The 72,089-nt window shown below is 36.8% G+C and overlaps 2 protein-coding genes across 4 annotated transcripts; one reads left to right on the forward strand and one right to left on the reverse strand.

Moving 5' to 3' along the window:
* Positions 1-1,158: 1,158 nt before the first annotated feature.
* On the reverse strand, positions 1,159-34,238 carry LOC146002376 (uncharacterized). 2 transcript variants are annotated; one of them, XM_083140105.1, is made up of 5 exons: positions 34,130-34,238; positions 15,644-17,780; positions 11,115-11,268; positions 6,666-6,758; positions 1,159-3,609 (listed from the first exon to the last, which is right to left on the reverse strand). In XM_083140105.1, the coding sequence occupies exons 2-5, from the start codon at positions 17,750-17,752 to the stop codon at positions 3,461-3,463; spliced, it is 2,505 nt and encodes an 834-aa protein (XP_082996231.1). In that variant the 5' UTR covers positions 17,753-17,780; positions 34,130-34,238; the 3' UTR covers positions 1,159-3,460. The 2 variants fall into 2 exon arrangements, with proteins under 2 accessions (XP_082996231.1, XP_082996232.1); XM_083140106.1 differs by having other exon boundaries at positions 34,166-34,187.
* A 335-nt stretch (positions 34,239-34,573) lies between these two features.
* LOC146002377 (macrophage migration inhibitory factor homolog) lies at positions 34,574-57,190 on the forward strand. 2 transcript variants are annotated; one of them, XM_083140107.1, is made up of 3 exons: positions 34,574-34,840; positions 50,320-50,492; positions 55,007-57,190. In XM_083140107.1, the coding sequence occupies exons 1-3, from the start codon at positions 34,733-34,735 to the stop codon at positions 55,089-55,091; spliced, it is 366 nt and encodes a 121-aa protein (XP_082996233.1). In that variant the 5' UTR covers positions 34,574-34,732; the 3' UTR covers positions 55,092-57,190. The 2 variants fall into 2 exon arrangements, with proteins under 2 accessions (XP_082996233.1, XP_082996235.1); XM_083140109.1 differs by lacking the exon at positions 34,574-34,840 and adding an exon at positions 34,954-35,081.
* The last annotated feature ends 14,899 nt before the right edge of the window (positions 57,191-72,089 follow it).

Consider the following 72,089-nt stretch of genomic DNA (forward strand, 5'->3'; position numbering starts at 1 on the left):
CTTAACCTTCCAATTGTGGATAAATTTAGATATGTGAATTACATTATTTTATTCTTAGGAAGGTATTTCTGTATATTTCCTATTTAGTAACTGTTCTGAATATGCCCAGAGCAATCAAATACAAATTCCTATCTGGCAGACATAAAATTTACAAGAGATTGATGGTCTTTAAAAAAAATGTAATTTGATATTTGAAATAATTTACAATTTGCTCATTGAAGTATATCAACATAGTATTCTGGACTATCAATAACAATAGTCTCCTTTCATTATTAATACCTTATTTCTCTTTAGCATGACTACCACCAAATAAGTAATGAAGTAATGTTGTTTGAAATTTTTGTGGATAGCACTCTGTGATGTCTGTACATTTGTTTATTCATGGGAACGAGTTTTAGTATATTTATATATATACCATGAAATGTAAACACAAAGACAGAATTGTGGGATATGGAAATATTAGAGATAATTGATACTCAATCGGTATCAGCCGATATAGGTATGAGTGTACCAATCAGATGCATGTAACCGGTGCAGCAAAATGTGAAGAATTAAAAAGTTGTTTTGAATAAAATAACAATTTTTTTAAATACATTAACCAAGAGCATTGCCGTCGAGTAGATATTGCAGAGGACATTTTTCTCTGCAGCCGACAGAAGCGAAGAAGGAGGCAGTTTTCGCTACCCTGAAGAGGTAACAAGGGGAGAGGATGCCAATGCAAGGGAAGACTTTGGGACAGTGTGCTACAGGGCTATTCATATGCCTGTTCAGGGGCCCAGTTACCAGTCAGTCCTGCCGGTATATGGCAGTGTTGGCCCATCGGATAGGTAGAAAACAGCTAAATCTCATCTAAAATGAGAATACTATTTCTCTGAAGCAACTAGAGCTACACTGCAAAGTCAAGACTGCCTTGAACTACAAGTGAGACTGGTTAGGTACTAGATGAAAATATAGTTCCTTGGTGAGATTTGTGATTTGGACAAACCTTGCTCCAAAATACTAAGTTGGCAACAGTAGTTCATTTCATAGTAACTGTCTCATGAGCAGTAGTTCTTGCTAGGGGTGTTTGTGGCTAAATCACAGAGTGAAAAAAAAAACACCCCGAAATGAACAAAAATCTAGGTCGAAAGCATGTTTTTTTGGGTTTTGGGGGGGGGGGGTGTAGATGATAACGTCTTAGCAGAAGAATTATCGTACTGATTGCCGATAACACCTTCAATTTGTATTTATCTTACAATTTAGTGCAATATTGTGGCATTTTGTTAAAATTTTATTGAATTAAACATGTAGCATCCATTCTCTACTGTTTTAAAGTACGAGTAAATGCACAAATATGAAGCTTCTTTTGCATTGCAAAAGTTTGGGTTTATCTGGTTACACACATTTAGTAATGAGGCCAATGAACCATTTGGATTTTTATATCGGATTGGCAGAATATCGGTTATTGGTAAATTTTATATTGGTATCGGCCACAATTTCATATCAGTCCATCTATAGAAAATATTATGCAAGGAATATATAAACACTTATTTGAGTTTCACATTTACTTTGTGCACAGATAGGTTAGTTGGGACTGGCATACACTGGGTATGGAACCTGAAACCTCTTGATTACAAGGCGACAATGTTACCACACACACACATGGAAAATGCAGTCCATAAGAGTCCAGTGTGGTTGCCGCATGGTAATGCAGGATTAATAACACATAAGATCGGTAAAATCAAGAAGAGTTTACAGGATTCTGGTTGGAAAACCTGATGGTAAGAGACCTGTAGGAAGGTCAAGACAAAGATGAAGGGATAGCGTTGAGATGGACCTAAAGGAAATCGGTAAGAATGGAAAAGATTGGATTGATCTTGCACAGGAGAGGGACAGATGGAATTCTTGTGGTGCTGCAGCCAAAAACGTTCGGGTTTAGGAAGGCTAGAGAGTTAGTTAAGATCAGTAAAATTATCCCCAAGTTTTAGCACCTAATTAATGCCATGTTCAGCTGATAATCGCTTATCTGTTGATTCACAAATTGTATTGCTTATAAAACTAGTCATCTGCAAAGTGTTCGCATCACCTGAGAATATAGTTTTGTACTGTTGAAAAACTCCAAAGGTAGACACTAACCAATATGCATGTACTTACCACAGGTGTTATCCATAATAAAGTGCATATACAACATTCCTAACATATTGATAAATGGTGCAAATAATACAGAATCAAATATATACAAATACACATTACTTTCTAGTGTTTTAAAAATATGTAGAACACAGCTAATGACGTGACACAAATCCAAAGAAACTTTAAGATAAAAAAATATACATCTTTGTAAGAAACATTTTTGCTATCTTCTCTTAAAATTAAAACATTTTCTGAGCAATTTATATTAAAAACAAATGATGCTTAGGGTTCTACTGGCTTCATACATATGACTTTTTATGTCTTGTCACGACTAAAATTTCAGTGTAGTAAAGACAATGAAAACGGAGTTTGTACTAAAGGCCTGTCACAATCTGATAAAAGTGGAATGCATTTAACTGTGACATTTTACAAAGAAAGTTTCAAGAATTGATACATATAATAATACAAAGCGATGTGAGATTACTACAACTGAGGAGGTCTGGCCTCAACAAAACAATGGAAAAAAAAAATAACAACACACAGTAATCCTCAAAGAAGGGGTTATGGCACATCAATGATCCACTTTCTTATCTTGAATGCACATGTTTATATAACTTCATACCAAACAGCTGCTTAGAAAATAAAACATACAATTGCAGTTGAAATACAATTTTGCAGCTGCACAAATTTCTAGTTTAACAGAATGGATGTAAAAAGCAAACTAAGAAATTTACACAAATCTAGTTCAGTAAAATATGGTACATTTTTATTATGAACATTTATTCAAAGATGTGAAGAGAACTTGTACCTTTTATACACATAGTTCAGCATTAAAAATTATTTTATACAAATATTTCTTATTACCTTAAAATAGCAACATTAGTAATTTTCTCAATATATTTTTTCTTATAAATGAAAAATATAAATTTTAGTAATGTTTGACAATGTGGACATGGTCTGTGTCATTCTGTGAAACTTATTACAAAATTGTGACAATTTTTAGAAAAAGTTTGCTACAATTAATTACAAATTGCACGAGCTCATTAGACATAACAATTGTTACAACAAATGGCAGTGTGTGAGTAACAAATAAAATGCATTAAATAAGCTTACTTTAAACACATTTCTCTAAGCAAAATAATTCTGTGTACTTACTATTTCAGCTAGTTATGAATCTACTAGCTCAACAGTTTGCATTTGCAGATTACATTTTTACAAAACAATGTTTATATATATTCACAACAGGTTTCAATACCACAGCTAAAAGTATGGAGCTTAGCATTACATTTTTGTTAATCTAGAAACCATAAGGGCTTCTGCTTTAGCATTACTTTCTAATAGTTAATTATTAATCAGATCCACTTTCAGAACTAACAATATCTTTAATTCTAGAGTACATTTTCTTAATTTCAGCAAGCTTCTCTTCTTTAATAGCAACTTTAGCACTGTTCATATCCTCACTATATCTCCAGTCTGTTTGACGGCGTGTTCTTCGTCCTAGACAATAAAAATGAAATAATTTAAAAGTTAATCTGTGTAGTTTCTTGTGTCTTCCTCAAGTAAAAAAAAATCATGGGAAAGAAGTAAACAAACTTATGGAAAACAAGTAAAAACCTATGGAAATCAAGCAAAAAAATATGGAAAACAAGTAAAAAAAACTTATGGAAAACAAGTAAAAATAATTATCGAAAACAAGTAAAAATAATTATGGAAAACAAGTAAAAACTTATGAAAAACAAGTAAAAAAACTCATGGAAAACAAGTAAAAAAACTCATGGTAAAGAAGTAAAAAACTTATGGAAAACAATCTCCAGCATATTTTTGGCTTGAGAAAATTCCAGGAATTTCGGCTGATACTGATAACGTACCAATATAAAATTTTAGAAAATGTTCATCTTTAGTACATACGTTTGTACATGTTTCTAGATATCAAAACCAATGTACAAAAAAAAAAAAAAAAATTTCTTTAGTTCTTCTGGGGCAGTCATTTTTTCAACATGGTGCATGGCTTTTCTTGCTCATGTAGCACTTTTCAGAAACCTTAATATCTTAATATCCCTTTTTTACAGCATGGGCTCAAACAGGGCCGTTCATTGAATTTTGACAGTTTTAGGGGTTAAATATCTCAGATGGGTCCTCTTGAAAAATTCTGAAATTTAGCATAAAGGTTGATTGATTTCGTGTTTTAAGTCCACTTTATGCACAGGAAGGCTAATCGGGACTGGACCTACAGTTTAAAGTGGGATCCGAACCATTTGTGCCTCCAACAGGTATCGAACCCGGGACCCCTTCATTGCAAGGCGATGACGCTACCTCTGCACCATCGGGCGGGGGGGGGGGGGGGCTTAGCATAAAGGAATCCCTGCATGAACCTAACTCACAGTAAAAATCTCAACTTTTAGATTCAACTCGTTTTGGTCAATATGAGATAACGTAGGTCACCTAATTTCTGACATTGCGAAGTAAGGTTAAACTAAATCCCATACTTATAATAATGAAGTCTTTTCTTTCTCTTCTTTAATTTGGGTTAAATAAAGGCTCAGAAAATATAGTAACATAAGTAGAGGCACATATTTTTGGTAAATAAAAAAGCAAAATTTCGGTACAAAAACTGAGTCAATTTCGGGTTCAAAAGTGGTAAATAAAATAAAATATCGGTGTTATAGCGGTGAAAAATTGGATGAAAGGTGGTATATAAAAATACATTTTGGTTTTAAAATTGTGAATATAATCCTAAATTTGATTTAAAAACTACACTTATTCCACAGAATTAACATCTCACTTCTAATAGCACATTTATGTAGTTATCAGAGTGTAAAGGAGTCCATTTTTGCTTCTCCAATATTAACAGCAGAATTAATCAATTATCCAGGAATTGCATAACTCTCAGGATAATTCAGACCTCGGAAGGTGTCGTGTCGGTATATAAACGGTAAATTTCGTGTTTAAGAGTTAATTTTGCTTTTTGCAGTTCATTTCTCATTATTTCGTGACAAAACATGGTCACAAAATGCATCTCACACCTTTCAAAAACATGAAAAATTAACACTACAATGTGTTTTTTTCAAATTTCGTTTTTTCGTTAAAAACGAAATATGCATGCCCCTAAACATAAGGTTTTAATACTTGACTTACCAGCAATTGAAATTACAAGATATGACAATTGAAAATCTGCAAAATATCATTGCAAAAGGTTTAAATTATTAGGTATCCATGACCAGTTGGTATTGTCAGCTCCAAAACTGAGCTTCCTCCACATTTTTTTAAATGTAGCAGTGCATGCAGCTTAAGATAGGTAGTGGCATGCCCGGGAATTTTGAAAGGGAGGGGAGGGGGTTACATATACTTTTTTAGTATACAGCCCTGTTTTTGCCACATTATCCTGCCTTTGACGTAATTGTTTATAGAACGCTAGGCCAAAGGTATTGGGTTATGACCCCCACCAACCCCTCCTTGGGCACTCCACTGAAAGTTGACTATTTATCTTGGAGGGTCCAAGCTGGTAGAATATATTATTTTTTGTTTCCTTTATTTTCCGTTTTTTTCCCCCTTCAAGAAAATACATTTGTTGAAGTAGATGTGAGTCATGCACAGTAGAAGATTCAGATGTGTTTTGATAGGATGTGAGGCAAGACTGGAATTGATCTGTGCAATGACAATCTCTGCTGTCATTCTTCCTTTGCCTAATGTGCTGAGAGTAGTGACTTGTGAATGTTTGTTATCTGTGACAGGAAATGGAGTGTTCTGTAATATTTTTAACTGGAGAGGACTGTCATAAATACCTTTTTGGTAAGGTTCCCAAAGACCTAACTAATCTTAAAAAAGTCAGTGAAAATGATAACACTTCTTAGGTCAAGACTACAGATGTATGGCTTAGAGACAATATGCAAATACCATTAAATATAGCTTTTTAAATGGTAAAGTATGTTGTGATCTCCAGAAGTACCGCTTAAAGAAAAAGTTAAGTAAGGGAAATTTTAAAATCAATTTGCATCATATGGTAAGGCAAAAAAGTGTCAAGTAAGCCTTATACCAGTTAAATCAATATGCCTGACATGTTGGAGTAAAATTTTCATATCTGGAGAAAGTGACTCACTTAAATTCAAGAATGGAAATGTTGTCTTTCTGCCAACCCAAGAGAAACTAAAGGAAATGGATGAAGTCTGTTCTGTTTTTGATGTATCTCCTGTTTCAAAATTGAGGAGGCTGACTGCAGAAAAACACTCTTGCCTGTGACATTGTTTGCTCCCCATACTGTGCTTGCAATATTCTCAAAATTTCAGCTGGATTCAGGTTCTCCTTCACAAGGAATTTGATCATACACAGCTGCTTCACAGCTACAGACACACTGCTTGCCAAAATTTTTGCTAACACTACTGTGCATGTGCCATGTGAAATACTCATAAAGAATTAAGGTACATTCTCTGGCAGTTCTATTGTTCTCCAGCAATTTACCACTTTTCTATTCACAATTGTCTCGGTCAACATTGAACGACCCTTGCATGGATATAGCTGAAACAGTTAAAATAACATGAAGAATAACAGAATATTACCTGTGACAATATTCCCCAGATCCAATTCTGCAACATCTGCTTCACTTTCGCGCTTCTTCTTCAATTTCTTGCACTTCTCAAGGGTTGGACGTCCTGAAAATCAATATCTTATGCATCAATATGAGCTAAATAGCTTTGTTCAACATTATTACCAAAAAACAAGTATGTAGCACATACAGTGTGTTTTAGAAGTTCAGCAGGATTCTAAAAAGCTATAACTTTGAAGTAATAGGTTTATTACCACGAAATATTGTCTTTTTTTTTTACACAAGAGGAAAATTTAAAATTTTGTTCTGCCCACACTGCTGAATGATGTGTGTGCAAGCGATCACGTGATTCCAAGATGGCATTGATGCAGGAAAAGTGCGTGTTATGGCTTGCCAAGTTAAAAATCTTGTGTTTTGTTGCAGAGAAGGTTCCAAACAACATTTGGAAAAAACACCTCCAGCGGTGACAAGTACTGAGAGATGGTACGAAAAGTTTAAGGCTACGGGAAGTGTAGCAGATTTGTCACGTAGTGTGAGGCCAAGAACGAGAAATGATGTTGTGGATGCAGTGCAGGAGAGTGTGCAACAGAGTGCAATGAAATCTCTTAGACGAAGATCCTTGGAACTCGAGTGGCGAGGTCTATGTTACACACTATGTTACGCAAGAAAGTGAAAGCCAGGCCCTACAAGTTGAGATTTGTGCACAATCTGATAGAAGAGGACTGTGGCATGAGGAAGGAATTTTGTGCATTAATGTTAGCCCGATTAAATGGTAATGGGGTGACCTCTCATTCTTTTCTCTGATGAGGCCACGTCCCATGTTTCGGGAAACATGAATAGACACAATTGGCGAATTTGGGAGGTTGAGAATCCACATGAGTCCGAGACACATAAGCGGGATAGCCCAAAACTCAATGTGTGGTGTGCAGTTTTCATGGACCACCTCATTCTTCTTCTAGGAGGACACGGTGAATGGCGCCAGCTACCTTAACATGTTACAGACATATCTTGTTCCGGAACTTCAGAGGATAGGCATCATCAATTATGGTGCCCCAAACACTTTGACCTTGAAGTTTGTGGGTTTCTTGATGGTCAATTTGGGGAGAGATGGATTGGCTTCAGAGTACTCACACATTGACCCGCAAGGTCACCAGACCTTACACCTTGCAATTACTGGCTATGGGGACATGTCAAGACCCGGGTGCACAGAAACTGGCAGGTGTTGTCGACCTGAAGTTCAAGATACGTGATGCGATTCACAACATTCCGGACGAGCACCATCAGAAAGCAATTCTCGGATTCAAACTAAGATTGCAAGTGTGTTTGGAAGTAAATTGTGCCAAGCTGGAGACCTGGCGATGAACCAAACCAAATCAAACATTAATTTTTGAAGTTTCCTCTGTGTAACAAACAATATTTTCTTGCAATAAACGTATTACTTTCAAAGTTATAGGTTTCTAGAATCCTGCAGAACTTTTAAAACACACTGTATGTAACAGTTTATCATTACATATTTGGTAGATAAAAATACAAAAATAGAAGGAAGTTAAGTTGCACTAATGAGAGATTGTGTTCTCAGGCTTAAAACTGATTACAAGTGCATGGAGGAATTGTATTGTCAGCTGGAATTACCACCAGGCATGGATTTATATACGGTACGTGAAAGTCCAGCACTAACAATATCCTGAGCCTCTCCCCCTCCCACGCATATGCAATTTCTTTGTAACTTGGATGATAAAATCAAATTAGTTTTCACTTACTTTGCATGAGAGTTGGTTGACTTACAATCTACATATAATACCGTATTACACCACAAAATGATTGCAAATATTTTGGAAAAAAGTAGGGTGTGATCAACATAAGTTTTTGTTTTTTGATTGTGCCAGTATTACTGGCACTTTATTTATCACTAAGTAAACTGTCTTTGGTGCAAGATTAGGATGCACGGAATACTCCTCAATATGCATTCAAACTGAACAATCCAAATCAATGCACTTCATTTATTCATGACAGTTTAGTGAACATTTTTCTGCATGAAAAAGTTAAGATATTAGTTGCTAGTGATATGTGCAATATAGTCGAAAAAATTCACTTGTGAAAATTTACTAGTGTTACAAAGTACAGATTTACAAAATGTAACCTTACATGTCCGAAAACTCTGTGCTGCTATAATTGGTTTCGTTATATGACAAACCAATTTTTTGGACTGGATAAATTAGGGTGCAACGATTATGTGGTGAAATACAGTATTTGAGTGGATTTTAAAGTTTAAGAAAGTGTTCATTACAATTCAAAGCTTTTGTTTTAATTCTTAACTCTATCTGTACGCAAGGAAAAGGTTCAGATTTATATGTTTCGAGCCCCAAACACATCATTACATGGATCGCCACTAAAGACAATTTCAGCCATAACATTTACACCAAGTCATGTCCAATAATTAGAACGTTTTTAAAAATATTTGCAACCAGTGCTTTCTCTCCACCGATATACAACAATATGCCATACGCGCATCTTTTCTGAGGAGGGTATGGCATATAGTATTCCAGGGCACGAAATATCCGGTCGCCATTGGCGACCAAAAAGTTTGGGGCTGGCGACTAAACTTTTCTAGTTTCAAATGTGAGTCAAACATGCCCAAACATCTCAATCCAATGTTCGTACATGGTTTTGGAAAGCGAGCCGATTGAAAACCCCGTGTCCACTCAACGCCAACCCCATCTTACAAATTTATTTAATGTAGCATACTATGTAGCTAAACATGAGAAGCCATTTAAAGACTTTGTAGATCTGCTGTGTTTGGCAGGAAAATTAAGTGTGAGTGTTCTACATAAGTATGGCAATGAAAAGCAATGCAGAGAATTTATTCATTTCATAGCTGAATCTTTGAAGTTAGATCTAGTGGAGAAAATAAAAAAAAAAGTATATACATCAGCCTTCTGATGGATGGATCCACACATAGAGCATCAGTCGAGCATGTTCGATACGTGGATGCAAATTATGGTCACATCGAAGAGGACCTTTTAGGAGTAATAGAGCTTCCAAACTCTACTTCTGCTGGTTACTTCACAGCCATAACTGATTATTTAGATAAGACAATAGGTTCAAATAAATACAGAAACAAGTATTACATTGTAGGCTTGGGTACTGATGGTGCAGCAAATATGGTCGGGCACAAATCAGGATTGACTGTGCAAATGAAAGCTATTTGTAATAAAATGATAAATATTCACTGCCTTGCACACCGTTTGCAGTTAGCTGTGTTGGAGTTAAATATCGTAGAGTGATTAGGAATATTTTTCAGTTTTATCATGGCTCTGCTAAAGACTTCACCTCTTGAGAGAAACGTCAGAAGTTATAGGAGAAGAAAGTCCAAAACTGAGTGATATCCACACTATTAGGTGGTTAGCCAGCAAATAAAGTGCTGTAAGAGATCTCTTGCAATCATGGAAAGCTGTTGTGACCCATCTTGACCATGTGGCCCATGGAAAAAACAATGATGGCGCTAAAGCTAAGGGTTTGCTGAAAAGTTTGAAGCAATTTAAATTTGTTAAGCTTCTGTATTTCTTTTAGGATTTTTACAGGAAACTGAACCCTTTAAGCGTGGCACTAAAAAATAAGAATCTTTTGATTTCATCTCTGAAAATAAGTATTGAACACTGTATTTCAGTTTTGGCTGACCTGGAATCTAATGTTGGACCAAGAGAACAAGATTTCTTGGACCATGTATCAATTTCAGGGAAGATCAGGGATGTGCAGCTCACAAACATTCAAAATGGAGAGCAAGAGTTTCAGACTGTTAGAGGAAACTTAATTAACAATGCGAAGGTGTACATCACAGAAAGATTGCAATCTATATCAACAGATGTGATTGCATGTCTGCATGTTTTCGACACCTTGGGTTGGCCTCCCAAAGAAAATATTCTTCAGTAGCTCTACATGTACTTGAACCTGAGCCTCTATAATGATGAAGTGGATGTTCTGTTAGCAGAGTGGACAGAATACAAACTTTTGTTTCCTTCTCTGACTTTGAATCAGATGGTGGAGAAGATTCACAGAACTCTCTGAAGACTGAGACACTGGATGATTTGCTCTGAGTTTCAGTAAATGGACCCCCTCTGTCAGTGTTTAGCCCAGCAGCTGCAATTAATAAGTGGTACTTCAGTGTAGAACGACAGCGCTACACAAACATTAATTCCTAAGGTATGTTCTTTTTAATAATTTCTCATATTTTTATATCAGTAAAATAGTGGCGACCAAAGATTTTAGTCCGGCGACTGACTTCAAAATTGAAATTTCATGCCCTGTAGTATTCATTAATTTAAACATCTGTTCAGGAGGAACATGCTTGCAGCAACATCAAGTATAAAAAGGCCTCAGTCCTATCTGGTTTTTAACAGTTCTATAGTGACACATAATTTCCTCGATTTGTATTTCCACCTCTCCCTAGCTTTCCTTAACTTACCTTTAATGCCACTTTCCTCCAGCAACTTCAGAAGACAATCAGCTTTTTTTCTATCGCTTTTACAGTCTTTCCATAGTTCTGCATAGTTCTTCACTCTAATTCCTGCAGTACTTAAATACTGCTTTAGTCTCTCTATTTTCTTAGCTCCTTTTGACTGAAAAAAAAATGTTATGCATAAAAAACACAAATTATCAACATACCAATACTGCTCTCTATTTAACTTAAAAGTATATATTAATGCAAGTTCTGTCTAAAAATATAGTTAAATTGTGCATCACTATTTCATGTTGCCTTGGTGGCCGACTCACGATAAACCATGAAGGGCTCCAGGTTTGAATCCTGCCTGGGTGTGGGCATTATTTTATGTACGTTCTTTTATCAAATTCATCATTTCATCATTATGATTAACAAAAAATGTCAGGAATAATGAGGCAAAATAAGAAAAATATGAACTCTAATTACATTTAATATTATTTTATATTTCTTACGTATTGGCGAAAAGGTCTTATCTTTCTGCCCTGTGGGTAATTTGGTTTCAATTTTCTGGTTTCATTACTGCTCTATCATATACGAAGTACAGTGGAAACTCGATTTTACATTTCTCAGGGAACCAAGCAAAAAAAGAAAAAAATGTAAAATCGAGGAAAATTTTATAACATTTTGTTATGTTCAGACCATCAACATTGCGGGTAAATGTAAAATCTGTGAACGTATAATCTGAGTTCCACTGTGCTCACCAAAACTGGAGATTTTCAAAATGTTCGCAGCAGCAATCTCTATCATCAGCTGTAGAAGAAACACAGTGTACGTACAAGCGACACTAGACTACCGCTGAAAAAATTCTGAAACTTTCCAGTAACTGGAGAGTCTTTCCCATTACTTCCTCATTTGAAGAGGGCTATTATATTTTGACTGGTTTCTACTGGGTGCATTTCTCCTCTTTGGAAGTGGTGAAGCAGTCAAAGTGTCATACAAGTGTTTTTATATGTTTTGAGCTAGCCAATTTACAAATTTACTATGCAAGGACATGAAAGAGTGCCAGAAGTGATGATGATTTCAACACTAAATGAAAAAAAAAACACTCAGCAGACAAAATAAATGGTTGATATTTTGCAATCTGTTTGCATGATGCTCAGAGACCAACATGCTGCATCCTTTGTCTGATGAGCAAATCCATTTTCCTTCAATTTTGATGTACAGTATACGTACATATATTTTATAAATTGACTGATGTAAAATTTTAACTGACACTGTAAAAGTAGAAACATAAAATTTACTGGTGTGTTATGAAATGACAAACATTCTACAAAGAAACAGATTGGATTTCTTTGTTTTCTTTCATTTGCTGCTTAAACTCCACTTTATGCAGAGATAAGACTAATATGGACTGGACTACAGTTTAAAGTGGGATCTGAACCACAGTGCAATCCCACACATTTTATTTCACGGCACCCTTAGTGGTTCAAGACATTTCCACAGTACCCGTCAGGATGTAGGCCTATCTAACACTTGCAATGCTCAGTTAGCGTGGTTAGGTTGCTTGCCTGAAGTTAGAAAATAAACACATACTTCAAATTCAGAAACATTTTGTGTGTAAAAAGTACTAAATAAGCACATACAGCATGTATCAAAAGTCCTTGAACACTTTAAAAAAATTATTATAGCCAAACGAGTAGCATTACAAAGTAACAAAGTATATCATTTTAAAGAGTAAAGTTGTTAAGTGTTTTCTCATTGCAGGTGTTATGTGTAGTTCCATATATCATTGCTAGGTGGTGTCATAATCGAGTTGGCACTTTCTGGAGCTGGTCTTTGCCTTTAGGATATAACTTTTGCACTAACTGTAGTCTGTACAGTTTCATGTTTAATTTTTTACGCAAAACACGCCACACAGTCATTGTTGACATTTCCAACTCACGTGAAGCTCTGCGTATAGATTTTCTCGGACTCCTTGTGAAAGCTATTTTCACTCACAACTGGCCGAACACTTCTCTTCTTGACACACAAACACCCAGTTTCAACAAACTTTACATGCCAATTGTAGATTGCCTTCCTGGTTGGTGCTGCTTTCCCGCACATCATCCTAAATTTTCGTTGGACATCCGTTGCACTCTTTGTTTTGTCAAATTCTAGAATGCAGAAAGCCTTCTCAGCTCCAGAAAGTGCCATCTTGATTATGACACCACCTAGTGATAATATATGGAACTAGACATAACACCTGCAATGAGAATAAAACTTACAACTTTTCTCTTTGAAATGATGCACTTTGTCACTTTGTAATGCTACTCGTTTGGCTACAATATTTTTTTAAAAGTGTTCCCGGACTTTTGGTGCATGCTGTATTTGGGGAACTATCATATAATTTGACTGAAAATATTGGAACATTTCGCGGTGCATCTGCAAAGCCAGCCACAGCACCCTGCACACTTTGGGAACCACTGCTGTAGGCCAATCCCCTGAACATTTGAAGCCATGATGATTAAATGGAAGAAGACGGCAAGCCGGACAGATCACAATGACGATGAAGGAAGGAAGTTGGCAGAAGATTGTGACAGATGGTGAGCTCCTTGTAAAACCTTGACATCAATCCTTAGAAAAGGATCGGAATAAGTAAGTGAAGGTAACAAACCTTCTTTGACTGGTTTAAACACAGCCTATTTCTACGTGCCCAAGAAAGTAACAACTTTTAACTGACAGCTCTGAATTTGCGGTGCTGTGAATAAGAACATTTGTTCACCTTGATGTCTTCTACAAGCTGTGTAAGTTCTCGGAGACAATAGTAAAATTACGCAAACTATGAAGGATATTTATAGAAACATGCAATTTGATCACTACTGATATAAGTAGATATTGATAGTACAGAACTGATTAACATGTTCCATCCTTGGGAATTCCGGAGTTAAAGACACTTGAGTACTTGTTAACCTTTAGTGATCTACTAAATACAGCAGGTCCGAAAAGGAACTCTGGGCTTTCGAACATGAGTATACTATTTTTGTTGCAGCATACAATGACAATGGTGATTTGAGTGAAATTGAGAAGCGAGAACAAGCAAGTTTTATTTCACACATTCCTCACCAGATAGCAGCAGCATCACATACTTGTTCAGTATGTCATGGAACCCATGCAACCCATTCCCAGAGAGAAAGATACAGAGCAGGTTCCATTCATTGGTCTCAGTCAAGTCACGATTTTGACCCAATTGATTTTTTATTAAATGTTGTCGATCGGCCGAACACCTTTCACTCGTTTATTTTGTCACTTTTTATATTCGTACTTAGCTATTGTGCATTGCGAAACATTGTTTAAGGTGACATTTTGCTTTTCTGATGAAAATAATGTCAATAACAGTAATTATTGTTTGTCCTTTTCTCGCTTCCTTAAGACACAATATGGCATGTACAGCTTCAGTAGTATCAGTGGGTGTACAGTGTTTCCAACTTTCTTAACCAAAAAATGACCATCCCCAAAAACCATTCCCGGATAGCCCCATAAACCATTCACGGTAAGGTTAGGTTAGGCAAATATAGTTAAAATTTTGGGTCGTAGTAATATCGAGAAGGTATTTTTCGTTTTCATCTTCTTGCAAAACAACTGCGCCGTTGGAAACACTGACAGGAGATTAGGTCATCATCATCTGGTTCATGTAGACCAAGGAAGGAACAGCAACGGTAATTGTGCGTCGGATAAATATTTTTTGTGAAAAACACATAATTTACAGCTCCAGCAGATTCTACAGTGGCTCAGTCGGTAACGCGTCTGACTACCATGCTAAAGGTCCCGGGTTCGATCCCCGGCCGGTTCAAATCCGGGAACTTTTCTAACGTTGGAAGCGGCTCCGGCACCCACCCAGCGTCGAATGACATGGGTACCTGGGGGAAACCCTGGGGGGTAAAGGCGGTCAGGGGCGTGATGCTGATCACATCACCCCCACTCACAACCGGATGAAGAAAGTGTGGGGCGTTACTCCCACACCCCCTATACGCCTTCATGGCGTGGTGCTAAGCACAAGGGAGCACTTTACCTTTTTTTTTTTTTTAGTAGATTCTACGATGACAGAAAATATCTCCACGAAGTATCCAAATGCTAGAAAAACTCATTCCAGTAAGTACTTTCTTGTGTAAAAATGAAGAAATCCGTTATTCCGATTGACAACTTTTTACAATTTTTTTTGTTTTGGGCAGCATAAAAGACACTGTGTATCAAGAAAGTATCCAGTCACTCGATCACCTGCTCCAAAAAATATCACATCCTTTGATGAAATTCCCGTGGATATGTTTAAATGGTGCACCCATTGAATTACACAAAGGTAATGCAATTTGGAACATTGTACTTCCATAAAATTACGCACAAGCATGATTCAGAATCTAAAAAAATAACTTGAATCCAAAACCCAGAGTTCTTTTTCGGACACCCTGTATACAAAATGCAACTATACTTTGTCCATGCAGCAAACCATATGATAGGGAACACAAGCACTTATCAGCTAAAAATAAACAATTTTTAAAAAAAACTTACAAGCCACTTACCTGCCCACCACCTCTTGACCTTCTCTCCGTTTTGTTTTTTGAGTCATCATCACTCGAGTCAGAATTACTATCTCCCTTTCGTTTTGAGCTGGATGACTTTCTCTGGCGTTTCACTTTTCTTTCTTCTACCTTATCATTTGATTTCTTCCTCTTTCTACTCTTCTCAGCTGTTTTACTTAGGGCCTCGTCACTGCTATCATCACTTGAGCTATCACTCTTCTTAGCTTTATTATCCATTCTAGCAAGGGGTTTATCATCATCTGGCGAGTCTGATGAACTATTCACCTGAGCTTTAATTTGCTTCTTTGAAGATGGAAGTTCTTTTTTGTTGGTGATCTTCTTGTCTTCCTTTTCCTTGGGGCTATAACTGTTGCTATCAGAGTCTATATCACTATTTGAAGTATTACTTTCCTGTTTCTTTTTCATAGGCTTTGTTTTGTCAGAAGTATTTTTCTCTCTTGGTTTATCTTCTTCATCACTACTGGCATTCCTTGATGAAATGTCACTTTCTGATTTCTTCTTTTCTGATTTCAAAACACTTGCATTTTTCTTCTTACTTAATGGCTTGAAATCACTATCAGAATTATCACTATTATCTACAGATGATGTCTTTCCAGTGTGCTTTGGGGAATCTTGCTTCACAGAACTTAGAGGACAATTGTCACTGTCTGAAGAATCAGAATCTGCAGCTTTCTTTTTAGTACTATTAACTTTGGACGATTTTTGTGAGTTTCGTTTGACTGAACTCAAGGTGCAATTGTCACTATCTGCAGAATCAGAATCACTATTGTCCACAGCTGACTTCTTTCCAGTACTATTTTTAGCAACTTTTTGAGATTTTTGTTTCACAGAAATCAATGTAACGTTATCACTGTCTTCAGAATCAGGTTCAAATTTTATCTTTTGATTTGCACCAGTGTGTGGAAGGTGTTTCAACCTCTTCCCTTTGCTTTCCACACCACTATCACTTGCAATTTTCTTTCTTACAGCTTGTTTAGATTGTTTGCTATCCTTTACAGCTTCTTTGTCACTGTCTGAAGAATAGCTTGTTTCCTTTTTAATCGTACGTTGTATATTCTTATTTTTACTAGCATGTTTGTCATCTACATCTGAAGTTGGATCTTCATCTTCCTTCTTCACAACAGCTTGTTTGGAACCAGAACATTTTTTGGATTTATCCAATGATTCTTTATCACTGTCTGAAAAATCACTCTCTTCTTTTTTAATCTTCCTATCGATTTCGCTACCTGATGAACTATTTGCATAATCTTTAACATTCCATGCCCTATATGAAGACTTTGGTTTACTTTTCTTCTGTGAAACATGTATTTTATAAACTGAAGAATCACTTTTTCTACCTGCACTTGTATTCAACTTCTTACTTACAATTACATCTTTCTTCACTCCCTTAATCTTTCCTTTTGCATTAGGTTCATCTGAATCACTATCATCACTTATATCTTTCTTCATTCCCTTAATTTTTGTTTTTGTAGTAACTACAGGTTCATCTGAATCACTATCATCACTTATACCTTTCTTCATTCCCTTAATCTTTGCTTTTGTAGTAACTACAGGTTCATCAGAATCACTATCATCACTTTTATCTTTCTTCACTCCCTTAATTTTTGCTTTTGTAGTAACTACAGGTTCATCAGAATCACTATCATCACTAGAATATTCTTTCCGGTTCACTTTGCGCTTGGATTTAGGCTTAAGTTTTGATTTTCGCTGAACCTTTAGACTCTGTTCCTCAAAATCACTATCAGCACCTTCCGAGCCAGACGAAATATCATTCAACACTGATTCTATTTCATCACTTTTAACTGCACTGGATCTATTTTTATTCATATTTGCTGCATGCTTTTTATTGGTTATCGGTTCATCATCACTGGAAGACGAACCATCTGATGCTATCTTTGCTATTTTATCAGTTCTCTTTCTCTCAAGATTCCCACTAACTTTCTTTTTACTTTTATGTGGACTCCTCTTATCTCTTTCCAAATTATCTTCATCTGAAGATTCAAGTTGTAATTTCATTTTCTGACCACTCCGTTTACATTTTACTTCGGTACCAGAATCATCACCAGAGCTTGTATCCATTTTCTCCATCCCAAAGCAAGAACTCAATGGCTCATTTCTGAAAGTACAATTAAAAAACTGAAATTTAATGAGGTAACAAGAAACACACAAAATTTATACAGACCGTCTTGAGCCTAGAGTCCTGATACATGGTTTGGAAATTTAATAGTGACAACACTGCTGTACATTCGAGGGCCACTATTTATATTTTGAGCCTTGGCAACACTGATTGAAGTTAGGCGCAATTTGACGTTTGCACGGAATCGTCTGGCATTATTGACCATAACGTACTTCAAATGTTTTGTCAATAGCTTGATTTGTGTTGTTTATGTTGCCTTGGAGATTGCGCGACAACAATAAAATGGAATTAACTCGTGAACATTTTTGTGTGATGATTTTTTATGATTTTCGACGTGGATTATCAAGACAAGAGTGCATCGATCAACTTACTTCCACATTTGGCGATGAAGCCCCATCCTTTGCCACTGTGAAACGCTGGTATAACGAATTTAATCGTGGCCGCCATTCGCTCACCGACGAGATTCGCAAAGGTCGTCCAAAATCAGTTGTTGTTCAAGAAAACATTGATGCTGTGCAAAACCTAATACTGCAAGATTGTCATGTGACATACTGTGAGATTGAGGCAACCATAGGCATTAGTTCCACCAGCATATATAAAATATTACATGATCATTTAGCTGTGAGAAAGGTATGTTCTCGTTGGATCCCACACAATTTGACAAAAACTCAAAAAGACGCTCGCCTCAATTGGTGCAAACAAATGCTCAATAAATACAATCGTGGTGCTTCAAAAGACGTATATAAGATTGTAACAGGTGACGAATCATGGATATATGCATATGAGCCGGAATGTAAACAGCAGTCGACTGTATGGGTGTTTCAAGATGAACCCAATCCAACAAAAGTTGTTCACGCTCGAAGCACATCAAAACAAATGGTCGCCTGTTTTTTTCGGAAAAACTGGTCATGTGGCAACTGTGCCTTTAGAGGAACGTAGAACGGTCAACTCTGAATGGTACACAACAATTTGTTTGCCAGAGGTCTTCGGTCAAATACGGAAAACAAACAAACGCCGTCGGATCATTCTTCATCAAGACAATGCCAGCTGTCACACATCTCGTCTAACAACAGACTTTATGAACAGTCAAAAAATCGAATTGATGGGTCATCCGCCGTACAGTCCTGATTTGGCACCCAATGACTTCTTCTTGTTCCCGAATGTCAAGAATAAATTGTGTGGACAACGATTTTCGTCGGCGGAAGACGCCGTTGATGCATTCAAAAACCATATTATGGAGGTGTCTCAAGAAGATTGGAAAAACTGCTTTGACAAATGGTTCGAACGAATGCAAAAGTGTATTGACCATAGAGGAGAATACTTTGAAAAACAATAAAGCAGTTTTCAATGCCAAATTCCTGTTCTTTCATTGTTAGGCTCAAAATATAAATAGTGACCCTCGTACACCATGAAACGGAACCTGTGCTTCCCACTTATACCATTTCTTAGATTGATACCTAAGCTACCTACCAGTAAATGGACTCTTCCATCCAACACTAGGCGCATGCACAGTGACGAGAGGAATAGAGTATTGTTGGAGTTTGCGGTCTAAAGTTGTGTAGTCAGAACCCCACTAATGTGGAAGTTCTGGTGATTCTCGCCGTACCTCCAGGACAGACCGTCAATGAGCAGTATTACTGTTCCCATATTGGAACATAACCTGTGACATGTGTTGAGAAAGAAGAGGGGACACTTTCTGCTGAATCCTCCCATCATTTTGCTGGACAATGCTGGGGTGGCTGATTTGTTAGCTCAATGGGGCTGGCAGATATTCTATAAGGCCCTGTGATTTTGATTTGGTCCCTAAGGTGAAGCTTCCAAACTTTTCCAGAGATTCTTCAGGCAATATACCGCTCCATTCAAACCATCAACAAAACAGGCACTGCTACAGAAATACTACGACTTTCACATCGCTGGCAATGGTTGTACACAGTGCTGGTGACTATATCGAAGGCCTGTAAAAATTTCACAGAGGTATCTCTTTTGTATCATTTGAGAATAAATAGTTGCCACTATAAAATTTCCTACCCACATATTTCGGTCTCGCACACCTTTCACATGTGAGTCATCATGACAAAATATGCATCTTATTTTCAATAAATAACAGTTGTAAAAAATTACTCTTTTTTCAACAAAAAATGGAATCATATGTTTATTGTGTGTATGTATTGTTTGCATTGTAGAATTGTTTCTCTTACGGCTTGCAGTGCTTAGTTCGATTAATGTTACAGTTATAAAACTACACTGTTACAAGAATAAATGTCTGATGGAGGAAGCATGTGCTCTCCCAAAACATTATATCAAAAAATGTGTTTATGTGCTTGTAAGAACTGTAAACTGCAAGAGAAATAATTGTATCACATTACCCCAAGTAAAAGGGCATTTACACCCCCATTCTAATATTTAAAACTCAAATGGGAGAGTTGGTAGGTAGACAATTGAGGTGAGTCTTATTTACCTCATTCATATTTCTCACACTTTACTCCTACATTTCATACGTGAATAACTGCTTCTGAGCCAGTGTAAAATCACTGAGCCTGAGCATATTTGAAACAGAACAACCCAATTTTTATACCATTTATGTCCAAAAGCTGAAAATTTCATTGTGCACTGGTTGTTAATGCCAGTTATATTAACAGCAAATGTTGTACTTTAATTCTGAAACATCTATGATTGTTAATAGATGCAATACCAGGTGTGCCGGTTAATAATTCTTAATTTTGTCACTGGATGGCGCTGGAAGCAAGGGTTCGTGCAAAGTCTCAACTGTTTCATCAGTGTGTTGCCAGGACAGTACCTGTCAAAACGCAACTGAGTGCGACTGATCGTGATATTGGGTTTGTGTGGGAAACATGTTGACCTTAAAACGAAATAAGGAGCATGTGCGGCACGTTCTGCTTTTCTTGTTCAATCAAAAGAAAAACGCGAGTGAAAGCCATCGTATCCTTGTGGAAACATACAGTGACAATGTCCTAATGCAAGACGCGTGTGTGTGCATTCGTTTCGACGATTCAAAAGTGGTGATTTCGACTTGAAAGACAAAGATCGCCGGGGCCAGCCGAAAAAATTCCAAGATGCCGAATTGCAAGCACTGTTGGACGAAGACGATATGCAAACGCAACAACAACTGGCAGAGAAGTTAAATGTTTGTCGCCAAACCATATCTGATCGTCTTCATGCCATGGGAAAGATCCAGAAGGCAGGAAAATGGGTGCCACATCATCTGAACGACAGACAAATGGAAAAGCGAAAAACAGAGTGTGAAGTATTGCTTTCTCGGCATGAAAGAAAGTCTTTCTTGCATCGGATAGTGACTGGGGACGAAAAATGGATCTACTTCGAGAACCCAAAATGCAAAAAGTCATGGGTTGACCCCGGACAACCTTCAACATCGACCGCAAAACCGAATCGCTTCAGAAGGAAGACAATGCTGTGCATTTGGTGGGATCATAAGGGTGTGGTGTAACATGAGCTTCTGAAACCAGGTGAAACAGTGAATGCCGTTCTCTACAGTCAACAACTCATCAATTTGAACCATACATTGATCGAAAAGTGCCCAGATTGGCGACAAGACACGGAAAAGTGATTTTGCAGCACGACAACACCTCATCACACACAGCGAAAGGCGTCAGACACCATTTCAGCACTTGGCTGGGAATTCTTGACCCACCTGCCATACTCACCAGACTGAGCCCCTTTGGACTACCACTTGTTTTCATCGATGTCTCACTCACTTTCCCAGCAACACTTCAACAATTACGAAGATGTCAAACAATGGCTTGCTGACTGGATCACCTCAAAATGTGAATGATTTGTCTGGACGGGCATCCACAATTTGACGGACAGATGGGCACAATGTATAGCTAGCGATGGCGCATACTTTGAATAAAGCATTTGTTACCTTTCTCCCCAGATACACTTGTTTTCTTTCGGATCAATTAAGAATTATTAACCGGCACACCTGGTATATGTAGGCAATGCACTAATATGCTTGAGGAGACTAAAGAAGAAAGATGATCTGCATGCAGTGGTTCTCTCTCTCTCTCTCTCTTTCGAGTGTTGGGTTACTATCAATTGATAAGAAGCATAAAAATAATAAGTAACTTCAGTTTCTCATAAACATTTACAATTCAAATAGTGACAGATAAATATTGAGTAGCTAATTAATAAAATTCTTAAATTCACATACAAGGAATACTTATTAACTCTTCTATAGTTATTCAAAATGTATCAATGTTTATTTTTATTTGCTTTTTTATTTTATGTAGTTTTAGGTTAAATCTGCAAAATATTTTGAAATGTTCTTTTGACTAATACTGTGGTTTTGGGCATATTGTAAATTATTTCCCTTACATCTACTGTGTATACTATTTTAAATATCTTAATTTTTAAAAAACCTACATGTCAAGCAATTTTGTAATACTGCTGTATCAAAGCTTAATGGCTGTTCATGGCAGTATAAACACATTTTAAATAATAATAAAAATATGTCTGCTTACGAGTTTACGAGTAACATATTCATGACAATTTTTTTAACAGATTCTGCAGTTTGTTTTACACCAATATACCATACCAATATACTATTTAACGATCAGATAGTTTCCGCTGGAAAATGTATCTAATACACAATTTGCACTTTATTTTCTTAAGCAGGGCTTTTGTGGAAGTTGAACAGAGCGCTGCACGTGGTCCAGTTTTGATTACTAAGCCCCCTAATCGCCGAGCTGAGTTTTTCTCCTACTCCCACGTGGCGAGTCAGCGAATAAGAATTGCCTGCCTGGGTACTGAAGCTTCAAGCATCAAAAGATGGGTAACTAGCAGGCCTTGCACGCTTTCAGAGACCCACCTTGCTGAAAGCTCATTCCAGCTCCAGATACACGAGTCATGCAGTCACTGTTGCCAACTTTTAGATTCTAAATTGTTCGAGAAGCACATGAAACGTTCATCACATGTAAAATCAATTTGAAATTGCAGATATTTATTCCGTGGTAGAAAACATTTGTATTACTCACACCAGTATAACAGATTACGAAGCAAGTTACGCAAAAACTGCCATGGTAAATATAATTTTGGAACATTTATAACACCATTAAGCCTTGTTTCCATGATTATGAAAAACTAATTATGCTGACCAAGGCAGTAATTTATTTTATTAAAAACATAAACTAAACGTAACGTTTCAACCTTCTAGCAAGGTCTTCTTCAGACTCTGTATCAAGTACAAATGTAACAAGATACAAAAACAGGGTATTATATATACACAAACATTACTCCCTCCAGACTATTAGAAAGTTGTTCTGGAACTTTCTACCAGGTGACTTTCCCTTGTCAACTGTACTTTCACCTAAAAGGCTAAACATATTTACTTCCATATAGAATGTGGTTGGACTTTTTATCTCACGCTCTTCTAACACCTTCTTCCATTCTTTGTTTAACTTCAGTCCCCCATTCCAGTTCATTGTGTCTTCTTCACCTTTCTTCTCTATTTCCTTGGCTTCCTTCCATTTTCTCACTATCATTCTCTTCTCCCTTCCTATCTGCTTAGCCTCATCCCACTCTATGTCATGTCCTGTTTCTCTCGTGTGTTTAAATATCGCATTTCTCTCTCTCTCTCTTAAGTCGTACATCATCCCTATGTTGTTTCAACCTGTCTTTCAGCCTCTTTTTCGTTTCTCCTATGTACACACTCTGACATTCTTTACATTTCACTTCCTAGATAATCCCTTCCTCTTCTCTGTTTTCCTTTTTTTTTGTTTGCATTCTTCGCTATTCCTAAGATGCTTCCCCCTCCCTTCGTGTAAGTTTTAATTCCCGCTTTCCTAAGCACTTTGCATATGTTTTCTGTGGTCTTCCTCATACTCCTTATTCCTTCTCTCTTTCTCTTCCTCTTCCAATTCTCCTCTGCACCTTTTCTTCCTTTTTCTGTTTATGTTCAGTCTATCATGCTTCTCATAGCCATTCTTTTCCAGCTGTTTCCATAGGCTATTTATTTTGCCTTCTTTTTCACATTCTTTTGTGCATATTTTCTTTATTCTGTCCTCCATATTCTTTATAAAATTTATTTTTGTCACCTCACTTACATCACTTCCTTTGTCCCAGAATACCCCTGCTACGCACTTCTTCTGATGCCAAGCAGTTTCAATTTCTTCTCCTCTCTTCCTTTTCATCAATATATCTAGGTAGCTTAACTTGTCTTCTTCTATTTCAAGTTCCAATAATATTCCTCTTTCTTCATAGATATAATAAAAATAAAAATTTTCGTAAAAAATGACAAACTTGCATACTTACAAATGGCTGCAACTTTTAACCTAATTCAGGGTGGCTACTGTAGGACCATGATAAAATTCAAGTATAATTCCCGGTTTTCAAGCCGAACTTTCCAAAAGTTCAAGCTGATGTTTTCTCTATTTCAACCTTACATCCACACACAAATATCTTAATAATATAAAGGGTGATGTGATTCCAACATCCAAAAATTACAATTCAATTAAACGGTATACGTAATATAATTAAAATATTTAATTTAAGGTGCTGAGTTTCTATTTACAATCAGAGGCACAACCATGAGTTTTCGTCTGGGGACGTGGGGAGAAAGTGCCAGGATAAACGTACTAATAATAATAGTACATTAATAATAATGTTATTATTATTGATTTGATTATTTTACTTTGCTTCTTGTGCCACGTTTGGCTAATTTGCGAAGATGGGGATGAGTGATATGGTGAAATTGATGAATGGACACTCACAAACATCCATGCTCAAGCCGGGATTTGAACTGAAATCAATATTGATTTAATAGGGTGCAAATAATTTCACGGGATGCCAATGCATTCTCTCTTTTACAACTTTTGTGCCTCCCCGATGGTGTAGTGGTAACATAGTTGGATTGTGATCAAGGGGTCACAGATTCGATACCCGGTGGAGGCACATGGCACAGTGGTTCGGATCCCACTTTAAACTGTAGGTCCAGACCCAATTAGCCTTTCTGTGTGTAAAGTGGACTTAAAACCGCAAATGAATCAATAAATTTTACAACTTTTTCCATTTAGATGATTCGGCACCCAGGGCCAAGTCCCGCCACCCCCTAGCTATGGTTATAAACTTGATAAGACTAAGAAAAGCAGGAATTGCGAGCAAAGCGAACAAGAAAATTTTATGAAAATAATTTTTATTTGCATAAAATGTGAATAGGATTTGGATTAATAAAAGTTGTAATTTTTCACGTCTACACAAAAAAATTCAAGTAGAATTCACGCATAATTCCCGGAATTCATGGAATTCCTGGTGAGTAGCCACCCTGTAATTGTAGTACAGTGACAATTCAAACACCATTGAAAAGCTAAGGAATAGAGCTTTCCATTGATGCCCTATATGACCTACTTATGAAAATTACAGTTTCAAGGTCATTCACTGTGACCTTTTACCTTGAATATCTCAAAACATGCCATCTCGGAAAATTATGAAAAAAAATATATTTCATGTACCAAATATTAGGCTGGCACTGCAATGGCAAGGTAGTGCAAGATTAACGGGAGCATATGGCCTGCAGGTCAGGCACGGACATATACGTACAGTAATACAGTTTTCCAGATGTGATAATTTCACAATATGTGTTACAGGGTATACTAGTGGTTTTAATTGCACTACAGCTTATACATACTACTGCCACAATGTCTCACTTTCACAATTACAAGAAATGTAACAGTTCACGCAAGTGAAGCGCTTTGTTGATGATAAGGTTGCAAACCTTAGGAAAGTGATGACATCTTGGTGGTGACCAGTGCTCAAAAAATTTTCTTCAAAGCTAGGCGCCAGCTCTGAAAATCAGGCGCCAGGAAACCACCTACTAGAAATTGTGCATACTACAGTATGTTTCAAAAGTCACGCAATCCAAACTTTGAAAATGTATATTATGAAAATCATAAGAGATATTTACAACGGGTTTTTTGCACAAAACTAATCCTGTAGGCTATAACTGAGTTCATAAATTTATGTTAGCATTTATCTAAATAAAAGCAATTACATTATTTTTAAAAAATATTGTTAATTTACTGAAAACATCTGAGAACTGATTTCCAACAATAAATACCAACTCTTAAACAATTTGTGGGATCATTTGTAAAACAGTTGCTTTGTGAGGTACAGCAGAAGCAGGGATTTTTTATTGGAAAACATTTTGCACATAAGTGTAAGAATGAGTACTAAAATACTCTTCAGCAATGCACACGCGCTGCTCCAATGAATACGCCATGATGAATCAATTTTTAAAAAAGGAACAGTAGCGGCGAAAGTGAGCGAAGGGAATTCAATGTAACCAGGGGCAGCCTAGGATTCTCTCAAGATTCTTATTTCGGCACAAAATCTTGATTTACGATTTTTCACGTAAATCTATAGCCAATACTTAGACACATGTTGCATGCGACTGTTGGCAATATTTCGACCTGCTAGTGTTGCCATATATGGAGATATGTCCCAAAAATGGCACTTTTCACTCAACCCATAAAATCACCAGTCAAAAGCTCATCAAATGTTGCACATGACCAATATTTGTCGCAAATGACAGACTGGCATCGCATCAGTCATCAAATGTCTAATTATGAACCTCCGATCATTTCTTACATATTTTTCTTACTCAGAAGTTAATTTCTGGAAAAATTTGAATGCTGCTTTCCGTCAGTTATTAATTTAATTTTCTGTACGGAGTGAACTGAATTTTAAGCATTGAAAAATATCTCAATGGATAAGGCTTTATAATGCAGAAAACTCGGTGTAAATATCTCTTACGGTTTTCATGATATATATATCCAAAGTTTGTGTGACTTTTGAAACACTCTGTATAAGATGCTGAGCATCATGGTATTCCAACATCACTAAATTATTTGAGAAAGCAGGAAATGGGGTGTTGGGGAACAAAGGGTAAGAAATAGTTACTGAATCTATGGAATATTCACAACGTTGATAAAATAAAAAAAAATCATTTGCTAACTTACGCTCTACTGCAATTTGAACTTAGAATCATCAAAATTTTGTACATATTACAGCAAAAGATCACAGTCGCCAGGCTGAAATTTTTAGTCGCCATGGCGACCGGAATTTTTTGAGCCCTGGTGGTGAACATCTCCATTTCGCCTGGGTCCATAAAATATATCCAACCTGTTGCTGTTCGTAGGTCAACCTTCGTAATGACTGCTGTTTTGTTCATTTCTAATATATCTGTCTTGTTTGGGTATGTGAATGACAGTGATGGTCCATTGGGTGAAGAAAACTTATCTTAACTTGTTCTGTAAGAATGTTCACATCCAAAACACACCCAACCCACCACTGGTTATCATACACAACAATGACATACCCACAAATAGCCTCCAGATCCAGTTCTAATGGATTTAGCAACACTGACTCAACCTTGTATTCAGCTGAGTTTGAATACATCTTGGTTTTAACAGCTGTGCGGGTTCCTGGTATTACACAGTGATGTTTTTGAGAATCAGGAATTGGTCGAGCACTACTATGACGTTTCTCAAGGAACTCCCTGTGATTCTCATAGTCCTTGTCTGTGCTATATTTAAAATAACAAGAAGGAATGTTCCTGAAAGCCCAATCATACAGTTGTCGCGGTGTCATAAATTGGTCATTGTATGAACACTGAAGGCTGGCATGTGCAGCTAATCTCTTAATGGTGCCTGCAACACCATCGCATGGCCCCTTTCCATGTGAGGTGGCAACGAAATGCCACTTAGCTGTGATACCAAAATCACAAATTGACAAAATTCTTCCTGTTCTTACATTAAGAAGCTGCGCCATCTGAGAAGTAATAGATGTGTTCTACTTTCTTGCCAAAATGTGACGATATAAACTGCAACAATTGGCTCTGGAAAAGGTGAACACTGACAGTGTCATGCTTGAGACATTCTGATATGACAACAAAAGAAACATGATTCAAATGAAGTGTGTGTGAACGTTTGTAGTACACGACGAAAGGGTGAATAGTAGCTTGGGAATTGTTCCAATGGTATCCTTGGACTGCATCCTGCAGTACAAAGGAATAATTCTTGGCAAAATCACATATCACTACACACATTATCATAAAGATTTACTTTCAGAAAGCTGCTGAATAGCTATGAAAGAAGGTGACAAAAGCAATTTCACTTTTGCTTCGAAGGTCTCAAGGAATTCTTCTACAGTGTTACAGACTGTCATAAGTCTTGTGCGATCAGTTGTAGTTCACAATTTATATACAATTTCATCAATCCCATTCATGTTGAAGATGCCACTTATTTGTTCCATTAAGTGTGCTATGCCAGGGCAATAATCAAAGTTGAAGAAGAAGCATTCTGGATGAGGAGGGTTACAAATTATTCTTGTAAGGCAATCTTTGTATGTTCTAACTGGTACTTCTTTACGATGATAGCCCGAGAGAATCTTTTCGTCATTCATCGCCAGGAAAGCTTCAAGTCTTACTAAAGGAAATTAATATGTTAAATAGTATTGATTAATTTAACTACTTATGTGAGTATGAGGGTGGCCACGGTGGCTCAGTCGGTAACGTGTCTGACTACCATGCTAAAGGTCCCGGGTTCGATCCCCGGCCGGTTCAAATCCGGGAACTTTTCTAACGATGGAAGCGGCCCCGGCGCCCACCCAGTGTCGAATAACATGGGTACCTGGGGGAAACCCTGGGGGGTAAAGGTGGTCAGGGGCGTGATGCTGATCACATCACCCCACTCACGACCGGATCAAGAAAGTGTGGGGCGTTACCCCCACACGCCTTCATGGCATGGTGCTATGTACAGGGGAACACTTTACCTTTACCTTTATGTGAGTATGGAGTCTTATTAGAACAACGTTTCAGAGGTCAGACTGCCTCCTTCATTAGGTTCGTGGATGTTTCTAGGCACAGAACATAGTGCCGCATAAAAGAAGTGTTGAATGGGGATTTGGTTAAGGTTAAAAGCACTTACAAAAACTCTGCAATATTCCAACTTAAAAAATCTCAGCATGTTAAAAACTTCGTAAAAATACTCTACACTTATATTAAAATAACTAAAAAAGGATCCCAAGTGGCCGTTACGAGCCCAGGCTGGTTGTGAGGCGTACTCTGGTGAGCAGGCCCACCTCAACCAGAACGAAAAAGCTACCTCCCCTCCTATAAACTGTCCCTCCTTTATCTCTTACGTCACCAATCCAAAGTGAATTCTCGATCTTCTTCTGCTGCTTTGATGACCTCGGAAGTAACATGGAAACCTATTTTAGCATCAGTTTTCACTGCCTTATCCCATTTTTTAAGAAAACTGATCCATCCATCCTCTAAATTACCGTCGTCTCTGTTGAGTTTATTCCTATTTCCCGTGCAAATATACACCGCTTCATAAACATTCCTATTTAATTTATTATCTTTCCTAATGACTTCTCTTTTTAGTGAAAAAGTTTGAGAACCCCTGCACTAGGGAATAATTTCTAGCATTTGAAGAGGGTGGTTTAGATCAAATATCAATATTTGGAGAATATGTGGTTGTTGATTTGACATAATAATGAAACGTTCTTAAGGAAAAATATTAATCTGTGAGTTATAAAACTTAATAGTTACACAACCGCAGGGCCCCTGTAACTAATATAAATTCAAATGTCTCCATAAAAAAAAAAAAGGTAAAGTATTCCCCTGTGCATAGCACCACGCCATGAAGGCGTATAGGGGGTGTGGGGGTAACGCCCCACACTTTCTTGATCGGTCGTGAGTGGGGCTGATGTGATCAGCATCACGCCCCTGACTGCCTTTACCCCCCAGGGTTTTCCCCAGGTACCCATGTTATTCGACGCTGGGTGGGCGCCGGGGCCGCTTCCACCATTAGAAAAGTTCCCGGATTTGAACCGGCCGGGGATCGAACCCGGGACCTTGAGCATGGTAGTCAGACGCGTTACCGACTGAGCCACCGCGGCCACGTCTCCATGCATAGTGAAATTTAATTGTAGTTGACAACACTGATGATGGTGCTTGCATCAGACCTGAAGCAACTATATCAGGTCACATGACTCCTAGGTCCCAGGTAAAGAGAAAAACCTGGCAGGTCTCGAGGCCTGGGATCCTTGTTAAGGCAAGCTCGCTTACGCAATCGTCCAATACCTGGCTTGACATGCATGTTGCATATTATTTTAGGCACGCCTCCTTGTGGATTGGTTTTCTCCTGGTCTCGTGCAGACCTCTAGAGTTGAGGGACATTTACACTATCACAATAATCAAGAAAAGGGTAAATTAATGCCTAGACAAATCCATGCAAGAGTTTCCCTGGGACGAAGTCACTGAAGTGATTCAGATTTCTGTGTCTTTCCATGTTCTGTCCAATCCAATATTTCTTCAATGACCACACCAAGATTTTTAATACTGTTATTCATGGCAACAGGCAAATAATTTTTACTGATTTTAAAGTATTTAATTAACGACCTGGAATAATTAGAGTCAATGATGATGAAAGTGTATTTTTGCTCGATTGATATTTAAACCATTAAATACACACATGGGCATCAGGAGGGGTAGGGGTCAATCCAATCAGATGATGCTCCCCCTAGAAATTGGTAAAATCAATGACCTTTTATGTTAAAGGGCTACAATTTTTATGACCTAAAATTTTACAAAATATGCAAAATAAAATATGCTCTTATGACCTAAAATTGTACAAAATATGCACTATAATTTGGAAAATACGCCCTTATAACTGGACTGTTTCTAACATCAATATCTAAATGCTGAGATATTTTCACTATTTTTAGTTCACTTTATAGGCCCTGAGTTGTAATGCACAATGAATACTTTCTCTAAATTTTCAAATAAAAATGAAAAAGATTTTGCTACAGTCCCCAAAAAAAAAAAGAATCTCGAGTAAACCTGGGAGCAAGAACGAATTCACTTCGAAAATGCCTATGTGTCTTGAAAATGCATAAATATGCTGAATATGACAAAAGATCAATTAAAATATGCTACATCACGCAAAAATGGCCAAATATGCCAAAATATGCCCTTAAAAAGCACCTTAACTTAATTAGTTTCTTCACAATATGAATTTCTATATATTTAGGGTCACCCTTACCAAAAAAAATATTCTAAGTCATGAAAATCCTAGCCCTATAATAATAATAATAAATAACATAAATTAAGTTCAGTTAATTAGAATTGTAGAATAATATACAAAAGAAAAAATGGATTAGCTCAAAGAATTGAGTGCAAAATGCAGGAACCAGGTCAAAATTAAATAATTAATACCAATTAATCCAAAGATTAAATGATTCCGAAAGTTTTCAAAATTCCACAATTGAGATTTTTATGAACAATAATGACTAAAATAGACTAAATTGAACTTTTCCTTGGACGAAATGTCTAAAAGTTATTAAGAAAAAAGCATAACCACGTACTTCAACATATTAATACTGTGCATTGTAAAAAATGCAATAACGTTAAAGAAAAACAGCCCACTGGATATTCACTAGTCTGGTGTATCTTGTGGGGAGTTTCCCCCCAGATTAAATGTGTAATAATAGTTTAGCAAAAAAATATTTATAGTTACCACATTCAAATAAATACACTATTATAGTTATTAATTTTTAACGATGATAATCAGGAGTTGAAAAATACAGGGCCATGGAGCCTGAAAATTTCCAATGGGGACCTAAATTTTTAAATTCAATTCTATTTTCTCTCTCACACACACACACACACACACATGGGCGTCTGGATGGGGGGCAAGGGAGGCCATGTCCCCCCACCCTGGAAAATGAAAGTCAACCAAAAATTATGTATTTCACACATATAATTTCATTTATAGCCACAGTAATATGTGTTAATTATTGCATGAACACCATAAATTCAAATTTCAGCAATGATTTTTTAGGGAATAACACTATTTTTGGAGAAAATGTGCCTTGTTTGGCCCCCCTGGAAAAAATCCTGCGGACGTCCATGCACACACACACATATTTATTTATTTCGAGTTTGCTTACAAAAATTTCCATTACATTTTCTTTTAAAATAAGAAGTACATTATGTGTTTCTTAATGTTAAGTGTGTTCTGCATCATGAGTATCATTAAATCAGAATAGTAAACTGCTATTATAATTTTTTTCACTGTTGTTACTCGAATTTTAAAATCTGCAGCGAACATGGTAGGGTCGATCATATATTAGAATGTATTGCATAATTCAGTGGTTCCCAAAGTGTGCCCAGGGGTGCCGTGGCTGACGTACAGGGGCACCACGAAATGTTCCAATGTTTTCACTGAAATGAAAACTTATCAAGTACATTTTTCATGTAAAATGTTTGAATTTGAAATATGTTATTTTTTTACGCAAGCAACCAAACCACACTGGCACCACGGAAAAATCTGGAAACGCTAAGGGTGAAACAAAAAAGTTTGGGAACCCCTGAAATAGTTCTTCAGGCTGTTACCAGTTGAGTTCTCTTTAAGAAGGCCACTCTGGTGCAAGAATTAATTCCTCTTAAATGCTTGGCAAGGTTCAAATACATAACAGATCCTCCCCAGGTGTGCCACTCGCCCCTGTAACGGTCACAAAGTTTCTCAGTCAGAGGGGGGGCCTCTCAAAGCAAAGTTAATGATTTCCTGCTCTGTCTCATACTGACAAAACTTACAGTTCTCCATAATCCAATCTTGTAATAATTAATAAATTAAATGAGTTGAGATCAAACTTCATAACTTATCTTAGTTGAATTCATGACTTTCTTAGTCACCATTTCGGGTGGGGGGTCAGGTACATAGCCAGGGAGAGGGCTCGGGGGGCTAAACCCCTTCCAAAATGCTACAAATATATGATTTAAATAGTGCATAGTGGTAATAAATTTTACTTCATTACCAGAATTAAACATCTTGTTCAATAATTTGTAACAAACTGAGAAATTCATCTTCAGGACTTCTACAACCACCTCTTTTTCACCTTTAAATGGCGACTGCTGATAAGGGAAGAGCACCCTCCGATATCAAAATCTGGCTACTGGCCTGGGGGGGGGGGGGTAAAATGCTGGCTCCGGAGAAAAATGGGCTGGTGCCTTAATTATTTTTAGTTTTGTTTACCCCTGATAATAATAATATTCAATTTGATATCAACAGACTGACCTCCCCTACACATTTTTGCTATTCCTTTCTTCGCTTCCGTAACACAAAATATGCTGAACACAGCTTCACTACCGTTGTGGTTATGCAGTTTTTCCAACCATCTTCACCGAAAAATACCTACTATCGTGTTCGTCACGTGTGCAAATTGTACATTATACATGGGTAGCTGACGGATAGCCCCACGAACCATTCACGGATAGCCCACGAACCATTTCCGATAAGGTTAGGTTAGGCAAGCATAGTTTAAAAAAAGGGGGTTGGAAACACTGACAGGGGTTAAGTCATCAAACATATGCAGCATCCAGTTCACGTAGCAAAAGCAATGGCACTTGTGCATTCGGTGAGATATTTCTCTTGAAAAATACATGATTTCCCAGTCAAATAGATTCCACGATGAAAGAAAATACCTGTATAAACGTTGGAAACCTTAGAGAAACTCATTTCCGTAAGTAGTTTCTTCTGTATAAATGAAGAAATGTGTCTCCGATATACAGAACTGTTACCAAAATATTATTTCCCTGTGGCATGTCATATATTTTTTAAATATTTGATTCACTGAGCCTTGAGTGACGGAAATGTCACATCATTGCAAATGCCACGAAAATAAGCATTAGAGTCATTTCATGCCAAATCAACACAGATACGTGCAATTTCCAACCTGACCATCTCCGATCGGAGTTGGTCAGGTTGTGGGCTGTGTTGATTTCATATGGAATGACTCATTAATGGCATCTAAACCTTCATGATTAAAAAACGTATTGTTATAACTTTTTTATTGTTAACACTACACAATTCTTTCGTTTAAACATTTCCCGCCAAACTTGAAGAAAAGACAGACTTAACTTATATAGAGTTTTAACTGTTGAAAACATAACTAGTATTTACTTTACGCTACAAACAACTGTATAAGAGTTTAAAGAGTTAGTAAGACACAAGGAAAAGCTGTTTTTAATACTTACAAACCGGATTATCTCTATCAAAGAAACTCCACAAAGAAGCAAGAAATGACACGTATCAAAGAGAAGAAAGTTTACTTAATTATAAAATGACAATTACATTACGTGTATTCGATTATTATTGTTATTATTGTGACCTATGAAGGTGAACTTTTGTAATTTTTGTACATATCAATTTATTATATCATTACTATCTCAGATTCCAGCCATATATTTTTGAAAGAATGAATAGCAACTTTACATTAAACAACAACTTTACCAATTTTCTAGATATATCTGAAATTCAATCCCACACCAGCTTCAAAAGTCTTCTTAAAGTATTTCATACCACAGAAAAAATTGCATCGCAACACACACATACAACTCCCGCCATTTTAAGAATTAAAACAAACAAATAACAGTCGTAATTCGCAAAAGCAATATTGCCATGCATACGGCTTGATCTTATATTACTGCATGAAATGAAATTCTGGTGAATATTCTCATAGATATGCTATGCATACATATAGCAATAAAATGTTTGCTCAAAGAGGTCTGGTTGTTATGGTAATCAATTCAACGTCCTAATCGAGATTATTTCAGTATTTTTTGTAAAGTAACTAGTGTTTAGTGCCGACAGTATGGCAATATGGCAATGCTGCTTTCTGTTAAGTAATCTGTGCTGTAAGCCGGTAATTTCCGTCACAACGCATTCACGGCATTCACGTGCATTTTGTCTTCGGGTACGCAATTGAATATCGCAACACAAATTCGCAGGCGCAACTAGAAAACAACAAATTACTCAAGGTCACGTTGGGATAGTTGAAACAAATATCACCAGTGTGAAAGTATAGTTTAACCTAGGAAGAATCTATACGTCGAAATGCCAACTTTCAGGTTAGAAACTAACGTACCCCGCTCGAAAGTTACACCAGAGTTTCTGAAAGAAACGTCAGCTATCGTTGCTAAAACCCTTGGAAAACCAGAAAGTGTAAGTAAGATATGTTCGTGTCTTTATTCAGTTAGGACCCTAATTTCTTACGTATGTAACCTTAACTCTTCAAGACTTGGGTGGGGTTTGATACATCCCCGTTTTATCTTTCTTTGCTGCTGATCAAGTTTGTATGGGTTTCTTTTGTCGATCACTGTGCCTTCACGTTATAATAATAGTAATAATAATTTATTTCCGTAAACCTGCAATACATGGGTATGGAAAACGTCAAGGATTACATGTGTGTATTATTGATAATTTTGTCTACAAATAGTTTAAAATACGAGGTATTCCATATGAAATCAACACAACCCACAACCTGACCATCTCAGATTTTCACCAAATTTGAGGAGTTGAAACTATGCATAGAACTTGGTAACTATCAAAATTTTGAGTCTCGTGCATCCTGTAATTGTTAAATTATTCAAGGTCAAAGCATAAATTGCCCTTTTGAGCTCGGTTAGCCATACTAAATGTGCTGTAACTCCACCCCTATTTCGCGTAGGAAGCTCAAATAAAGCTTATTGTACAGGGAATTGAACAAGCTTTCCAGTGATATATAACAAGCCTACCTTTTGATAAAATTATAATTGTCACGTGACCTTGACATTTGACCTTAAATATCTCAAAACATGTCATCACCAAAAATCGTGAAAAAAGTATATTTCGTCCCTCATGCCATACTCTAAAACATATCAAAAACTCATTCTGGGACTACAATGGCATCAGAAACAAAATAATATGTGTGACTATGTGACTGATAAAAGCTTCATTACATGAACTATGACGAGTCAAATGCCCCTTAACACCCCCTACAAAATGCAAAGGAGTTTTCCTGGGTATAATTGGTCATGAAAGAAATAGGTTAGGCACAGGGAGATCCCTAGCTGTGTGTGTCAAGCGTAGGTCCTGCATATTGTTGACCGCCATATTGAATTCAACGCAAAAAATTTAAAGGAAAGGGGGTGATGTGATATATCAAATGAGGCTAGAATTTCAAGGGAAAGGAAGCGGCGAAGGTTTTTCCAACGTATCTTTAGCCAGCAATAAGTTATACGCCTATATTTCACTTACGATATATATACACATTATCATATTGTCAATATTTCTGTGAGCACACTCGTTGACGTTTCTCACACTCACATAGAACATTTGGCAATGTAGAAGGTGCAATATCATTGCAAACAGCAACTATGCCTTCTCTCAGATGGTTAATATCACAGACTTTTAGTGCATGCACCATTCTCTTCAAATGTTTCTGAAGGTAAAAGTCCTCCTAAGTTGTTAGATCTGGTTAATGTGCAGGCCTTTTAATAGATCTCTGTCTGCCCATCAATCTACCTAGAAATTTACCATGAAGAAATTGCCATAATGTCCATATAGTGTGGTCACAATCTGCCCTGTTTCGAAACAAACTCTGGAAAAGTGCCATATCCCGTAAGCAAGGATGAAAAATCTGTTCACTTAACAAATCCAAGAAGCACTCACCATTTACGGTTCCGTTGTTGAATATGGACCAACCATTCCTGTTCTCCATACACTATACCACATCATTAGCTTACCAGCAACAACCATTCGGCTGGAATCTGTCTACTGTAGATTAGCAAATCACAGGTATTGCATATTATTTTTATTAACTTCACCGTGAACATAAAAATTAGCCTCATCACTGAATAATTTTTAATTCCAAAGGAAGTGTCACTTAATTGTTTGAGATACTTTTCCCAATATTCTTCACTATTCAACTATTTGGTGAATGTCGCTGATTAAAATCATATGCAATGGTGCGTATACTTCTTTCTCTCCCGAGATGTCAGCATGATCTCGATGAGTTCCTAACACGTTAGGAGCTTTGTTTTTAACACCTCGAAAAGGAGGAAATGGTTATTCAGGCATGCAGTAATAACTTTTTGCTGGCTAAACATATGTTGGAAAAACCTTCGCCGCTTCATTTCCCTTGAAATTCTAGCCTGATGTGATATATCACATCACCCCATTTCCTTTAAAATTTTTTGCGTTGAATTCAATATGGCAGTCAACAATATGCCGGACCTACGCTTAACACACACAGCTAGGGATCTCCCTGTGCCTAACCTATTCTTTCATGACCAATTATACCCAGGATAACTCCTTTGCATTTTGTAGGGGGTGTTAAGGGGCATTTGACTCATAGTTCATGTAATGAAGCTTTTATCAATCACAAATATTATTTTGTATCTTCTGATGCCATTGCAGTCCCAGAATGATTTTTTGATATGTTTTAGAGTATGGCATGAGGGACGAAATATATTTTTTAACGATTTTTGGTGATGACATGTTTTGAGATATGCAAGGTCAAATGTCAAGGTCACGTGACAAAATTATAATTTATCAAAAGGTAGGCTTGTTATAAATCACTGGAAAGCTTGTTCAATTCCCTGTACAATAAGCTTTATTTGAGCTTCCTACGCGAAATAGGGGCAGAGTTACAGCACATTTAGTATAGCTAACCGAGCTCAAAAGGGCAATTTATGCTTTGACCTTGAATAATTTAACAATTACAGGATGCACGAGACTCAAAATTTTGATAGTTACTAAGTTCTATGCATAGTTTCAACTTCCCAAATTTCATGAAAATCAGAGATGGTCAGATTGGAAATTGCACATATCTGTGTTGATTTGGCATGGAATGATACATACATACATGATTGTTAAGAATATAATATATCCTTAAAAAGTTACATAAAAATTATCATACACAAAAGGAGATATTACTGAAAGAATTTCATACATAACAGCATATATGGGCCCAAGTTCCTTTTGTTTTATTGCGATTTCATCATGCTAAGAATGCAAGTTTTAGATGGTTCGATTTCGATGTACGTCTGTTAACACATACTGCGGAGTTTTAGTGATTACTTAAGGTTTTGTTCAATATATGCTTTCATGGTTAGGTTTCGGTAAAAATTTACTATCCTTCGGACACCTATAAATTCTTAGTTTCGTCAATTTTTGACATTCGTACTTACCTATCTGCTTCGCGGAACATTCCGTGAATGGTTTTTGGGGCTATCCATCCCGAAATCGGTGGGAAATTTAAAGTAAAAAATTATTTTCATTTGAAATTTTTGAGTCCAAATTTCCCACGGATTCCGGGCTCCGCCCCTGGGGTAATTGACCTACTGCCCCCAACCGCTAACGCGGCCCCGCCTCCCCTCTGGCTCCCTGGCTTTTTCTAGACTCCCTGTTGAAGGCATGTTAGAAATTGGCCGGAGTCATCTGCCCCCAAATGAGCCCCAAACTTTTAAATTTGAAGAAATCCGTTTCCAGGATACGAAAAACTTACCTGAATTTCACACAAAACACTTTCCCGATGTTAGACAATACTACAGGAACTTATTACGGTAAGTAGTTTCTTCTGTATAAATGAAGAAATCTGTCCGAAGGATAGTAAACTAGTACCTAGGTTTCCTTAGCAATAAAATAAAGTCCCTAAATGCATTGTAGTAAGGTTCCGATTTACTTCTACATTCATTCCCACGCTTCTACGATATTTACTGGAGCTTGTCGACTGAGAATATCTTGTCCATGAGAAGTGTGTAAGGTGATGTTCGCTTGTTTTTTTCAATGTAAGTAACTTTTTTCGAGTCCAAACAGTGCTCATTATGTTAAGGAAGGTTGAAATTTCGTGTGACAATGATTTCCAAAATTCTACGATAATTAGCCTTTGTGCTAGGAGAAATCATAAAACAATCGGAACCGTTACCCAAGTTGTTCACACTGTAATATCCGATCATACTGCTCAACTTGTACATTTAAATGGCAAAAAAAACATGGCAACACTTTCAATGGGGTATAGACAAAAAAACATGGAAAATATAGAATATTGGTAACAGTTCCGATATTAGGGTGTGAACAACTTGGACAGTTACACAGTTTCTGGGAATATTGGTTATAACATGCTCAATTAAAGACTCGGTAGTTTCGGTAATTCTTGTGGGTTCGTTTACTAACTGGTCAAATTTGTTTGATTTTAATATATCTAGGTATATTTGACTGTTACATGCCCATTTCAGAAGATCAGTATTCATATCACCTAGTATAATTAGTTCATTCGGGGATTTGGTTAAATTATCTAGCATAATTTCAAATTTATTTAAAAATAATTTTGGTTTACTGCTTGGGGACCTGTAGACAACTATTATGTTCACAGTATTGCTTACTAATTTTAACTGCAGACCGCTAACCTCTAGAACATTTTCTATGCAATATATATCCATATTTAATACCCTTTTGTTTTTTTGTATGCCATTTTTTTACAAAGATGCCAGTACCTCCACTTTTGTGGTTAGGCCTTGTATACAAGGAAATTAACAAATATCCAGTAATATTGAATAGGGCATAGTTGTCAGAATTGAGTCCATGTTCAGTTACTACAAAAATATCTGGTTCACATTCATTTAATAAAAATCTCAATTTGGACTATTTTATTTGTGATTGTTTGCACATTATTGTGCATGATAGTTACCATATCATTCTTTCTGTTAAAATGTAGTGAAGTAGGGTTTTTAATACCAGGTTACGTTAAGTTGAGTTACGACGAAGGGATTCTGGCTGTAATCACCAGCTAGTTGTCTATTAGGATTAGGTATGAATTTACAATATCGGAAGTTTCTCCAATTGCTTTCAAATTCGACATACTCACTAATTTTGGCCTCGTAATCACGAATCTGCAGTTAAAAATTGGCAGTCACGTCTAGAAATGGCAAAATAACATTGTCAATTACCAATATGATTCTCCATACACTAACATGGAAACAATATGAAGACGTCTTCCTTTCTGCACAATGGTCTTGCTACCAACGTTGCTTAAGTGTTGTGCAATAAGTGAGAGCATTGATTTGCTTGTGAGAAAATGGCATCTTGCGTAAAGGTTGAAAACATTTACGGTAAGGTTAGGTTAGGCAAGCATAGTTAAAATTAAGGGCCATCATAAACATAGTTTTGAAATGCCAATCTACAAGAAAATAGTTATTTTCTTCATAAATCAAGGGTGTTTACTACGTTCACGGACCCACTTTTTTCGACTTATTTTGCAATTTCTAGACGTGACCGCCAAATTTTAACTGCAGATTCGTGATTACGAGGCCAAAATTAGTGAGTATGCCGAATTTGAAAGCAATTGAAGATACTTCCGGTATTGTAAATTCGCTCCTAGGATTAATCCATTTTGCATTAAACTCTGCTTGGGGTGTAGAAATATTTTAGTGGTAAGTTATACAGCAAAATTATAATACCGTGCGTCCATTTCGATCTGCAGCCGAGAGATCGGGAGAAGCGTGGCGGGCGGCGCTGACGGAGAAGCCGACATTTGCGGCCTGTAATGCCCGCTTATTTTTATAGACATATGCAGACATTTATATAAATATTGCAAAACGATCACTAACCTGTGTTATAACACGCAAAAGTTCTTCTGTAATTCATCCAAGTTCTGCTCTTATATACACAAATAAATACGCTATAGAAACGATGTTAAGAGCCACAGATAAAAAAGCATTTTAATCATGGTTTTGATCAGTAACGTCCTGCTTAAGTTTATATCCTTGAAAGAGTTTTGTGGCGATGGGAATCGTTCGGAGGTTTCGAATGTGCAACACTGTATCAGGATTACACTGCAGACGAAACCGATAAAAGTGAATGGTTTTCGTGAGCTTCCTCGCAATCCGAAATCTCCGAGCTCGAGTTTTTTGTTCCTTCGCGACTAGATGAAGACAGAGTTGTAAATATAGTGGCGAGCAATGTAAACCAAGAGCGTGTTAATTTCGTACTGTGCGCAAGAGTGTTATTCTTGGTTACTTGCAGTTACTTGTTTGTGTTATTGTAGTGTGTATGTGCGACGTGTCAGTGAGACGTTTGGAATGCCAGCCGCAAGATTCACGTTAGAACAAATATTTTTTATGTATGACACGTACCTACGTGAAAACAAACTCGTGTCGAGACGTGTGTAGGTAATTTGTACAGAAATTCCCATGCGTTTCAACTCCACACAGAGATACGGTTAGATATCTTGTCCTTAAATTACGAGAAACTGTATCGTTAAATTTTAAAACACCTAAGCAAAAACGACGGATTCTAACCGAAGCAAAACTCGATGATATTGGTGCAGCGTTAGAACGTTCTCCAAACAAACCTCTACGCCGTGTTTCACAAGAGGTGGGCGTGTCAAAATCATCGGCACATACAGTCACTAAGCTACTAAAATTAAAACCATACTCTTATAACACAGGTTAGTGCTCGTTTTGCAATATTTATATAAATGTCTGCATATGTCCATAAAAATAAGCAGGCATTTCAGGTAAGCGGGCATTTCAGGCCGCAAATGTCGGCATCTCCGTCAGTGCCGCCCGCCACGCTTCTCCCGATCTCTCGGCTGCAAATCGAAATGGACGCACGGTAGTTTGTAATTTGTAAGTGTCTCTTTTGTATTACCTTTGTGCTTCATATCCTGTATGTTCAAGATTAGTGCCGAATAAAACTTGTTTTTCAATTGATGTATGAAACTGAACAAGAATGAATCCAACCGATACAAAAAGTAGAAGACGATCAAGATTAAGTTGGCTGTTGCCATGATGCACCAAGATGAAGAAATTGATACCAGCAGAGGTTAATTAAAAAAAAAAAATCATTATGCAACTTCACAAAAAGGAGGAGTGGGTGTTGTAGACTTTCTAACTTCTCTACATATGATGTCTCCAGAAACAGTAGGTGCTGTCCACTGGCAGTGCCTTTTTTTTTTACCCCAAATGACAATGAGTCATTGCAGAATTAACTCTCAGATAATTTATGAAACTTATTCCAAAGACAACATGATAATGCAAACATTCCTGCAATATCTTGGCCCAGAGCTTGTAAAGCCATTCATGGAGGATAGAGCAAAGATCAGACACCTACTGTGGGGCCTGAAAGTAAAAATTAAAAATTTCTGCAGGGAGCCATCGAATAGGTCTCAACCTCTACCAAAACGAGCTAAACAAGGAAGATGTAGTATGTGCCCACACTCTAGGGACAGAAAGTCCAAAATTGAGTGGAAAATGTTCTAGAGGATTATATACATGGAGCACCTCATGCCATTTTGTAGAAACTGTGCAGGTGAAAGTGAGTGATTAACGATGCCACTATCTAATCAAAGTGACTATGTACAATTCTTGGTAAATATGCGATAACGCCCGGACACCTTTCACTCATTTATTTCCTTAATTTTACCACTGGTACTTACCTATTTTGCCTTGCGGAACATTCTTTAAGGTGAAGTTATGCCTTTTTCCATAAAATACTGTCAACTTTTGATATTACGATTGATTATTTGTCTTACTTCAGGGTGGCGACAGACCTGGAAAACCTGGAAAACCGGGAAAAGTCAGGGAATTTGAGGTGTCAAAAAAAGTCAGGGAAATGTCAGGGAATTTCGTCTTCATTGACATTTTAAATATTTTTATTTATTTATTTAAAGATATCGTTATGGAACTCTGCACGGGAACAGGAAATCTCGTTCGTAAGTTTCGGCCTCAACTTTTAGGTCCCTTTTATGCGCAACACAACCACGGCGCCAGAAACCAGTGATGGCAGGAGGAGAGAGAGAGAGATAAATTTCTCTCGCCCTGGCTTCTCGGCGGGAATTATAAATTCGAACACTCTTTGGAGGAAAATTGTTATAACTCGGACACTATGGGAGCAATATACTTCGGATAACTTTTGTTTTTCAGCTAAAACATCAGCGCATGCAACCGTGTACAATTCAGAACGCCGAACCGAGGAAGGGGGTTTGGGGGGCGCGACACCCGAATTTCAATGGAAATAAACATAATAATTTGGAATTTGCCCCTTTTTCTCCCACTATTTTGAAGAGAGGCCGCAAACTTTAGTATTCTTTTCAAACAGTGGAAATTTCTCAAGAGAATGAAACATGTTTCATGTTCTTGGGTGCCATACAAGTTGAATAATAAGCCAAAATGTGATTTTTTTTACGAGAAATAGGTAATTTACATTTTTGGAGGAAAATTGTTATAACTCGGACACTATAGGAGCAATCTACTTGGGATAACTTTTGTTTTTCAGCTAAAACATCAGCGCATGCAACCGTGTACAATTCAGAACGACGGACCGAAGAAGGGGGGTGTGGGGGCATAACCCCCGAATTTCAATGGAAAAACATAAAAATCTGGAGTTTGCCCCCTCTTCTCTCTTCTTCCGCTATTTTGTTGAGAAGGTGCAAACCTTAGTATTCTCTTCAAAGAATGGACGTTTCCAAAGAGATTGAAACATGTTTCATGTTCCTGGGTGCCATACAAGTTGAATAATGAGCCAAAATGTGAAACTCTGTTCGGAAATGTGGCATGGATATGTTGCGGAGAGGGGGAGGTTGGTCATCAATATGAATTTCCCAGGCTTGCTCCAGACCTGTGTCAGAGTTTCCACCCAAACATAAGAGTATGAAGGTCCAAAAAGCACATTCATTTCGGAATCAGCACTATGATACCATATGGTATCATCGGGCGAGTAAAGGTTAAGCCTCTAAATATTACGTGGAAAATGCATTGAAATATCATTTTTTTTCTTGTCCGTGTGGGAGTAGTAAGGGGACTTGTAAACAGCCGGAGGGGATAAGAGCGGGTGGTGCCGTCGGATAGTTGTCGGACGTCGTATAGTAAGGCATTTTGTTGGGAAAACTGAAGGAACATGGTAACAAATAGGTTCCATTGATATATACGGTTTTTGTCGAATATCGCCACCCGACAAAGTACCTCACTACAACATGCGACAGAAATTGCATGAACAGCAACATCCAACAAAAATCGCATGCATAAACAAGAAGAGCTTTAGACTGCAAATATGCTGCTGGAATTTTGTTACTCTTCTGGCTCACTTCACCTTATTTAATGTAGCACTGCTTACGAAGGTTTTCTTTCATCATCCTGACGTATTACTGGTTTCGCACAAGTTAACATACGTTTACAATGACATTGCACTATTCTTAGATATCAAGAAGAATCCAACCAAATGGGATATATATTGAATACTATCACGAAAAACTGAAACATAAATCTGCATTGGTGAACGTTATAAAAATTTACTGCAACACTAGTATTGTAATGAAATTAACGCCACTCTCTGTCCTGTCTGTTTAAATTCATGAGAGATGGTCATTAATCTCTCACTGAGTAAGGTTAATGTCCAATATTATGAAATAAAATACTAATAATAAATACGTAAATATTTTAATATATTTACTCAAATCATTCGATCATAAAAGCAAATCACTTTCTTCAAGAATTGACTTTTCTCTGCCAGCCCTGCTAAATTTTCACTTTCCATCTACTGATCTATACGAGGGGTGGCCAGAAAGTAATTTCTAAGTAGTAGGGACATTGATTTTTCGCAAACGCGAAAATCATGAAAAATGGTAATTGCTGCGAAGTTATGTTTAGGATGTCTAGACACATTTTTCGCCCGTTCGAATATCGAAATAATGCGAATTTGGCATAAAATGCGAATTGTTGGCATTTTTAGCGATTTTTTTTTAAAAAATAAATGTCCTAAAACAACGAAAAATTCCATGTAATCCAACATTCTTGTATTTTCTAGGCCATGTTTGTGTACATAGAACATGCAAGTTTTCGAACATTTTACTCAAGAGTAAACTATAGTTATACGTACATGGAATAATTCCGACAGCCATATTAAATCATGTATTTCCCACGATTTTTTCGATCCCCTGCGGGGGAGAACCGGGATGTTTTCCACCTATTCAAACTGCTCTGGCGGCCACCCAGCATCATATGAAGCTGGTACCTTGAGGAAACTTTGAGGGATAAAGGTAGCTAGGAGCGTGGTGCTGATCACATTACCCCTACCTTCAGCCATGATCAAGAAAGTGTGGGGCCTTAACTCCACACCCCTACTATACACCTTCATGGAAAAGTGCAGGGGAGCACTTTACTTTTACTTCCTCAAAAATCTGTTCCAACATATCAAACTGTCACGAAAATACGTAGACCATGCGACCTACAATTTAAAATAATAGTTTAAAAGCACAATGGAGTATTACGTTTCGGTATATTTGGCAGATAAATGTTCTAAAACAAAAACGCTAATTTTGGGAAACGTAACACTAACAAGTCAAAAAAAGATAATGCCAATTTTTGGTGCCATAATATATCGGTATCTGTCACGTGAGATTGATTGATTTTAATTTTTTTGGTGTGTCGCCACTTATGGTCATTATGCACCCTTCAGTGTATACGGGGAAAATTCCATTATCTAAAATCCTTACCTTAAAATTAAAAAAACGTGGTATGGAAAATAACTTTCAAGATATCAAACTCTCACGAAGAGGCGTAAGCCATGTGACTTGCAATTTGAAACAGTAGTTTAAAAACACCATGAAGGAATAATTTCAGATATTTGCTAGAAAATGCGCTAAAATGAAAATGTGAATTTTGAGAAAAATAACACCGTATAGTAAAAAATAAAAAAATAAGAAACTACACCAATTTGAAAAAAAATAACAAAATATCAAGGTCCCTACCGATTAAGCATAAATAAAACAAGAATATCAGTTGTAATTTATTGCATAAATAACAGTGAGTCCCTAACCTAATTTTCGGCATAATCACCACCATTGTTCTGGCATTTGTCGTAGCATGGCACTAAATTTTGTATGCCCATGGTATTTGTGTCTGTCAGCAAAGACTGAAACTATCTCTACCGCAGTGTAGCTGTCAAATCCTTGCCCTGCCAGAAACCTCTTCAGTTAAGCAAAGAAAGTCTGTACATTCAAGGCCAGGGCTGTACAGGGAGTTGCCCAAGATCTCTCGCCCGAAGTGATGCAAAGTACCAGTGTGTACTCACCTGTATGGGGTTGTGCACATTCGACTGGCCTTCCGTGAATTGTCTGCACCATCGTCTGACCTTACTATCACTCACGACGTCCGGTTTGCACACCTGACACGATTGCTGGTGGCTCTGTGCCAAATTCTGAGCGTGCAATGTAGGCTACATCGCAGTCGGTGGGAGACTGTATGAGAGCTGCAATCTTTAACCTAGAACTGTCCTAAAACGGCTGCATTGCAACTGTACCAGATTACAGCTACATGCCACTTCTTCCTGCCTGCATGTGTGTGTGTGTAGCTCTCCGACCACTAGTGCTGCGTATAGGCACCTTTGGAGAAGCTTTTTTCAGGATACCCCTCGTATATGAACTTTCAGAAGCTTTTATTATTAGAGTGTTCCTGTTTTAATGTGTGGTTAGCTAAATCAGGTACCTATACAATGCAATTCTATAAATTCCTTGTGTTAAATTTCTAATACCTACATACCCTTTTCGTCAGCATTAATGGTATAACTGCATGTTGTCAGTTTCACAGTACTTCACTTGGATATACTGTACTGAAGCGGAAATCCCATTGATAATGTAAGGAAATATGACACTTTATTTTGTTCGATTCAATTGTTTCACTTATATGCAAGAGTTAAGTTGTTTGCTTTACAGAGAAGAGAGAAGTAGCTTTATGCATTGAAAAATGAGTCCGCAGTCCGATTTCATGGTTCTTGCATGCAGAGAGTTCCAAACCTCAGTGGAAATATCAACATATAATACCGAGAATGTATAAGGAGACTGATATATTACAAATTGTATTTCTTAATCATTCGCTCTTCACTCTTATCTCATTTAGTCGTAACTTTAAAAATAATCAAGTATTTTATTTTGAACTAAAATTAAACAAAATTCCGTAATTCTTCCCTAGCTTGTGAATTGTAATAATTTTCCAAATTCACTATTTTGCACTTTGAATTCAAATCATAGAGAATAGAGAAATTAAGTCAATTTCATAGAAGATAATATTGGTACTTAACAAAATCATACGTGGATCTGTGTGAGTTTATTATTTCTATTTGCAAAACATCGATTTAGTTTAGTTTGTAATTGTCAGGGAAAAATGTAACTTTTTTCCTGGAAAACCTGGAAAAGTCAGGGAATTTCATTTCTGCTTGTTTGTAGCCACTCTGTACTTGTTCCGCTTCTGTAATAGACAATATGGCGTGCACTCGTAATGGATCATCGCGCGTCGTGATGCGCCAGCTTGTGTTTTGTTGATTTTCAGTGCGCAAGCAGTGTTTCAAACCTTCATGACTGAAAATTACGTACTATTTCGATTTTCTTTTCATGTTTACCTCCACAAACCATGCACATTAGCCCCAAAAACCATCCACGGGTAGCCCCACAAACCATTGACGTTAGCCCCAAAATCCATCCATGGGTAGCGCCACAAACCATTGACGTTAGCCCCAAAAACCATCCATGGATAGCCCCACAAACCATTCACACAAGGTTAGGTTAGGCCTGTTAGGTTAGGTTCCATTAGCACTGATTTCACCCCTAAATTCATCGAAAAAAGAAAGTGCGGCGAACATAGTTAAAAATAGAAATTTTTGTAAAAAGAAGGCACGTTTGGAAACACTGCAGATATCGCGTGACTTTCAACGCTCTCGCCATCTGCACACACACAATGGAAACAACGACATAATGTAGCAGGCAATGCCAATTTCTTACGTAAAAAGTGATTAATTCTTGTTCGGCAGCATTAAACTACGAAGTTTTTACTTTCCATGAAAGAAAATACCTCAAAGAACGTCCAGAATGCTAAAGAAACTCATTTCAGTAAGTACTTTCTCCTGTAAATTTGAAGAAATCCATCCAGGCGATATCGCATATTTACCCAATTCTTAACTCAACATTTCATGTATCCCTGATATGTGTGCTTTAGAATTTTTGATAATTATTTTTTTTTGTTATGTACTGTTATTACTTGCCACATAAATAGAGAAAATGACTTGCTTCATTATAAACATTTTGAGTATGTTATGGAACATTATTTTTTTTTTACTCTGTAACATACAGCAACAGGTTTCTTCTCTTACAAATGTACCAAATTAAATGGAATGTGCACCCATGGGCATCGCCAGAAATTTTTGCAGGGGGGGGGGGGTCAGGCAAATGATAAAAGTTGAATAGTAGAAAAATAAAAAAGTATTATTACCACGGTTATAAATGTTATTATACAATAATAAATATTATAAACTTAAAAAAATAAATTTCATTCGAAATAATAATAATTATTATTATTATTGTGTAAATGGGGAGACTCGATCCACGAAACTAGTGAATACCAGCACAACTATTTTTTTATTATTTCTTTTGCATTTTATGCAGTAAGTATCTGAAAAGCATTTTGATATTAACTTTTGCACGTCTCGTTCAAGAAAAGGCTTGAAATGTTAGGGGCATTTTTTATTTCATAAAGTTCGTTGTGTGACCTCTTACCTACAACTGTAATTAATTTTGAAAACTGTGGAACGATTTGTTCTTTAGATGAAATGGTAGAATATAACCTTGTTCCTGTATTTTTCACTAAATGTTTTCGATCCAATACATTTTTACTTTGATTATTGCGTTCGAATACTAACTAAATGAACTTTATTTCTGTTCTTAACAATAAGAGTAACAAACTTTCGGCTTTCTTGTATCATTAAATGAACGATGTCAATTTCCAGGGGTGGTTCAACTCCTGACCCCCTCCTGATGCCCATGAGTGCACCTAAATAAATGTATACATGAAGAAATAGTTGTATGTTAATAATATTCATATACATAATGGGGTCCTTACCTGAGTCCTTATGTAATTTTATGAAACCAGAATCCTGAAGCGTTAAAACAGGCACGCCCCTCACTGTAGTAAACTTGATAAGAAAAGACGATTTATTTTTTGTTTGAAAAACAGGATGCTACAAGTTTCGGTTGTTTACTTCCGAAATCATCATGCTACACGTGCATTGTTACGTGGTTCGATTTCTCTTTGCCTTGTAACGACCGCCATGTTAGGCAGATTTCAGTTGTATATTGGCATTAATCTTATTCGTATACTTTCAAGTTAAGAACTTGGATTAAATTATTTATACTTAATTGTTTTTATAATTCACGTATATATTTAAGTTTTATCTTATGTTATAATGTTATTCACGTATTTTTGCAACATTTATTCAGAATTTTTAGGCTAATAATTATCCCAAATAATATATGCAAAGTTTTCATTGTGTTTCAAGCACAAGTTAAATACATTTCTTCTTAATATCGATTTTTGTTCAACAATGTACAAGAGTGAAGTAATTTGTCTTCGTTATAAACTAAATCTTTATTTAATCATTTTTATGTGTGAGGGCAAATATGATTTATTTGATAAAATCAGTTTAGTTATTTCTCTATCCGGTCGAGACGACCTACTATAACGGCTGGGGATACGTCGGGCTGACCCCCCGACTATTCTAATACTGGTTGAAGATCTCCACACTTAGAGGTGACGAGAGAAAGTGTGGGAGGGAGACCGGCAGTCGGTAGGTATGCCCAGGCCCTTCATGGGCTGTTGCGCAAAGGATTATTATTATTATTTCTATATAGTTTAACATTGTAATATTATAGCAAAGTATTTCTCCCTCGTTTTCAATAAAATATCGTTTTCCTATTGGCTGTTTATGTTAGGAGTGGAGGAACCACGCTTCCTGTTCTTGGCGATGTAAAAACTTCCACGTTGGCATTTTTAATTGTTGCCAACCTGAACTTTGGCTTACTATCGCTAATTAACATTGATGTGTTATATAAATTATCAGTTTTTCTTGTGTTATTTTATGTTATGAGTTTGTATTGTAAGTTAGAACAATCTGTTATGCTGCACCTTGCACTTGAGGTAGCAGTTGAGGTCTTGCTATTAACTATAAAGGCGGTGCACGGACTCTCGTGTTAACTAAATTGCTTATCACTGCCTGCGAGTGTGCATGACCCAACAAATTATAACTTTTAACTTGTGCGAATCAGTGTGTACGCACGCGATTCGTGATTAAAGATTTTGGACATTTTAATTATAAAGTATTTGAATTTTATTTACTGTCACATGTCGCAATTCTGTGGTTTCCTTCCTGGAGGAAGGGTGGATCGTCTTAATCCCGATTCCTGGGTGAGAACGGGTGCTCCCAACTGACCAGCTGGAGCAAGGAGTGGTGTGTTGCCAATTCGGATCTCCATACCCTGGAGTTACGAGTGGTGGCACGTTGCAGCCTGTTAACACAGAAGGATTACTTAACTACATGTTTCCAGGAATTATATTTTCCCTTTCCCTATATGATTCTATGATTCTCTGCGAGAAACCATTGGTTTTGTCGTCTTGGATATGGACTACTGCTGCCATGTACTTCACATGCATGCTGGACGAAGGGGTATTGCATCCATAAATAGTTTTGTTAAAGGGGTGTCAGGTGTAGAGCTCGTAGCATTAATAAGACATTATTGTATAACGTATACATGAACATACGTTATAATTAACAAAAAATATTTTTAAATTCTACTGCATGCCTTTTTAATGCAAATTAATAACCATGATTTCTCGTCACAGTATGTTGTCGTGAACATAATCCCTGATCAGCAGATGGTTTGGGGAGGAACTGCAGAACCTTGTGGAATAGCAAATTTGATGAGCATTGGTCAACTTGGTGTTAAAGAGAACAAGAAGCACGCTGTAACATTGTTTAACCACATTGAAAACAATCTGGGAATTCCACCAAGCAGGTAATACATATTTTTTTATGATTAGGAAATAATCTTATACATTCTTGCTTGATTGAAGTGAAACTTGATATTTCCATGGCAATTTTAATTTACTGAAGGGATAATGGATACCTGCTGAATGCTGTTTTCTCGTATCTCCAACTTTCGTCTGAAATGAGTTGATGGCATTATCGTGTTCCATACATTTTAATGCATCACGTTCCGAAGCTACACATGTGAATGTCAAGGTGGTGCATTTACAACAATTGGAAAATGTTTGCATGCAAATGGATAAATGACAAAACAGCATTCAGCCGGCTATATGTATGTGAACTAGTTTGGAGGGGATTAATTGTTTTGACTTTTAACCACTGTACTTTGTGTTTTATGTGTATATCAACGTTTCAGACACATACTGTGCTATGTAGCCATATGTAGGTGGTCCCCGAACACAGTATATTTTGGGAAATAAGTTGTGCTTTGAATATCACTAATTAATGATATGGGTACTGCTATTAAAACTTTGATTCATAATATTACTACAATTACTTGGCAATGTTAAGAAAGAAAATGAAAATATAGTTTTGATAAATCTATTTTGATCACCACAACCCAAATTGTTATTTTTTGTTACCATAGTAATGTCAATGTTGCCAAGTACATATTATAGGCGAAAAACTAGTTAAACTGTAAAAACATATCTGAATGATACATTTTAAATATACAAAGAAAAGATAATATAAAATTAAGAAGAAACAGTCACCTAGTCGGTGTGAACAATATTGCATAGCTATATTATTTAGCTGTAGCCAATTTTTCATTTTGTCTATTAGTCAATGCAGGGAGGAAGGTAAATTGAAATTGAGTGAAAACAATGCCTGGGTAAATTATTTTATGGTGGTCAGAGCTTCGCCATAGTAGAGTTATTTGTGGTTCATGTCAATTTAATAAACTTAAAATTAAATGTGTAATCGCCTCTGTGCCCTCCCTCGTGGCTGTGCGGTCTAAGTCGCTGTGCTTTGTACTCCAACTGTGGAACGGCATGGGTTCGAGTCCACCTGGGTTCAGTGTCTGGGTTTTCGGCCTGTGTGTAGGACCGGTGGCAACCCACCCTCGTAAGGATATTGGTTAGCTACGAGTGAGTAGCATAACCTGATCTGGGAGATCTACTGTAACGGCTGAGGGTTCAATGTGCTGACCCACGGCCAGCTTTATTCCAGGCTGGAATCCTGAAATTTGGCAATGCTGTCTCGCCAGCCTAAACATCAAGCTACATAGCATAGGCGCGAATAGCAAAATTGATGTTGACTCATAAAGAAACACTGGAATCTGTGTAAAATGTTTTTCTTTTTTCAAGTGTGGACAGAAGATTGACATTATGATGTAAGTGGAAAACATACATTAACAATAGAAATATAAATTTGCCGTTAAATAACTGGAAATAACCAGAAAATACAAGGCCAACTTTGCATTTCATTCGCAGTATGGAACTTTCCAATAATGTGTACTTTGACCTTATTTTATTTGCTACCAATTCGGAATGACATTCAAATCTAACAACTATAGTGGAACCACAGGCAGACCCGCGACTCCTGTGCACCGTACTCCCGTGAGGAGGGGAGGGGCAGAGTGGACCAGGCTTCCTTAATGTCATGAGCTGAATGGATTGAGGGGAAGGTACGGGAACGATTTTAGCCGAAGGTTATTTTATTTGTGGTCGCTCTATAAATATTTAAATGATGGAAGATCTAACACACTGGCCTTAAAGTTCTAAAAGTAAGACTTACAAAGTAGTTTTGGATGTGATAACATATAGGCCATGTATGTACAAGGCTACAATAATGCCGAGTGCTGGTGACTATGTACTCCCTGCGAGAAAGTGGATAATTTTGCATGGCTTAGAAATTAGAAGGTGTTACATTTCCGTTGTTTTTCTCATGTGGAGATATGTTACTGTGAAGGAATTAGTGATTTTGTGTTCTACTGTTTTTGTTAGGTTAGGTACTTTTATGTTCTTAGAGGTTTGGTTGAGTTTGTATTGTTTCCCGAATTCTTGTTTGAGTGTTGTAGTTTAACCCTTGTATTTAATACAAGTAAAAGCTCAGTGTGTGGTGCATCATGCACACAACTTTTTCAGCGTGGAATTTGCATAAACATGTTTTAAGCCTCTATGTTATGGTTATAACTCGTGGACGTCGCTAATTTATTTTGCACATGATAATTAAGAATATAAATGACATCAATATTGGATATTTATTATACTTGATGGTTCACCACATGTGAAACGTACGGAATGCTCCGTGAAATGCTGTATCAAAGCCTGAATGCTTTTGGGTGTACAATTCTCCCAGTGCATGTGCTACACTGTTCCTTTGCATGTTGACTGTCCAAAGCAGGATCGGATATGCCTTCTTAAGATGGTCGAGCAGGTCTCCTCAAGTTTGCATATTTTTGTCAAATTGTCAAGAAACAGTTAATTTTCATTCAACTCTTTTATGTCATATGCTATTTGTAATAGTCATGTATTCAAGGATAGCAGTATTCTCTGAACAGGAACAGAAGCTGCATTGTGTCTTTGCATGAGTTTGTGTACATAAATAATGTATGTTGATTCTTCTTTTTAGACACTGTGCGAGTTTTCGAAAAGAAAGTAAATATAATAAGAGCTGTGTTAATGCAAAAGTTCCTTATCCAATTAGCTTCAACAGAAAGATAATACCTGTAGTAGTGTTGCATGAACAGTTAGGCAATTTTTGTTGTATGAACCACAATGTGTTTGCTATAGAGCGAACACAAGGGAAAGAACCTTCAGCCAAAAGTCGGTGTGCGCCTTTCCCTTCATCCATTCAACTTGGGCCATAAGGAAGCATGATCCAGTCTGACCCTCCCCTCCTTGCGGGACTACGATGCACAGGAGTCACGGGTCTGCGCAAGCTCTTTTACCTGTGGTTCCACGGTAATAGTCAAGATATTTGACATCCACAAAGCACTCGTTCATTAAAAAAGTAACTGACTGCTTCCCAAGGTTTCCTTTGGTTTGTTCTTGATAAACGTTAGTTGAACCATATTTCCTACTATGGAGCATGATCTGTTCTTGGAATCCCACAAAACTATACGATGAAACCCAGATTTTAGAATTTCTGAGATTATATGGTCAAGGAGTAGTGCACTGTAGCCGTGCGGTCTAAGGTGTCAAGCTTTGGGCATGCAGGTTCAAGTCTCATGACGGAAGCTTAACATCTTTTCTACTGAGATTTCAGCCTGTGTATTGGACCAGTGGCCACCCACCATCGTGAGGAAATTGGGAAGTTACGAATGAATAACGTAACCAGCCATAGAAAACCTATGACGACGTATGGGTTTGTCGTGCTGACAACATGTCATTCTCTAACTGGTTGGATGATTTACAGTATACATTCAATCTTCATGGTTCCAATAGAGCAATGTTATAATTTTTTTCCGGATATTACATTTCTTTCCCCATTTAAAAAAGAAAAGAAGAATCACATTGGCTTCCTGGAAAGCCTAAGTTGAGGTTTCGGTTTCACATTTTTAATCAAGTTTCACCACATTTCTTCTTAAAGACACTTCCTTTTGAACGAAAAACCGAGCATGTGATCTGTTTATATTTCCCGATATTTTGGAATCCCAACAACATGAAAGTCATGTTCGAAGTTGAGATCAAGACAAACTTTTCCGAATATCTCAGGATGTTGCACACCATTAATTAACATTTATTGTCTGAGATTGTTTCAATTTCAACTTAGTAATTGTGTGTGGATGAACTTTAGTGTTATAGTAAAATATCAGAAATATAGTTATTCATAATAAAGAAATAGCTGAGTATGGCCATAACCTTTTCGTCAAAACATGCTGTCCTACCTGCAAGAAAAATAGAAGTGGAACAGAGACAGTAACCGATACACAAAGAATAAAACGTTGATGTTTTGTGAACTGCAACACCATTAGGAAAAGCCGGAGGTGTAATTTACTTGCCAGCGATTATTTTACACCTCTTACTTTTTCAGCTAGACATTGAAGTTTTATTCTCCGTGTGATTGTTGCCCTGTTTTGTTTTATATCTGTTTTAAAGTTAAATATAGAACATATGTTTTACTCTGCTGTATTATTGCATGTATATATATTATACTTGGCATATTTCTACCACTAGGTTAGTGTCAACAATGACTGTGGTATTTGATGATGAAATGGCAAATACAAAAATTCATGCCTTACCCAGAGTATGGACACCTATTCTCCTGTGTTGCAGCGTTGGCATTGTGCTTTTCCAACTTTTTATTATCTTGCTTGACGTACTACAGAAGAAATACTTGTGATATTGTTTCCAATTCAGTATTTAAATATAGTTAGGTAAAGTGTTTATTACCAGTTTCATTTGTTAACGTTTGTTTTGTAGAGCACATGTGTATCTTTGTACAAATGCTTGGCATAATGCAATGAGAAATGTGATTAAGTTTAATTGTTTCATTCTGAAAAATGGTTGACACCTTTTTTTTGTCTTACGGCTATTTCAGACTTTACATTAACTTCTTCGATGCTCCAGCTGCTGACGTAGGACATAATGGAACAACATTCCATGAGATATTTGGAGGAAAGTAAAAAAAGAGATGTGATTTTGGGATTCGTTTATTGTTAAAAAGCTATATTTTCATAGAATATATAAGCGCAACAATTTCATATAGTGTATTTGTGCATTTTTGTTTTCAAAAACATTCAACATGGGTTAATATTTTATAGTTTACAAATCAACAAACTAAAAAAATACTAATTAATACACTTCATATGTATAATTTGTGGAATTTATCGGACCTCATAGCTTTATAACGTTAACTGTTGTGTTTATTTCCCACTCCTCAAATTGCTGTGAAAGGTACTTCAATCCATTGAATACACTGGGAAATTAAACAACAATGCACAAGTTTATTGCATATATTTTTTTTAAGACTTTTCAGTTTAGAAAGATATGCCTTTTTTATGTTGTTATTGTAAACTCCAGTTGTCAAGGAGGTAAGAGTTATATACAATTAAATAAGTTAAAATAAGGAGAGTTCAAATGTTATCATCTGATATTGCAGTGTTGAACATTGAGCCAGTGAATCGTGCAAGTAATTATTTTTGAAAATTTGTAAGTTGTAAAGTGAAAATTTATGTTCTCTAGTGTTATGAATTAATCAATAGTGTAATGTGTACTGTAATACAGAGGATATGTCAGGCTTTCGACAGTCAATGGCTTTTGTATATTTCAACATATCCTCTAAGATCAACTCATTAGATTAATCCAGTTAATTCACCATATTTCTTTTTACTGTATGAAACGTCGCAGGAGTTACCTCGATACTCGCAAAACGTAAGTTAATAATATATATATATGATATACAGTATTGGCCAAATTATTGGACTCATTAGTTCAAAAGATGAAACACAGATAAACTCACTTTATCTAGAGAAATTTGACATATTTAATGTTTTGTGATACACATTGCATTGTTATACACACTGCAAGTACTGTCAATACTTCGTATGAACACCTTTGGCTCTTTTTGAGCCCATTTTAATCACTGCTTGTGTACAATTTCTTTATCACTCATTTCTAAATTTCAAACCACATGTTTTATGAAAGTACATGTTTCTCCATAGATACAAATAAAGAACACCCTTACAACAATCAGAATAAGTAGCAGCCTAAACAATGTACATATTGTTCCAGGCATTTTTGCAAATGTGCAAAGAATCGTGTTGCCACCCATTTTTGGGACACAGTAAAAGAAAGGATAGTGGGAAACAAAATTATATGGAAGCAGACAAACTGTTTAATCCCATAAAAAGTTATAACAATCGTCGAATTTATTTAGTTAGAACACTTTCAAAAGAAGGAAATGTGCTTCTTTTTAACAATGAGTCCAATAATTTGGCCAATATTGTATTCACATTGTTAAATTTTCAATACATATTTTTAATTTGTTCATATGCAGGGTGATTCATATAAAACTGGCATATTTCATTAGCAACATATTTGCAAAAGAATAAAGCTAGCATCAAGTTATTACATCTGAAATGTAGCATAGATATGGGAGTTTAATAACCTTTACATTATATGCTGAAAATTTGTAGCATGTACAACATCTTCACAATAATGGAGACAATATGGCTACAACAGCTACCAAATCCTGCACAGCTGCACTCTCTCTTGAGAATGTCTTTATCTCCCAGATTTCCCAAGTCATCTGAAACTAACATGGATCATTATGATGCATTCCTGTTGAAATAAAACTAAACAGAAATGCGTTAGTTTTATGTGAATCACCCTGTATAAATTATACTTTTGTCTTAAGTAAAGTCAGTTTTTATGATCAGTTCTGTTCATAACTATGTATGTTACTCTTGTATTACATTTATTAGGAATTGTTGAAAAAACACTAGCTGCAAAATAATGCCACTGAACAAATATTATCACTTGATTGAATGTGTTTAACTTGTTCTCACTAACGTGTTTGCTTATATGTAACAATCAGATGTAACTGTTTAGTTACAATGAAAATTTATGAAAACGATGAGATAAATGTTTTGTTTTTTTCATATGCAGCTTATTATTGATGAAATTGTTAAAGGTTTGCATACCTTATACAGAAATATTGTGAAGCTTATAGTAGTTTGATACATGAAATTTTATTTTTCAATAAAGAAAATATGTACTCTTATTTATATGATTGATTGATTGATTGAGTTGGTTTTATGTCCACTTTATGCACAGTAAGCCTAATGGGGTTCGGGCCTACAGTTTAAAATTGGATCCAAACCACTACGTACCTACACCGGGTATCGAACGTTAACAATTTTGAAACAAGTGTCAAGGGAAGGTGTATATTCATGACTGACTTAACAAAGGGAGACCCAGGACTGTAGCCTCCCTAAATGTAGTCCTGCCTACACACTCTTATGAAACAGATATGTCAGTGTATGCGCAAAACTATTTTCCTGATTGAAATTCTCCAGTGCATCTATTATTTAATTTATTTCATCGTAAAATTAATTGCCTAAAAAGTTATAAAAGTGGTGTTAACTAATATATCAAACATAAGCGTAAAATCAAAATTTGTTATTTACTTGTCAAAGCCAACGTTTCAGTGGCAACTGCCCCCTTCTCGGCTTTGAGATCCACAAAGCTTCATCATTTAGAAAGGATATATGTTTTTACGTGGACAGGTTGAATGCTTGAATAACAAATGACTAAAACAGGATTATTCCCACATTTTAAAATCCCTTAAAACTGTTAAAACCCGTGTTACTATCCGATCACAATTCACATGTTGACTGGAACTGGTATGTACTCAAATGCATGAGGTTGCAAGTGAGTCAATTTTCCTTCTTCCCCTAACTTCCCCTTCCATTACATCATTTCAAACGAGAAGTCGCGTATGATGCTTGCCTCCCGCTCAATGTCTGGGTTAACCTTGAATCTGATTTCCTTATAGTCATGTTTATCCCATTTTTCAACATTCCTAGCCATATTTCATCAATATTCCCATCTCTGTTCAGCTTGTTCTCTCTATTTTTACATATAAATGAGGCCTCATAAACATTCCTACTTAATAATTTGTCTTCCTCGCATATAACTTCCTGTGTGACTATCTCATGTTTCTCTTCCAATACATGCTCGGATAATCCCATACGGGGGTTTCCATCTTTAAGAGCCCGTATCACCGCTGGTGACGATACCTAAAAAATAGGTTCTTGCGTCGACCTTCTGTGCTCGAACAGTCAAGTGTGTGGCATTTAAATTTTACTGAGTTAAAGATCAAATATGAAATTTGTTATGTCGTTAAGCCTTTTTTTAAATACATTATTTATTACGTAGTTTTCCTTATCTCAATTTCGTAAAATTCACTTGCTCGCCAATTATATGTAATAACTTAAATCAACATTTTAAGGAACAAGAAAGTTTCAACTGTTCTTCTACAGCAAAGAAATGACACTGATCTTACATAATTTTCTTTAGAATGTCTGTAGTTTGTCGACGTACAGAGCAATGTATGTAAATTTTAACTTCGACTTTTCGAAGCTGGTCGCGCTAGCCGTTTCCCCCTCTGTACCGCTCGCGCCCCTCATGAACCCCCCTCCTCTCCCGTTCCTTTTTTCTTTCACAATCGGCTTTCCCTTCCTCAAGTGGCAAGAAAACTGCATGCTGAGAGCTAGGAAAAGTGAAAAGAAGGCAGGGAAAGGTTTTGGGGGGAGAATCAATGGTTTGGGCGATGCTTGTAAACAGTTCTTCACTACGCGATATCCTCATACTAAATCACGATGGGGTTGTAGTGCAATGACAACAGTGAAGGATGGTGGATTTCCCCAGTATATTGTTCACAAATGGTAAGGGCTGATTGCACAGACTGAAGTACACCTTTACAAAAGGTTTGCCCGCGAAAGAAAAATTTTGCCAAATTATAACTTTTTTTTTTTGTGAGAACACGAAAGTCCATTACCAAGGGATTTTTTTTTAGGGTGAAGGTGACTTTACCCAAAGTTTTTAGGTAAATATTGTGTAAATTCTATCTGGTGGTGGATTATCAACCAGTCATGCAAATGAATGACTTTTTAGCTGTCGATCATAAATAAGTTCAATGAACGTTCATTGTAAGTTTGAGATATTCCTGAGGGTCAATGGTAAAAAATACTTGATGATCTGTTATGGAAATAGTGCTATTTTTAAACATTTTGAACGTCCGTTCAATTTAATTTCAAATTTGACTCCTTTCATGATTTGTAATATATTTACTTAATAGGCTACTTTACTGCGTTATTTTATCACCAATTACATATATATATTACAGTCAGACCCAAAGAAATCACAACATAAGATAGTTCTGTGTCATCATATACAAAAACACTTTTAGGCATAGGTCTTATGTAAAATAAAATACATTAATTATATGTTGTTTTTTCTTTTCCAAAGACATTATTTAGTGGAATAATATGACAGACTTACTATTGATAATGACCATACAAAACTCCATAAAAATTTCATTCAATTTCAACTTTCTGGGGCCGGCCACCGTGGGGGAGTGGTTAGCACATCGCGCTACGACGCCAGGGGTCTCGGGTTCGAATTCCGGCTTGGCCGCAGATGTTTGTGAGTGTCCATTCATCAATTTCATCATATCATCACGCATCCCCATCTTCGCAAATTGGCCAAAAGTGGCACAAAAAGCGGAGTAAAATAAAGCAAATCAATCAACTTTCTGGATATACGACAAATAACACTATTTCTGTATAAGGAATTTTAGGCGTGCTCAGATCCTCCGATTATGGGGAGCAAGGGCCTTGATAAAAGTTTAGCTGACGAAATAAAGCCCTCATTCCATCTCACTGTTTTATTACATTGATGGAAACAAAACAGGGTCGTGTGTGTCCCGACCCACCTAAAATCACTTTATTAGATGAATTTCAACTTCAGTGGCACCGTTTTTCTCTGCTGGCGCTTTATTTTCCATCTCTGTCGTTCAAAGACTAATGTACGTTTAAACGTGGTTTAGTACCGCAAATTCAAAAGAACTACACATAATTTATTCATGTGCAATATATGGGAAATTTAATCTGCAGACACATACAGATAATACAACTAAAGAATAAAATATGTGGAGGTGTTAATAAGAAATTTGCTAGTGGGAGAGTCCAATTACATAGGAAGTAATACACTACCCTTTCCTTTCGTAGTTACTTGGAACTTTCGTAGGTTTGAAAATAGTATTAACTTTTATTTCTATAAAAGCATAATGTTGTTTAAGAACGGTTATTAGATTCCTCTGCGTTAAATTTCTAAGTGAGACTATTAAAGGGCAACTTCTCCCTTCCCCTCCCCCATTTACTCACCGTATGCAAAGAGTGTGAATACTTTTTTGTTGAAATGGAAAAATGAACCACAGCAAGAAACTAATAAAATACGTCTGTTTTTATGAACAGCTGCAGAATTATCTACAATCTTGTTGAAATTCACAGTTTTGCTAGCTTGTACTCATTGGACGAAATACATACATTCAGGGACGGCGCTACAAGGAGGTTAGGGGGGGATGAAACCCCAACAACAGATGTAAGCTCCCTTTAGCCCCAGATTTTTATAGTACGGTAACGGTAGACGCCTTGCGATCGAAAATTAAAGAAGTAGAAGCTATCTTACGTAATATTTTCCATTATAAAACTTCCCTTAGGGCAAGGCCATTGCAATGTTCAAGTACAGTGGGATCCATGAGTATTACCGTGCAAATTGTCCATCACCGTGTTCGTGCACTTTATTTGACCCAATAAGAGCTTCAAGAATTAAAAGAAAACTCAAAACAAGATGTTGACAACTTCTGCACCAGCATACATAAAAATCCATTGCTTAAAAACACGTAGGATGTAAGAGAAAAATTAATCAAAATAGTCATGGACAATTTGCAGGGCAATACTCATGGATCCCACTGTACATTTCCTGCTTTTATAAGATCGCAAGATTAATACAAGGTGTTGTACGTAAAATCGGGGTTGGAGGTGACATCTGCAGATCTGCATGGATCAACAACGGACATTGATTATTTAATACGTACTAAGTAATTGTTAAATCACAAGTCTCCAAACTTGCCAAAAAAATTTACAGATACTCTGCTGCCTATCTGGTAGGTGGAGGTGTTCAGTGGCTTTGGAATTGCTGTTTGGTTGTTGGAGGGTTACGATGCCTACGAAGCTAAATGTTAACAATTATTATCCTATGTAAATCATGTCACTATTTTTGGAACGAGCGTTAAAAATTAATTTTTATAAGTTGGAGGATGTTACCAATTGTATTGTGAAGGTAACACTGAGAGAACAAATTCACCTACACTAGGAGACAAAAGCATTGACTATCAATATCATTGACATAAATCAACGGATACAGTTGCAGCTCTCGCACTGAGCAGTTATGATTAGTAGTGAAAATAACTACCAATAGTCTTATATGTGTTTCACATCTGATTCTTCTCCATGGAATAGAAATTGGCCTCCGTGATGGAGTGGTTAGCACATCCGGGAGTTCGAATCCCGGCATGGATGCTCTTTGTGAGTGTCCGTTCATCAATCTCATCATATAATTCATCCTCAGGCGGAGCACAAAGCACAACGCCTTAGGTTGTAAGACACGTTTTTATTACGTTAAGAAAAGAAAGAAAATCATCTCATCTAGGATAATCCACCAACTGCAGAAAACACAAAAGAATGTCTTCCGCCTGTTCTGCACATGTGTCGCAACAGGCTGAATAGCTATGCACTACTACAAAACATCATTATTTCCCTAGTTTACAGCACCATACAGGAGAGATATCCTGCTACTCGATGTTTTAAACTATTCCATATATGTTGGTCATAGGCATGCACACGGGCGGGGGGGGGGGGGGGAATTGCCCCCTAATCACGGACGTTCAAAGATTTTTCCACAAAGGGACATATTTTCATGGGGCATATTACCCCGATACTAGTCCTGTCCCCTCAAAAAACACCACTTGAATTTGAAATTATCGCATTCCTGCGTCTCCATTACATAATAATTAATGTAAATTACTATGACTGAAATCTAAATATACTTTTGAAATATATACTTTTAGGTTGACCTTAGTTTTCGAGGTGTGGTCATCCTTGCCCCCTTCCAGACGTTCCATGCCCCTATATTATTATACTTCACCTAGAAATTTAGTGGAGAGCAATATTGTCGCTGTTATTAAACAATATTATACTCTAAAAGGAAAAATCGCAACCACAAGGGGACAGGGGGACATTGCCTTATGCCTTTTTCCAACCTTGAACGGAAATCAATTGTAGGGGGGGGGGGCATACATTGAAGTAAAAGAAAGCAAGACTAGCAGAATCTACTAGTAGCAGGACAAAAGGATACTCAAGACGGAATTAGTTTTCACGTCCATCTTGCATTATTTCTTCCAGACGGTCAGGATCACTTGCAGGGGGTTACAGAGGGACAATTGTCCCCTCGACTTTTAAATTTTATACAAATAAAAATACATTTCGTAAAATTTTATTTCTCGCTTCGCTCGCGGTACCTGCTTTTCTTGCAGTCTTGTCAACTTCCGAGCCGTAGCTAGGAAGTAGCGGGAGTTGGCCCTGGGCGTCGAACAATCTGATTGAGAAAAATTGTAAAAGAGAATGCCATGCCATCCCATGAAATTTTTTGCGTCCTATTAAATCAATCCTGTTTTCAACTTTGAAAAGTTTGGATCGAAAAAATTTTCTTGCTCGCTTCGCTCGCTATTTCTTTTCTCCAATACATTGTAAATTACCAGAGAAAAAGTAAGAACAAATAAGTAATTCAGACAGTTGCTGCTATAACAATTTGGTTTGGAGGGAAACGAGCGCTCACATTTCAGAGACAATCTATATATTTTTTGCTGTTGGTTTGTTAAGGGGCGGATGAATATATTACGTAATGTATTTAAATAATATGTTAATACCTAGGTATATATATATATATATATATATAATATACACGCACGCAAGCGCGCACACACACTCACACACACACATATATCACATCAATGCAAAAAACTAAAACAGTGAGATAAAATGAGGTTTTTCTTTCCCGATCTGACTGAATTTTCAAGGCTTTTGCCCCTCCCCCTTATCAGAGGGTCTGCGCATGCCTATGATGTTGGTACCTTCTTCTAATAATAAAAACAAATCAAAATAACAGTAATATTAAATTAATAATTAAAATATTAATTAATATTTTTATTACATGAATGGGAAAAAATACGGCATAAGAATATTCATTATCTAGCTCATGAATAGTTCAGATCGCTTCAATTTGTATAAAAACAACTGCCCTGGCAAGGTGATTGTGAAACAGATAAGGAATTGAATATTGTTTGAATAACGAAAAAGGATGTTAGATCCATTTGACGAAATGAAAAGCTCTTAATTTAATATTTAATCATATTACTTAAGTAGTGGTGTGCATAAATCTTATTTGATACAGTCATCCAAAGTTGTTTGACCCCAATGTAATCCTTCCCTTAGAATATGTTTGACGGAAATACACCTCTCTCGATTATACGACAGATGTTAAACAAAACAAGCATATTTACATTATTTAATTTTAGTACTTCGTAAGTCTCTCATGGAAGATTCGGACTCCCCTAAATAGTCCTTGGCTCTATTACATGTAAGTTGTATTGCGATGTTCGTCAATGTGTGTTTTTCTTCTTTCAGACACTCGGAAAAAGTTTTGTCTTGTCACAGGAAACATGTCGGGTTTATAAACGGTGGGGGCTGGAAAGAAAGGTCCGTTATGGTCAGACTCTGACCTGCATGAATGGGGGGAGAGTAGCGGACAGGGAACCTTGTGGTCTGCTTCTTTCGACAGAGAAACCCTCCTTCCAGTTGCCTTCGAAGGGGGAAATGGAATCAATATTGGCAAGACTAGGAAGAATAAATGACATCTGTCCGCTGCTTTTTTCGAGCGACGCTGATACGGGCTCTTAATATCCTTATCGTGTTCTTTCCATCGGACCTCCATACTCCTACCAGTTTACCCTACATATTCTTTCTTACATTGACATTTGATTCTGTATACGCCCTTTTTTCCCTCTACATTATCACCCTTTCTCATTCCTTCTCTTTTGTAACTCATAAAATGTTTCTCTAAACCTTTAGGGGCTTTCATCCCACACTTAATTCTATACGCTTTTGTTACTCTTTCAGATACTCCCCTAAAATACGGGATAGCCACATACTTACATTCCCCTAATTTCTCATTTATATTTTCCTCCTCTTTTTTCTCTCCCTTGTTTTTACTATCTGTATTATCTTCCTTAGAGCATATCTTTCTCGCCCTACTCAAATTCTTCCTCATTTCTTCATTTTTATACATTTTTATACCCATTCTTTCTACCAATTGCAAAAATCCATGTTATACCACATATCCAGAAAGGGACGTGCTATGAATATTGAGGATAGGAAATTCTTTGGACATCCATAGGACGTCTTATGGACATTCAAAATATACATGGATCTGAATTGGACATTGTGGACGTCCCTTGGAGATGTGAGCTGCATGGGAGAAACCCTCGCTAGCACCCATGCCAATGTAGAAACTTCAGTCATAGACCATAGGTGGCAAGATTGTGAGTCCAGCACTCAGTGGCGCAGGAACGTTTTTCATCTGGGGGGGGTACAAAATTCAGCCTCCCATATATATATATATATATATATATATATATATATATATATATATATATATATATATATATATATATATATATATATATATACTGGCAGGCACGTATCTAGACATACATTTCTGAGGTCCAACCAATTGTCGCAATAATAATTATAATAAGAATTAAAATAATTATATTTAATTAAATTAAAATATTAATTAAATATGTAAATTAATTAATATTGTATTGTTCTTATTACGTACATGAACAGGTAAAATATAGTAAAAGAATATAAATATAACAGCATATATTCATTATCTAGCTTACGTGTAGTTAGATCGCCAAGATTTGCAAAAAAACAATTGCCCTGGCAAGGAATTTAATGTCAAATAGAAAAGGAATTGAATATTTATTGAATAACAAGATAGGAGTTAGATCAAATTAGAGAAAAGTGAAGTTCCTTATTAATATGTTACGGATATTATCATTAGTAGCGTGCATAAATCTTTAGAACCCTCAAAGCCGTATGAGCCAAATAAGTTCAGCGGAAATAACCATTAATTATATAACAAATGCTAAACAATTATATTTTGATTATTTACCATTACTACTTGGTAAGTCATTCGGGGGGGTCCAGACTCCCTGGACCTCCCTAAATACGACCTTGGTACCTAGATATAATGTGAAGCCATGATAAATATTTTATTTTAAAACAGCATACACGAATGTCCTGTTGTTTAATGCAAAATTTGCATAAATATTTTTTTTGTTTTTAGAATTCGTTTTTAAGAACAAATTTTAAAACCAGATAACAATTCTGAAACATATAAAACTGTGGACCTCGTTCCGAGCTTATTTGAATTTAACGGAACGGAAATTCAGGAGTTCGAAATGTGAAATTGATTGATTGATTGATTTGGTGTTTTAAGTCCACTTTTATGCATAGTAAGGCTAATCTGGACTGGCCTACAATTTAAAGTGGGATCCGAACCACTATGTGCCTCCACCGGGTATCGACCTCGGGACCCCTTGATTTCAAGGCGCCATCGGGGAGGCCCTCGAAATGTGAAGATTGCGAACCTAGACACATCTATTCATTTTAATGCAGGTTGAGATTAAAGGGGGTGAGGATGATCTTGAGCAACCCCAACCAGGAATAATCACCTCTCACCCGCTGGATACAGAAACCACATTATTGAATATATCACATTTATAGAGTTTCACTTCAGTTCAGTTCATTCTAATTTTAATGTCCCATAGCTACACATAAAAATATCTTTAAACAATTTATGGCAGATGCGTACCACATCCAATGTCTTTTAGAAGCCATGTATTTGGTATTTTCTCAGACTTCTAGGGCGTTGTATTTAAAAAGAAAAGAAAAACTGAGTTGAGATGGTTCCCGATCAACTCGTAAGAAGTCTAACTATGAAATATTTGTGAAACACTTGACAAAGCATTTATTTGTTATATTATTAGCTGTAGCTAATGACACTCTTCAAGCAATGAAAGTATTATCAATACATATACAAAACCGAAATCCTTCAGATCTCAGAGGAAGCAAGAAAAGGCATACGTTCAAAAGGATTTTTTTTTCCTTTTCAATCGTTGGTGGACAATATGAAGAGCCGGCCAAGGTTTCTTTTCGTATGTAATGGTATTAAATGCAGGTGCATGCGTGTGTTTTTGGATGTCATGTCAATTTCTCGTTTATGTGAAAAGGTAAACTTCAATATGAGCAAAAGCATGTGTGCGTCACAGTTAAAGATTTTCGCATCTACAAAGATAATCCAAATGACATTCCCACCTCGCCGGCCTCCGTAGCGGAGGGGTTAGCATCGTTCGCTATGACGCCAGAGGTCCCAGGTTCGAATCCCGGCCTTCCTGGACATGGGTGTTATTTGTTAGTGTCCATCAATTTCATCATATCCTCACTCATCCTCATCTTCGCGATTAGCCAAAAGTGGCAGAAACGTGAAGTAACATAAACCAAATAAATTAATCAAACATCACTCAAAGGCCTTGTGAATCCAATCCAAAATCTACCAATAGAACCTGCAGTGAGTCTCACCTATATCGTTCATTCATCTGACTAATTTAATTTCCTTACAGTTTGACTTTAGGGTTTAACTTAAAATGACATTGTGTTTGTGTTGCATTCGATATCAAAATTAGATTCTAAGCAATTAATGTCCAATTATAAGTATACTTAATACATAGGTAAAACTACACCCCCCTCTGATAAAATCGCAAATTGCACTCTATTTAAATGTTTAGGGAAAGTGTCATTTCACCTAGGAATGGTGTGGTTTTGCGATGAGTCGAGAATTGTCACAGCCTCAACTCGTTTCCTGTGTGGTGAGGTCCTTCTCGTTCTTGTTTGTCTTTATTATTGTTTCGGTTTCCACTCTGAAGTTGTTAACACTTGTTCTAGATTCACTTCATGCTCAGATAGGATAATCGGGACTCTATTTTCAAACAGAAATATCTTAATATTTAAGTATAGGTTTCCGAACATCCTCTTACAAAGTTATGAAAAATATGGGTGAGGAACAGGAGTACATTGTACCCCCGGGTTGGGTTATTGTTGAGTTGAGTTGGTGTTTAAAGTCCACTTTATGCACATTAAGGCTAATCGGGACTGGACCTACAGTTTAAAGTGGGATCCGAAGAACTTGTGCTTCAGCCGGGTGTCGAACCCGGGACCCCTTGATTACAAGGCGACGACGCTACCACGGCCCCCGAGTTGGTCTGTCGTGTCTCGTCTCGTTCGTGTAATTATTTCGTTTTGGAAAATTCCACTTTAAATATTCCAAAGAAAATGGGAACAATCACATACTCTTCTGATGAAGATTTGTATCTTATCTTCGAAACGACGTGACCACTTATTTAGAAAAGTGTACTCGCCCCCCCCCCCCTTTCGCAAAGGAGCATTCGTCTGCAGCCTGATTTTCTGAGAGCAAATCTGATTCCATCGTTCCACACACATTTTAAACAATTTTTTTCTCCTTAAAGAAGTTTCCAAGAACTTAGGTCAATGAACTAACTAGTAGCAACCACACTGTAGAAGAATGGTTTGAATTTCTGTGGTAAGGAAGATAATGTTTATAAGTTATAAACAATATACACTTTTTTATTGGGCGAACTAAAAATAGGTTCTTTTAACAGTAGCACCTTGCGTCTGTTGTCAAATTACCAAGGGGGGTACAGGGGGTACAACTCGATTTACGGATTTAGGGGGGTACAGTACCCCCCTTCAAAAATTTAGGGGGTACAATGTACCCCTGTACCCCCCCGTTCCTGCGCCACTGCCAGCACTTGATGTATTCAGCCACCAAGGTGACAGCTTCTGGGTTTGAATGTCAGGAAATAAATTGGCTGCTTTTAGTAGAAAATGCACCAATCTATTTGAACATAGTCTTAGAGACCATAAGTTAGTCCCAAGTATTTGAATGTTAATTTGTCAAGCAATTCACATTTATTGAAGCCAGAATATCAGTTGGGAATTAAAAAAAATGTTAAATATTTCTTGTCCTCTCTCGAATTGTCAGCGAAGAGTTCAGAATACATTATAACCTCCAGAGTCCTTGATTTTATGCCCGTACCGTGACAGTACAGATATCAAAGAAACTGGAAGAAAACTACATACATAGTCATTGAAAACAGACCAAGTGGGTCACAGGTGGGTGTATGGGAAGCTGATGGAAGCTACAGCCCCTCCAAAAATTTTGAGAAAATTAATAAATTTCAAATGAAAGCAAGGAACTAAACTGGTATAGGAAAACCCCTTAAAAAGATTAAAACCCCTCCATTATCATGTTTGCATTTGAACAACTTTTGAAACGAAGAACATGTAAGTGACTCAATTAGACAAAACAAATAATTTTATTTTCCTAAACAGTATACAAGATATGGTTACATAGAACGATTATTATTTTATGTATACGGATAAAAGTAGTCAAACTACTTTCGGAGGTATGCACTTATGCCCTGGTACCTGAAAATTAATCCAGGATGTCAGTTCCGCGAATTTTCTACGGATTCCCTCGCTTTTCTTTGATTCATCCTTTATTTACCATTTTTTTATTACAATAATTCACTGTTTCATTGGCAAGAATGCTCCAGTGTGAAGAACCAAATTTGTTCGGTTTTCCTGAACAAAGTTGGTTTTACATCATTCTACGAGGTAAGAAGATTAAGATAAAGGTTAGTAATAGTAGGAAGTAAATATGTGTTAGTGTTTAACATTAATATTATTTATGATCACAGATACGAAATTACATAAGTGTGTAATTGGGTGGGTAATGTTTTCTTAGGATAAGTTTTATTGTGTCGTGTGCATTAGTGTTGATGGATGAGATGAGGAATAGACATTAACACGATTTTATGAATGTTAAGCAGGGTCTATGTTCTAGTATGTTATGTTTGAGATAGAGTATTTTTGGCTTTGAGATGTAAGTATTAATACTAGGAAGGGATATGAAAGAGCGAGTGGTGCTTGATACGGGGAGACTTGCGGGAGACCAGCAAGAGTTGGTCAATTAGAACCAAATGGTTATGCAAACAATTTAGTTGTTCATTTAGTATTTACATGATGCATTTTATGTATACTCACCTCATTTAGTACTCCGGCCATTTGTTTCTTTATACAGCATATTTGCAAAAGATACAGTTTTTATCAATGTATGCTGTATACAACACACCTTATTACTAAGTTCATTGTCTGTACAATCCTAAATTCTTCCAATTTTATATCGTTTTATTTCATGCATTTGGAAGGACTGCAGCCCCTTCAGTCCCTCTTCTGTACGCCCTTGAATGTCACTGAAATTAATTTGTTGGTTTGTTGACGAGTTGAAACGCTGGAGCTGCAACAGCATGGGCAGTGGTGTAGAGCAGTTCTCTGGTGCCCCTCTGCAAGTAAAATATTGAGGGGGAGCCCCTCAGTGGAAAAAAAAATATTGAGAAGATGCCAGAGTGGGACAGATGCACAATAGTTAGAACACCCCCTTCCCCCTTTGTAAAATGAATTAACTTTAAACCCTACCTTCCCATTTTTTGTCATCAACTTAGGCTATATATCAGTTTAGTAGTTTGTCGGAACGAAATCAGAGTGGTCTGAATCTCTGATAAATAATTGGATGAAGAAATTAGAAATACGCGTGTCCACAATGAGACTCCAACATTTTGAAAGTCTATAACTTTTTCATTTTAAATTGTACAGCTGTGATTCCGGAAGCATCAGAAGCAGAAACTCAAAAAGTTTATGTGGTAACGTTTTAGTGCGCGCAATAGCCGTAGTGGCGCTGCAGCAATCGATTGTTTGAAAATGGAGATTCTAAACGAGCGTGCACAGGTTCATTCGAAAGGAGTCCACAGATGTCAGTAAGACAAGCAGTGAAGAACTGTGTGAACTGTCGACCGTTTCATACCAAGTTCTCTCGCTGCTTGTCTTGCTGACGTCTGTGGACTCCTTTCGAATGACCTCCGCATATTTTCTACAACCTGTTCCTGGATTCTGGGTTTACCACCACAGTGTCCTTTCAAAACATTGCCGGTCGCCAAAAACTGATCACACCACTTCTTTATAGTCGTGAATGTCGGAGGATCCTTATTGTACACACAACGAAAGTTTCGTTGCACTTGAATAAGTGATTTCGTTTCTGCACACCACCACACAACCTGTGCACGCTCGTTTGGAATCTCAATTTTCAAACAATCGATTGCTGCAGCGCCACTACGGCTATTGCGCGCACTAAAACGTTACCACATAAACTTTTTGAGTTTCTGCTTCTGCTGCTTCCGGAATCACAGCTGTACAATTTAAAATGAAAAAGTTATAGACTTTCAAAATGTTGGAGTCTCATTGTGGACACGCTGTATTTTCTCTTACTTCAATGTGGTGGCACAGCCAGAATTCTTTTTTTAAGGAGGGTGGAGGCTTTACACAATCAACTATTTTGTTCGTGATCCTTTTTTTTTTTGTTCGAAACTGTTTTTTTAGATGAAGGTTACACATAATAAACATATATTTAAAAAATACTGTTTGGGGAAATTGTTTAAAGGGAAGTAAACCCTCCTTTTTTGATCTTGAGGTGGATGCACCTTCAGCCCAAAAAGCCATCCTCTGGCTATGCCAGGCAAAAATTCGACATAAGAGCCGCTCACATTACTCTTCTAATACTAATAGTGCGAGTTTTATACTCAAGCAAACCTATCATTTCAGTTATGGGGGTTGAACTGGATCTGTAGACTGTCGATGGTGACCTAACATCAAAACGTCAATTGCAATCTGCTGCGAGGAAATAACAGCAGACTCATGTCTTGAAGAGATAGAAAATTAAGCAGCGACTGGACTTTATTCAATGAAAATTTGTCACTCAATGAAATGTTGATTGGAGGGATTGGAGCAATCCGAGCACTGTATACGTTGCATACTCTGGGTGGTGGAATTGGGGCTACTGGACCTAAGGGCAAAATAATAATTGCCCCCGAGTTTTTGGGTACCTTTGAAGTAAAATGTAACAGGTGTGAACAATGTGGGAAATTATCTCAGATCTTATTTCAATCTCATAGTGAGGCTTAGGAACCCCTTTTCAATTATTTGGTAGGACATTACATTTTAAATATGTAATATTAATGGTGAAAAAAAAAGGTTATGAATTATCAAGTTTGTTTGTTTAGGTATTGTGTAACAATAAGACATCAACACATTGAGCAACTGAATTTCTTTCTAATCGATTCACAACTGTTCTACACTACACTACGTTTACGAAAACTATGTAGCTATAAAGGTATGAGATGAGAGAAGTTTCCTATCGATTACCATCTGTGAGCACGTAACTTAATTCTGAATTTCGGTGAAGACCCATAATGTCAAGTTGTCCGGGTCCCTCTGGCTGACACAATATGCCACTGCTTATTATCGCAGTCGTCATCATATGATATGTTACAGGGAACTAAATTTCCCTTTCATAAATCAATTTTTTACATAAGCGACACTATCTGCTGAATTTCTTGGATTATATAAACTTTCAGGAGCACAGAGAGAGAACATAGTGGAGCATTGCGGGGCAGCTGCTATGCCACTGATTGTGTGTGTCCTGATCATACATGGAACCATGCATCACAGGCTTGGTCTCTTCTCAACCATACTTGTAACCTACCTATCCACCATAGATTGGCAGAACCATCTTCCAATTATCCCCAGCAACAACCAAAAGTGTACTTATTCATGAATAAAGTCACAAATATTATTATTAAATTTCTGCTCTTGTTCATTGTTACAATATTCTATAGATGTTATTTACACAGTTCCATTACCGAGAAATTATCTTCAATTTTTTAAAAACAACAAAGAACTCCAGCAGTTTTTCTATGTCACTTTAATTATTACTTACAGGTGAATACAGTGGTGAATTAT

Source organism: Lepisma saccharinum, chromosome 18 (genome assembly GCF_977018435.1).
Source record: "Lepisma saccharinum chromosome 18, izLepSacc3.1, whole genome shotgun sequence".
NCBI classification, from domain to species: domain Eukaryota; kingdom Metazoa; phylum Arthropoda; class Insecta; order Zygentoma; family Lepismatidae; genus Lepisma; species Lepisma saccharinum.

Coding starts and splice junctions, on each gene's coding strand:
- LOC146002377 (XM_083140107.1), top strand. CDS start 34,733: ATGCCAACTTTCAGGTTAGAAACTAACGTACCCCGCTCGAAAGTTACA. Junction 34,841..50,319: donor CCCTTGGAAAACCAGAAAGT/GTAAGTAAGATA, acceptor TTCTCGTCACAG/TATGTTGTCGTGAACATAAT. Junction 50,493..55,006: donor CTGGGAATTCCACCAAGCAG/GTAATACATATT, acceptor CGGCTATTTCAG/ACTTTACATTAACTTCTTCG.
- LOC146002376 (XM_083140105.1), bottom strand. CDS start 17,752: ATGGAGAAAATGGATACAAGCTCTGGTGATGATTCTGGTACCGAAGTA. Junction 6,759..11,114: donor GGAGGAAAGTGGCATTAAAG/GTAAGTTAAGGA, acceptor ATTGATTTTCAG/GACGTCCAACCCTTGAGAAG. Junction 3,610..6,665: donor TCTGGGGAATATTGTCACAG/GTAATATTCTGT, acceptor TTTATTGTCTAG/GACGAAGAACACGCCGTCAA.